General features: G+C 38.3%; 1 long non-coding RNA gene and 5 gene segments (V, D, J or C); 5 read left to right on the plus strand and 1 right to left on the minus strand.

Moving 5' to 3' along the window:
* Positions 1-7,944: 7,944 nt before the first annotated feature.
* Positions 7,945-8,540, plus strand: LOC127947195 (Ig kappa chain V-III region VH-like). The segment is given in 2 exon segments: positions 7,945-8,126; positions 8,215-8,540. Coding segments are annotated over 2 exon segments (375 nt in total).
* Positions 8,541-13,159: 4,619 nt separating this feature from the next.
* On the plus strand, positions 13,160-13,988 carry LOC127947179 (immunoglobulin kappa variable 3-15-like). The segment is given in 2 exon segments: positions 13,160-13,278; positions 13,367-13,988. Coding segments are annotated over 2 exon segments (384 nt in total).
* Positions 13,989-15,228: 1,240 nt separating this feature from the next.
* Positions 15,229-15,902, plus strand: LOC127947203 (immunoglobulin kappa variable 3-15-like). The segment is given in 2 exon segments: positions 15,229-15,331; positions 15,435-15,902. Coding segments are annotated over 2 exon segments (384 nt in total).
* Positions 15,903-17,748: 1,846 nt separating this feature from the next.
* On the minus strand, positions 17,749-54,486 carry LOC127947214 (uncharacterized). Its single transcript, XR_008151246.1, has 3 exons — positions 54,399-54,486; positions 51,476-53,699; positions 17,749-18,060 (listed from the first exon to the last, which is right to left on the minus strand). It is a non-coding gene; the product is annotated as an uncharacterized LOC127947214 (long non-coding RNA).
* LOC127947178 (immunoglobulin kappa variable 3-15-like) lies at positions 28,888-50,254 on the plus strand. The segment is given in 2 exon segments: positions 28,888-29,354; positions 49,792-50,254. Coding segments are annotated over 2 exon segments (384 nt in total).
* On the plus strand, positions 47,479-48,657 carry LOC127947188 (immunoglobulin kappa variable 3-15-like). The segment is given in 2 exon segments: positions 47,479-47,635; positions 47,724-48,657. Coding segments are annotated over 2 exon segments (375 nt in total).
* Positions 54,487-63,445: the final 8,959 nt, after the last annotated feature.

Below are 63,445 nucleotides of genomic sequence, written 5' to 3' on the forward strand. Positions count from 1 at the left end.
GCTTTGGTTTAGTAACATGTCTGTTACTGCGATGTGTTTGATAGTTTGATAAACACGTTTAAAATGTATGTTCCGGTTTAGTAACATGCCGTCATATAATTTTATATTTTATTTATTGTTTAAAATAGATCGCTTAAAAAACTAAATTTAATTAAAAATGTACGTCCATGCAGCATTTTATTGTGTGGTGGTACTTTAGGTGTACGGTTAAAATAAATAATTAAACAGCTTTTTGAAAAAGATCAGTTATACTTCCGTTTACTGCGTTGGAAGGGTTTAGGGCTGATACAATAATTATTAATATGCCTTGTGTATGAATTCCACTGGAGGAAGCCGTTTCACTAAGACCGGTAGACCCGTGCATTCCTAACCGGGAGCGCATACACCCCCGCGATGTCGTGTTCATAGATGACAAACGGATAACGCGATGGCAAAACGTCGATTTAACGGAGCTGAATTGGTTTTTGTTTTTTTCTGAAATCCTATACATAGCATTGTAGCAGGAAAAGCTAAGCACGTGTCACAGGATGTCGTCATATTTTCAAAATAAAAGTATTTTTTCATACAAAACAGTCTGGCGGTGATTGGGACATTAGACGCGTTGATATTAAGTCAAATAACACATACTTAATGAATATAGTGTTAAAATATCTCTATCAGCAGATAACTGCATAATCTGCATAACACGAAGAAAATTACGGGGATGATATAAAATATGGGTTAAAGACGCCATAGACTGTAAAAATAGCATAACAGGCTTTGATCAATGAATAGTTTTTATTTTTATTTTTATATCTCTACCAGCAGATAAAATAAGACAGCAAAAACTTGAAGAAAATTACGGGGTGATATGAAATATGGTTTAAAGTCGCCATAGACTGTAAAAAATAGCATAACAGGCTTTGATCGATTATATATTTTTTCCCCGATCCTGGTAAAATATATATTTTTAGTGATGACTAAAACTATTGTAAATGTTTTGTTTTATATTGTTTGCGAATGTATAATGTGTTTATATTCATTAAAAGAAGAAAATAAGACTTGGAGACGAATGTGTGTACACAGGCATTAGAGGGAGAGAGAGGGAGAGGGAGAGGGGTACAAGAGATGCTAGCCGCGCACCAACCGTAATTCATAGGTGAACCGTCAGAAAACTGTCAAAAACAAGGTACTCCCGCGTGAGATACGTTTGGTTTTAATTAAAAAATGGCTTTGAAGATATTATGATTTTGTAGTAAATTCCGACGAGTGTGCACTGTAGCGTGCAAGCACTGGGACCTTCAGCTCTCTAAAAGAAAATGGATCTTGTTTTATCTGAAACAGTCGGTTTCAGTATATTTTTTATACAGTTTCATTTATAACCTTTTTTAAAAGAACAGAATGTTTTTCAACCTTAGTTAAATCGCTTTAGATTATATAATGTTTTATATATGAAAGTGAAATAACTAAAATGTGTTTTAGATTATATAAATTATATAATGTTTTATATATAAATGTGAAATTATTAAAATGTGTTTTAGATTATATAAATTATATAATGTTTTATATATGAATGTGAAATAATTAAAATGTGTTTTATATTATATAAATTATATAATGTTTATATATATATATATATATATATATATATATATATATATATATATATATATATATAAATGTGAAATAATTAAAATGTGTTTTAGATTATAGAAAATATAGAATGTTTTTATATATATAAATGTAGAACACACCGACCCCATTTATACACCGCTCATGAATGTAATGGGGGGGGGGAAGAAGCCGTATAACCACACACACACATAACCGTATAACTGTGATAAACTTCAAACAAGCTAACTGACACAAACTTCAAACAAACTAACGGTCAATAGGGTAAAACTTTCTGTCAAAACCACATGATCGATGCGTGGGGAGTCTTTCATCTTCCGTTTAAACTAGCCGTCAAAACCATGATTTAGAACTAATTAGGTCAATAGGGTAAAACTTTCTGTCAAAAGCACATGATCGATGCGTGGGAAAGGTCATAGGTTAACCCTTGAACTCATTTGTCCCGCCCATCCATCATAAGGTCACCGGAAGTTCAACCTGTCAAAAGGTCAAAGGTCAAAGTCATAAATCATCATGACAGAACGTATAGTATAAGCACTACTATGAATTAATGTAATAATTATATTTTATTTACAGACAATGATGGGAAACATGGATAAAAATGAGTAAATGAATGAATAAAAGTAACCATCACAATAAAAAAAAAAACTTTATAAGTGAACAACAAGCTTTATAAAAATTAATCGTTCAAAGAAACTATCACATATTTACAGTCGGTGAACCCGACATCCTGCTGCCATCTTACATCTGTCTCAATTCTCTGGCTTTATTCTGATGAAGCAGCTGACCTCTGTGAACACCGTCGCCTGTCTTTGCCGTCCATCATGTCCCTCATTTCTGCAGTCAGACTGGAATCTGGTCATGAATGGAAAAAATACTTTGAGGCTGTCCCTCTGCCCCATCAGCCAATCAGAGAGCCTTACAGAACCCTGTGCAGCAAGCACTCCTCTATCTATCTAATGTAAGCAGTGTTGACAACAGAGAATTCTACATAATAGCACACATACATCACTCAATCAGATGTCTATTTCATGTCTGTTAGTTGTGCTCATCTGCAATACTTATCGAAGGTTGACGTTTGACGTAAGGACATTTAGTAAGCATCTTAATGATGTATATCATTAAGATTCACACTCTTGCAGTTTAAATCTAGATTAAAGACCCATCTCTATAACCTGGCTTACACATAACATACTAATATGCTTTTAATATCCAAATCCATTAAAGGATTTTAAGGCTGCATTAATTAGGTAAACCGGAACCGGAAACACTTCCCATAACACCCGATGTACTTGCTACATCATTAGAAGAATGGCATCTACGCTAATATTTGTCTGTTTCTATCTTATTCCGAGGTCACTGTAGCCACCAGATCCAGTCTGTATCCAGATCAGAGGGTCACTGCAGTCGCCCGGATCCAGTACGTATCCAGACCAGATGGTGGATCAGCACCTAGAAAGGACCTCTACTGCCCTGAAAGACAGCGGAGACCAGGACAACCAGAGCCCCAGATACAGATCCCCTGTAAAGACCTTGTCTCAGAGGACCACCAGGACAAGACCACAGGAAACAGATGATTCTTCTGCACAATCTGACTTTGCTGCAGCCTGGAATTGAACTACTGGTTTCGTCTGGTCAGAGGAGAACTGGCCCCCCAACTGAGCCTGGTTTCTCCCAAGGTTTTTTCTCCATTCTGTCACCGATGGAGTTTCGGTTCCTTGCCGCCGTCGCCTCTGGCTTGCTTAGTTGGGGTCACTTCATCTACAGCGATATCGTTGACTTGATTGCAAATAAATGCACAGACACTATTTAAATGAACAGAGATGACATCACTGAATTCAATGATGAACTGCCTTTAACTGTCATTTTGCATTATTGACTGTTTTCCTAATGAATGTTGTTCAGTTGTTTGACGCAATGTATTTTGTTTAAAGCGCTATATAAATAAAGGTGACTTGACTTGACTTGACTTGACATGTATATGGTTTATGTAAATTCACTTTGACGATGTACGTGTGCTTAATGGAGCTCTGCTGTTTGCTATATATAATAAAACGTGTTTTTATAGCATAATCACAGATATACTATATAATGAAGCTCAACAAATGTGATTTTAACACAAGGAACCGTGTTTTTGGTTTCTAATACTCACATTTGGAAACACCCTCGTCTCGGTTCTCCATCATGTTCGGTGATGATGTATCCTCTCCTGTGGCCTCCTGGGATAGAAAAGTGTCCATCGATGCACACTTCAGAATCTGGGCTGAAGCAGTAGGGGTTTCTCATCTACTCTTTTATGAATACTGAGGTTTTGAACTGCTCTGAATACTGATCTCTTCACATACTAATTTCTCCTTCTACTGTATATAGTATGTAGGCAAATTTGGATGCCATTTAAGTATACGTATGTCTGAATCTCTACGCAGGTAATTCTCACCTACTCTATTATGAATACTAAGGATTTTGACATACTTATTATTCACCTACTGCTTCTTGCCTACTATATAGTAGGAAAGTATGTGATTTTCTCATGCAGCAACTATCAGGTGTTTGTATAGGCCAGAGAAGAACTGGTTCCCAAACCAAGTCTGGTTTCTCTCAAGGTTTTTTTTTTTTTTTTTTCACTTGGAGTTTAGATTTCCTGCCACTGCCGCCTACTGACTTGCTTAGTTGGGGTTTGAAGGATACTTAACTTTAATTCATTTATCTATATGACCATACTGACTAACAGCAGTGGATGAGAACAAAACTAGAAATATGTGATGTATACTGCATAATTTGTATTATCTGAAAACATTCCTGATATATGTACATTACTTTGACACAATCACCTCTGAAAACACATTAATCTTCATTTTAATGTAGAATCATTTATTTTCTGTAAAGCTGGTTTGAAATGATATTTATCATGAAAAGTGCTATACATTTTTTTTTTTCTGTTAATATTATTGGATAGTTACACACTTTGGAACAATTATATTTTATGCCCATGTATTTTCTTATGAACTAGAAGACTACACATTCTGAACATTTGATAATTGTAAGCAGTTTACTGGTATTTTTTATTTTATTTTATTATTAGTTATTTTAGAAAAAAATTTAATACTGTTTTATTATTGATTATCTTATATATATATATATATATATATATATATATATATATATATATATATATATATATATATATATATATACTAGAGTTGGGCATAGATTAATTTTTTTAATCTAGATTAATCTCACTTTGATCTTGAAATTAATATAGATTAATCTAGATTAAAATTGCTCATTCGAATTCTGCCGAAGGCATTCAGAATATGTGTTACCCAAATAAAATTGACAAACAGTAAGTCTTTGAGAAGGGGTTTATCAAGCTAGGTGGTGCGTTAGAAAAGGGGCTCATCTCCTGTATCCAAAATGCATCACAAAGTGTTTGAAAAAGCTGTAAACTAATTCCACATTGCACAAGGTGCAAGCAACGTTACGCCTGTTTCACTCCAATGTTTAAGTTTTTTTCAAGTTTGTAGGTGTCAAGGTACAGAAACCAAATAATAGCACTGGATAGTCTTCAATGTAAAAATGAAATATACAACCAAACCTACATTTATTGAGACACCTTCAACATTTCTCACATTATTACAGTTTTGCTATATATATCAAAAATTATATCTGGTGTCTGAATAATTTTTGGTTTGACTGTTAAAACTACAAAGTAATTCAGTCAAGAGCAGTAAGTGATTTTCATTTTCATTTTCTTGGATTAACATTACAGCAGCCAGTAGCTAAATTAGGCGCGGTCACTTTAAGAGATGATGAAGGCATCCAATATAATACACATCCCATTTTTTCCCTCAACTGTTTACTTTCACTTAAGAAATAACTGACAGTTTTTTTTAGCATAATTTCCAAGGTGGATATTTTGACATATTTTGTATGTATTTGTTGGCACAAGAGCAAAAATAAGCAAATTCGATGTTCAAGTTTTTTAGAGATGCCTTTCTCTTTGCAGAAGAGAGCTCGGTTCAATGTCGCTGTCATTGATACACGGCTCTCTCTCTCTCTCTTTCTCTCTCTCTCTCAGCACCGAACACAGCGCGCAAGTAACCAGCTTCTCCGTTCAGCTTTTCCGCGTCTTGTTTTTGGATGCTTTAATGTTTAAATCGACAATCGGTAAGGCGTAAAAACATGTGAAAAAGATAAGCTTTCGTGACGATGCGCAGCAGTGGCCCGTCAACTGTCCTGAGCATCTTTTTAGGCTGGCCTCAGCCAGTCGGTTATATAAAATATCAAGGTGAAAGTCATCATAGATTGCTTAGTATAGACCCAGCTCCCAACCCAACTTTGAGAACAGATTAACGGCGATATTTTTTTTATTGCCCGATAAAAGTCTCACGTTAACGTAGTACATTTACGCCGATAACGGCCCACCACTAATATATATATTTATCAGTAGGTCAGTCCATGTTTATTGTTGTGCACATTCTCCTCTCATCAGGCTTCAGGTAAATTATTCAAATTGTAAAAATCACTTTGCATTATCAGCACATGCTTCAGTGCTCTGAGAGTGTTTATAGTGCTGTGAGTTTAACACTGTTTATCATCATAACAGACAAAATGAATACAATGACATTCATCATTCTTCTCAATCTTTGGAAATGTATTTTCAATGTAATGACATTATTTGTTTATATTTTATAGTTAGATTCTTTGGAGATGAATTTCAAAGCCTTTCTATTCATTATTCATTTCTGAAGTTTAAATGTATTTCAATTGTTCTTCAGGCTCTGCAGGACAGGTGACTGTAATTCAGACTCCAACAGAGAAACATGTTCAGAACGGACAAACAGTCACTCTGAACTATAAAACCAGCAGATCCATTGGAACCCCTTCAAACGTTTGCTGTAAGTCTTATTGCTCTTGGTACCTAAATAAACCTGGAGAAACCCTGAAAAAGAAGTTTATTCAAAGAAGTTTATTCTTATTTATTATTATTGATGAACTTCTTTTAAACTAAAAATAGGAAAGGATGCTTTTAGTATGCTTTTTATGGGAATTATCTACTTCTCAGAAATACACTTAAAATGACATTTAAGTATACTTGACTTATACTTTTAAAAAAAAGTTATCGATATATTTGAGCTATACTTGTGCTCCTAGAATCTATGTTTTCATTGTTATATGGTAGAGGGTGCTATTACACATCTTCTGTACAGAATTTCCAAAAAAACACAAGTAAATAATAAAAAGAAACAACAGATACTAACACATGTAATCTAACACAATCATCTGACATGAAACAGCATCAAAACTGTTACATTATGGAATAAAATGTCCGATGAAAAGGTAATAATCACAGTCAAGCTTTGGGGAGTTGATCGACTGCATCTACGTTTTGATTATCAGTCTTTTTTCAGCTTTTTGTTCAAAATGTTATTTATTTATTTTTTATGAAACTTACCCACATTAAAGTGTTTAAAAAAATGCATGAAGCTCGAATTAAATGTTTTTGTTTACCATCAGATACTCTGTTCTTTCTTTTGATGTTTTGTATGTTCAGATATTTATATGGCAAAATATATACACATTAAAACCTAAATAGGGACATATTAGTATACTTAAAGTATGATATAAAGTTCACTTAAAGAAAACTTATGAGTATACTTGCAGTATAAATCTACTAGACTAGTAGTTTACTGAGACTATACTTCAAAGTGTGCAGAGTATTTAATTAGTAAACTCAGTATCAGTATAAATATAAGTTCACTTTTAGTATAATTGCAGTACAAACTACAAACATAGAGATATACTAGTTGTTTACCTAAAGTTTGCTACTGTTATACTCAAAGTATACGTAAAAGTATACTTTTGTATTCTAGAAAGTGGGCCAATTTAGTCCCAAATAGTATTGAAACAGTACACTTATTTCTGCCCTCAAAGCTGATCTGAGGTGACCTTTCACCTCTTTTATGATGGTGCTTTTTTTATAATTATATTTCGTATACAGCTCAGTCATTATGATGCTAGGGGGGGAAATGCAGCTTCATTTTAAACTCATATGAAATAATTTTGATGATTATACATTCATGAAAAAAGATACAAAATAAATTTGGTATTCAACAGTTTTAGTTTATTTGCTCTAATGATAGATTGGATGATACATCATTATTTTGTACATACTAAACACATCTCTATAAATGCTACAATTTAGCAAATAATGCACACTGGCTGTTCACACAGCGTTCATCTTCCATTATGCAGTGTACATGAGATAGCAGAGATAAAAAGAGAGTAAAATATTACAGTATTAGTTGTAGCAGCTCGATCTGTTGTAAATCCTGCCCACTTCTTTGCATCATCAGCACATGCTTCAGTGCTCTGAGAGAGTTTATAGTGCTGTGAGTTTAACACTTCATGACTGAGAGCAGAACAGAACACAATCTTCATCATCACACAAGACACAACAACAACAATGAACAACATCATCATCCTCATCTGGACTCTCACACTGTTTGCTCAAGGTTTGTGGTAAAACTTTCATAGAGATAATTCATTATTTTAAAATGTGAAATATACATCATATTATTATCCTTTGTTCCTTTCTTTTAGAGAGTAGAGGACAGATCACTGTAACTCAGAGTCCATCAATAACAGCAGCTCAACCAGGACAAGAAGTCAGAATAAACTGTAAAACCAGCAGTTCAGTGTATGGTGGTAATTATTTAGCCTGGTATTTACAGAAACCTGGAGAAGCTCCTAAACTCCTCATATATCTTGCATCAACCCGTTACACTGGAACTCCATCTAGATTCAGTGGCAGTGGATCTAACAGTGATTTCACTCTGACCATCAGTGGAGTCCAGACTGAAGATACAGGAGATTATTACTGTCACAGTGAACACTATATCAGTAATAGCTGGGTGTTCACACAGTGATAAAGATAAAGATAGGAGAACAACTAAAAACTAAATCACAAAATGTATCAAACATTTCAGAGACAATTTATTTATGTGTATGATATAATTGTGAGGGAGTGACGGTCTGAATCTATGTGCAGAAATGTATTAAAACAAGAAGAGAGTAGTGAAAACAAGGGTCAAACACAAGGCAAACAGGCAGAGAAACAAACAACATGCATGGACTGTGTAAAATAATCATAAATCCAAGCATGTCCAGTGTGAAACAAACAATACTTCACATTGAGTGAACACGCAGTCAGGGGTTAAATGGGTCAGTCGAATTAGACAAACAAGTAATTAGACTGATAATTAGACTCTGGTGGAGGAGTTAAGTGTGACAATATACTTAATATAATCATAATGTATATCACTTACATTGTCGAGAAGAAAAATAAAATGTGTGTTGCTTGTTCATCAAAACTTGCCTCCACAATGTTAACAATAATAAAAATGGCCTTGTCTTTATAATATTTTGGTGTCTATATTTGACTGGAGTTTTTGTTCAGCAGGTAAATCATCAGTACTAAACAAGTACATTATTATAACTGACTCACTGACTCATAATCGATTTCCTCTCAGAACAGAGCAGCTCCATCAGCAGATGTTCAGCGTCCTCACAGGAGCTTCATGAGACAGTAAAACTACACAGAGTCATGTGAGGTTCATAATTTGACTACACAGTCTAGTTTCATTATTTCCTTCATCTGCAGGTGTTTTCACGGTTCACTGAGTGACATTTTTTATAATATATGAGCTTGCGTTCTGGGGCCTCATTTATAAAAATGTGTAGATTTCTGAAATGCCACAATAAACGATTTATAAAACTATCCATACAAACAAAAACATTTCCCTAAATGTATCAATCTTTATTTTTCTCAGTGCATTATAAATTCAAGCACAATGTGAACAAAACCATCAAACTACAGAACAGCCACAAACATCCCTTTATGTTTCTGAAGTAAAGCACTCATCATGTTTAAACTCAGGAATTAATTCATTCCAGTGACATACTTTTCACAAAGCATATATTGGTGAATATTGTGATTATCTATTTTTATCTTTACTCTTTACATTTTTATAAACAATGTTGGATTATTTTTATTATATATATGCATGCAAAACACCTAAGGACATTTCATATCATTTCACACACACACACACACACACACACACACACACACACACACACACACGCACACACACACACACATATAGATAGATTTATATATTTTGAAAATATTTTATATATTTTATATGAGCTTTGAAAAAGGCATATATTAAAAATAAAATAATAATAATATTAATCTGTGGTATTAAACTTCCCATAAGCATCTGCTGTTATTATAATATAACTTCTAATGCCAACTGCCAAATATGATACTTAAGCATATAAACACTGTAAAAAATTTATAATCTTCCCAACTCAAAATTTTCTAGTGACTGGTCACATCTAAAATTTTCAATTGGCCCAAGTGAAATTCTGTAAATGTAATTTTATCAATTGTAGCAATAGTCTGTTAACATTGGCTAAATTAGAAATAATTCGTTAAAACAATTGAAACGAAATTAGGTTACCAACCCATGTTATTGGCCCAATTATACATTTTAAATTGTAGTAGCATTCCTTTTTAGTTTTACCTAAACTAAAAATATATTTTGGTAAATTTATATTAGTAAAGCAACTTCACTATATTGTTTATTCCCCGTTGCCCCAAAAGAAAAAAAATATATACATTAAACACTCAAGCCATACTGCCACATTTTATTTAATACATTTGATCAAATCTACAACAGTATTGTGAAAATACCTTAAATGGTAAATACATTGAACATTTCTGCACAGTAGACCTTAGTAGATAAAAATCATGCATTTCAATTCAGGATTCCAAGATACACAAAACTCATTAGACCTTAGATCTTACATTAACAAAACCACTTTATTTTTTACACAATTATTTTAAAAACATGTATTATCAGTGTTTAGATAAATTTCACTGACATTTTGGTATTTAGGTACTACATTTATGAAACTGCACTAACAATATTAAATATTTTATTTATGCACATCCTAAGGAAGAAGATGGACTCGCATCATTGCACCTGTTCTCAGGACAAACTGATGTCCAGAATTTAATCCATTTAATTTTTTATTCATTTAATCCATGGGATTTGTGCTTCCTGTTCTTATGAGCTGTGAATGTACGGTAACTGTTGCTACAAAATTACAAATTAAAAATGGACAATGAACCCTCTCGTGGTTTTTAAGATGTCCTCTTAAATGGTGAAGAAATGTTGATTGAGAGCAGATTTCCCTAAAATCACAAGAAAATGTGGTAGTCGTTCCGTTGAGTCAGACCTATGATGTTTGGCTACATTGAGAGAAAAAAAAAAAAGTTATAACAGAAACATATAACTAATAGCTAGTGTCTCATACATTTATCATAATCACAATATAGTTTGAAAAAATTATTTAGTTCAATAAATAGTAAATGAGATATTAGTATTGGGCTAAATTAGTTTATAAAAGGCTATCATGAAACCAAGGCGTGAATTCAATGTTATTTAGCAAAATACAATGTTATGTAGGCTAAGGAAAACATTGTAGCGCACAGACTCTTCATAGTTGTGAAATTGCTGTTTGTTTTGCACCGGCAGTGATGGGGTTAACAAAGTAAGTTCGGAGCATAGATCGGAGGGCCGGGACAGTGTTCGTTCATCTCACAGACTGTCTTCGTTCTGATTAAAAGTTCGGAAATAGAGCTTCCCTGGTCTATCATTTTTCAGACATTACAATATACTATGTCCTCAAGTAAAACATTCGGAGAGTCGTTAATGCGTTTAACCTTACCCAATGTTAGTGTAATGGCCGCGGTAGTGTAACATTAATGTCCATGTTTTACGGTTTTATGCTGAAACATTGAGACCTGCACTCGGTTTGACGTAAACAAGACTTAATAAATTCATATTTCAGTACTCACCATAACTTAAATGAAGAAAAATCTGTTTGGAAATCATGTCTGAACCTCTGTCGTCGTACTTCAGCATCGACTCCTCAGTCTCCTCATCTCTCCCGCGCAGATATATTTGAATCCACTATACCATTACCAACGGTTTCTCTCAGGTGCGTTTTTTTCTCCGCAAGGCTTGTTCGGCAAACACAGATATTTCACTTTTACTTGATTAATTGGCTGAACACAATTTAATATGTTCAGTGAATATATATTTTTAATTTTACCTTTGGACCATAAGCTAAAATTATCCCAATGCATCTTTTTGTTTGGGGATAATTATTTGAAAGCAATTTGTTGAGTCAATATTTAATTGTCAGTTTCCAAAATTTTTCCAAATTTTTTTTTTTACAGTGTTGTTATATGGTAGAGGGTGCTATTACACATCTTCTGTACAGAATTTCCAAAAAAAAAAACACAAGTAAATAATAAAAAGAAACAATAGATAATAACACATGTAATCTAACACGATCATCTGACATGAAACAGCATCAAAACTGTAACATTATGGAATAAAATGTCCGATGAAAAGGTAATAATCACAGTCAAGCTTTGGTGTGCTGATCAACTGAATCTACGTTTTGATTATCAGTCTTTTTTCAGCTTTTTGTTCAAAATGTTATTTCTTTATTTTTTATGAAACTTACCCACATTAAAGTGTTTAAAAAATGCATGAAGCTAGAATTAAATGTTTTTGTTTACCATCAGATACTCGGTTCTTTCTTTTGATGTTTTGTATGTTCAGATATTTATATGGCAAAATATATACACATTAAAACCTAAATAGGGACATAGTAGTATACTTAAAGTATGATGTAAAGTTCACTTAAAGAAAACTTATGAGTATACTTGCAGTATAAATCTACTAGACTAGTAGTTTACTGAGACTATACTTCAAAGTGTGCAGAGTATTTAATTAGTAAACTATCAGTATAAATATAAGTTCACTTTTAGTATAATTGCAGTACAAACTACAAACATAGAGATATACTAGTTGTTTACTCAAAGTTTGCTACTGTTATACTCAAAGTATACTTAAAAGTATACTTTTGTATTCTAGAAAGTGGGCCAATTTAGTCCCAAATAGTATTGAAACAGTACACTTATTTCTGCCCTCAAAGCTGATCTGAGGTGACCTTTTACCTCTTTTATGATGGTGTTTTTTTTATAATTTTATTTCATATACAGCTCAGTCATTATGATGCTAGGGGGGGAAATGCAGCTTCATTTTAAACTCATATGAAATTATTTTGATGATTATACATTCATGAAAAAAAGCTACAAAATAAATTTGGTATTCAACAGTTTTTGTTTATTTGCTCTAATGATAGATTGGATGATACATCATTATTTTGTACATACTAAACACATATCTATAAATGCTACAATTTAGCAAATAATGCACACTGGCTGTTCGCACAGCGTTCATCTTCCATTATGCAGTGTACATGAGATAGCAGAGATACAAAGAGAGTAAAATATTACAGTATTAGTTGTAGCAGCTCGATCTGTTGTAAATCCTGCCCACTTCTTTGCATCATCAGCACATGCTTCAGTGCTCTGAGAGAGTTTATAGTGCTGTGAGTTTAACACTTCATGACTGAGAGCAGAACAGAACACAATCTTCATCATCACACAAGACACAACAACAACAACAATGAACAACATCATCATCCTCATCTGGACTCTCACACTGTTTGCTCAAGGTTTGTGGTAAAACTTTCATAGAGATAATTCATTATTTTAAAATGTGAAATATACATCATATTATTATCCTTTGTTCCTTTCTTTTAGATAGTAGAGGACAGATCACTGTTACTCAGGGTCCATCAATAACAGCAGCTCAACCAGGACAAGAAGTCAGAATAAACTGTAAAAGCAGCAGTAATGTCTACAGTGATAGTAATGGCTTATGGATGAGCTGGTATTTACAGAAACCTGGAGAAGCTCCTAAACTCCTCATATATCTTGCATCAACCCGTTACACTGGAACTCCATCTAGATTCAGTGGCAGTGGATCTAACAGTGATTTCACTCTGACCATCAGTGGAGTCCAGACTGAAGATACAGGAGATTATTACTGTCTGACTTACCACTGGATCAACAGTAAAGCTGTGTTCACACAGTGATAAAGAGTCGTACAAAAACCTCCGTCAGTCAGAGTCACAGTGACTGCACTGATACAGCTGAGAGATACTGCAGCTGCTGATGGATGTGATGAATCTCAGTCACTCTTGTCTGTAGATCATTAAATTTCAATGCAGAAAACTAACTATCTGTTAGCAGAAACCAAACATTTACATTCATAAGTTTAATGAAGGACACTTTTCCATCATTAAAGTTTATGAAATAGCCTCAAAGTCCAGATTGAGTCTTTCCTTCACTACACAACTCTCAGACTACATGAATCACTGCTGCTCACATCACACAAGACTTGTGCTCATCTGTCATCTCTGTGTTGCAGCGATGCAGCTTCTAAAGTCTAGTGCAGTATTTCACTAACATGTGATTTTGGGAGGCTGAGGTGGAGAGAGAGGAAGTTGTTTCATGATCAGAAGCTGGATGGAGTTTGTAGATCATGAACAGCAAGAACATCACAGTCACTGCTAGAGACACCACCGGGCTTTTTGACTTTTCAGACTTTTTGTGACATTTACTTCAAGCTGTATTTCTGAACATTGCACAGTTCTGCAAAACACTGATAGGAAATTATGCAAATAATAAACTATAACAAATATGTGTCTATAAAGAAGTTCACTTCATTCTATAGAATCTGTTTTTCCTAAACAGTCCTGTATGTAACTTACATCTGAATCATTTCAGTAAATCAGTTCATTCAAACAGTTCTACTTTTTTCAAAAGAGTTACAGTTAAAAATAGCTTTAAAACAAGACACAGAATAGAGGTCCACTCTGTTTCACCAAGGTTCATCCACTTGGAGATTTCTGGTCTCAGGTGACATTGACCCCTTTTTGGCCTCACTAGTGATCTGATGTGACCTTTGACCTCTTCTATCATGGAGTTTTCTATAATGATACTTCATATGCAGCTCCATCATGATTCAAAGAGAAAAAAGCTGCAGCTGATTATGATAATTATAGTGATAGTAACATAATTGTTTCAATGTAGAATCAACACTGAATCTACATTTATCTTGTCTGTTAATTCTAACACTGAGGAATCATAGCTATTTTTGTGAAAAAAAAAAAAAAAAAATATATATATATATATATATATATATATATATATATATGTTGTGAGGAAAGAGGACCAGAGAGAGCAATTCACGGAGCAGATACAGTCTTGTAAAGCACAGGAGCTTGATAATTCTTGTTGAAACAAAAAAACTCCCAAAGGGAAAAAACTGGAACCAAAAACCTTCACTTGTTCAAAAAACAGAAAAGCAAAAAAACACCGGCCGTCAAGGTGGAATCAGTACGGTGGACAGCTCCACAGCAGCACAGTAGAGAGAGACCGGCAGGTCCGGTGACGAGCAGCAGCAATTCTTCTAGACTCTCACTCACCGAAAGAAAAATATTACAGTATTAGTTGTAGCAGCTCGATCTGTTGTAAATCCTGCCCACTTCTTTGCATCATCAGCACATGCTTCAGTGCTCTGAGAGAGTTTATAGTGCTGTGAGTTTAACACTTCATGACTGAGAGCAGAACAGAACACAATCTTCATCATCACACAAGACACAACAACAACAATGAACAACATCATCATCCTCATCTGGACTCTCAAACTGTTTGCTCAAGGTTTGTGTAATACAATTTGTATTATTTAATGTTGTTATTTATTCTTTTATTCTTTGAAGTGTAAAATATTAATCAATATACAATTTAATAATTTTACTTTCAGAGAGTAGAGGACAGTACACTGTAACTCAGAGTCCATCAATAACAGCAGCTCAACCAGGACAAGAAGTCAGAATAAACTGTAAAACCAGCAGTAATGTCTACAGTGATAGTAATGGCTTATGGTTGAGCTGGTATTTACAGAAACCTGGAGAAGCTCCTAAACTCCTCATATATTATGCATCAACCCGTTACACTGGAACTCCATCTAGATTCAGTGGCAGTGGATCTAACAGTGATTTCTCTCTGACCATCAGTGGAGTCCAGACTGAAGATACAGGAGATTATTACTGTCTGAGTTTCCACTATCCAAACAGTAAACATGTGTTCACACAGTGATAAAGAGTCGTACAAAAACCTCCGTCAGTCAGAGTCACAGTGACTGCACTGATACAGCTGAGAGATACTGCAGCTGCTGATGAACACAATCACACACAACACTGATCAACACAAACACTAATAACACAATACAAACAGATGGTGGAGTTTATTGTGATAAACTTTGAGGTTGACTTGAGGAAGCCCCATTTGATTGTGTAACTTCTTTAAGTTTAAAGGTTTTCTTGTCACACAGACAGCAAAAAATCAAACAGTTCATCAAAAACTCAACATAACTCAACTCTGAACATATTAGACCACTTCAGAACCCATTTAACCTCAACAGACCAGCATGAAATCATATTAGACCCTGTTACGGCTGATTAAACCACTTTGGACAATGGCATTAGACACAGAAGCAAGGTAAAATGTGATTGTTGCTTCAGCAAAAGTGTTTTTTAAACTCATATTTGCTTTTAGTAATTTCATTGAAGTGTATTTAGTGATTGTGTAGTTTGTATATCAGCTCATTCAATATACTTTAAACTTGATCTGAGCTGCAGGCACTCAATTTCACTTTAAAACTGAGTGTAAACAAAAGAAAACATAAGAGAGGAATATCTAACATGAAACTGTAAGAAGCTCCAAAGAAGCACAAAGTTCATCAGTATGTTAGGATCAACCGTTGGCCCAACGAGGGAACCCAATGGCGAGGATGGAAGAATAATGTGTGCAGGTCTTTTACTTCTGCTCCTGCAAGCTCACTTAAAATTTATAAGGATTTAGTTTCACATATTTGCTTATTTTGAATATCCCATACTTTCAGTTATTCGTTCATCAGGAACACAATGTCGCATTTGAGTCTCACGTCGGCCGTACACAGATCTCATGATCACAAACTCACCAGTCCGAACTTAAGTGCAAGATTAACCTTTACCTTTAAGTCCAGCCGCCTACTGCTCGCTCAGAACAAAAAGTGTAGTTATCATACCTGGCAAATAGAGACACGTGGCAAGTGTGCGGGAAGTTGTGTTTGCAGATGTTTCGTCGATTCTCTTTAAAGGGACAATAAGTAACTTTTTAGGTATTTTATTATCTAAAATCAATATTTTTATTCATAAATGTGCCCTCAATGGTGTACAAATACCTATGCCGATGTTTAAATTAATCCTCCTAAATGAAGAATTTATTATCTTTATATACATGGCACGGGTAGGTCGACGGAGGCTTCCATGTAGTTCCGCCATCTTGCAAAACTATAATAGCAGAGAGGGACAAAAAGTACTAAGCCAACGCGTTTCCACAACGCGTTTTCGGTCAGAGCCAGAAACGCAGGTGCAGAGCAGTGAGAGGCGCTTGAAACTGCACAGGCAAGTTTAAAAGTCTGGATTGCATTCTTATTATGGACCATACAAATGCCGCGCCACAGGAGAAGAAAACATCATCGCCAAAACAGTCAAAAATAGAACGTAAAAGGAAATGTGACCGTAGATTACAGAAAACAAGAGTTAATGTCGGGGAAGCTTTTTCTAGGTGGAAAGAGCTAATGCTGGATAAAGATTTCAAAAGAGACGCTGAAGTGGCCAGTTTTCTTCTCGACAGGTAAGTCAGTGTTACAATCTATATTACAATATTTTTTTTATATCTAACAATGCACATTATTCAGAAAATATAACGAATAAATTAGACATAACTACTAATTACAATATTTCATGTTTTCCACAGTCAGTAATTCATACTGTAACATTCGTTTGTTTATGGTCATGTTGCTGTTTGTTTGAAATAACACACCTGTTCACCTGAAGGAAAACTCGACGAAGTGCTATTAGAAGACATCCCGTCAAAGCTTTTTGGTACATATCGCCTACCGTAGATGCAACGCGCATTTGAAAAAGCGAGGCGCTGGAGAGCAAAATTAGTTTGAATGCAAAATACAATTTCACCACTAGATGGGAGTAATTCCTACTTAAGTGTCCCTTTAAATACTCAAATCAGAACAAAACAAATTCATCATAAATTCAAGATAATAAAACTTCACAAAACTTTTGCTGGGACTTGAGGTAAACTGAAAGCCATATTTACCCTGGGGTAGAAAAACAACGTTTGTCGAAGACCTTATCAGAGGCTTGACTCACATGACCAGAACAGTATATTCCCCAGATTTGAGATCTTTATTTTTTCGGTCTATTCTACTGATATGGGTGTCAGGGACCAGGCAAGCCCGGGCTCAGACAATCCACAATGCTCACGCTCCCCTGAGTATTAATCACCTGCACCTGATCACCATCAGCATGGCACTATAAAGCACTCACCTCAGCACCAGTTCACCAGTGACCCAAGCAATCACAAGGAGGATCAATAGCGATGTAGGGCTCCAAAGGGTTGATTATTTAAGCAGGTGTGCAAAATGTGCAAATAAATAGGTATAAGAGCTTAAAACAAAGATTGTAATAAAAACAGTCTAAAACTAGAAGTGCAAGTACTAGAAACAATACCAACTACAGCATTGAGGCTGGAGTTTCCCTTGCTACACAGCACAACAATCGTGTCCCAGCTCTCTATCCATCCATGCCCCAACTTCTAGTGGTGGCCATGTTAAAAATACATTTTTCCCCAAATTGGAACATACCATTTTTTATAAAAAAAAACTCTTGCCTTAGAATCTTATTATATACACATGATCTAGAAACAAGCGTTTAAATAAATACAATTGATAATACAATTAAAAAGAATGAATAAACCAAAACATTTGTACCAACATTACCAGTGAAACCTGTGATTGTAGACAATTTCATAGTCTTTCCATCACAGAAAGTTTTCACATAATGAGCAAGAAGTCACTGAAAATGTCTTCACATGAGGGTTACAGGCAAAACCAGAATAATGAGTGCCATGAATACAATGAATACAAATGGATAATGAGGCTCCATTAATTATGAATGATTATGTTCTCTATCTGTCTAGCAATGTGTGCTTATGCTAAAATATAATTAAAATAAGATTTGTTTTCACAAAAAGTGTCAGCCGTGCATCACAGAGGCTGTATTCTAGACAGCAAACTCACTGAGTAGGTACTTAAAAAGTGTTTACTTAGCAAGCGCTAAAAGAGTACATACTCTGTAGTCTATTTTTTTAGTCTAAGCTCTCCATTTATTTTTTGACTGTATTATAACCAATGCATTTTGTGTCAATTTAAGTTCTTATATTTTTAACCCTACTAATGTTATGATTATGAATTATTATATGAATTATTCAAAATATTTCACCTTGTCATTGTGCTTCTGTGTATATAATCTCATGCTTTGATCCAAACCCATGATATGTATGTGCTTGTAATCTTGTTTGTGTTTTTTTTTTCCTGATCTTGTATGCAATAAAAAAAGAGAAAGAAAAAAAAAAGCGATGTGCACTAACATCTCAAAGCATCAGTAACTCAACTGTCTAGTAGTTGTAGTAGTACATTAGTACGGTTCCCTCTCGAGGCGGTAACTCAACATTACGTCAGCTAAGACGTATATGGGAACTCTTCCCTTCTCCACTTTCACTGAAATCTTATTGGCTAACGCCAGCTGGGGACAGCTGGCCAATTGACGCGAAGCATGCAAATACTGGCGGGTAAGCGTGCAGTATAAAATGCATGGGCGCGAAAATTACGTCAGAATCTCTTTCTTCACGCTAGAAGTCTTATCTAAGTCATCGTGGAAGTTGCAATAGAGGACTACTCACCCTGTTTTTCCTCTCCGCATCCGATGGCTGCTAATGCTAGATTCGGACCTTCCCCAGTTCTGTGTGACCTGCTTGGGATTCTCACACGGACAACACTTGCGCCCACTGTACCGAGCTGCCAGTGCGCGCCCTCAGAGCCAGAGTGGCTCGGAGGACGGCGGGAATGAGGCCCACTGCCGCCAGCGAGCCGCTGGTGGGCCCTCCCCCGCCCGAAGACGAGTTTGACGTCGGCGTGGTGGACTATAGCTTCCGCGAACTTCGTCCTCTTCGGAGCTGGCGAGGAAAACGACTCCATGTCGCTTCGACGTCGAAAAAGGTTTGGGCCTCTCAGTGGGACCGCCCCGACCAAGAGGGCCCTGAGACCTCCAGGAGAAGCTCGTCAGGGTCTTCGGAAAGGTCGTCACGGAGCTGAGTCTCGCTTGCAACGCACATGACGAGCCTGTGATAGGTAACTAGACTCGTGGCTCCTCCAGTCGAGCTGCTACCAGATGGCATTTAGGCATGCAAGAGCTCGTGGTGAAATCGTGGGCTGCACCCCAATCGGCGCGCACCCACTCTGCTACGAAGGCCATATCACGCACGTGGACGGGACGGAAACCCTCCCCCCCCGTCTAGGAGACTGTTACCACACACCTGTGCTCGTCTCCCTCTGCTTTTGGTCCGGACCACAGTCTAGAAAGAGCGAGTGCAGCTTCTGCTCTTTGCCAGGGCAATACTCAAGGTGTTTCAGGCAAACGGCGGCACAGTAGCGCTGACGTCATCAGGATCTGCACGCGGCAACTGATCTCGCGCTGATTGCTATTAAGCGCTCTGCTCAGCTGTTTCACGGAGCTCATGGTCATCTTTACAGGCACCTATGGCTTCCCTAGCTGTCCTGAAAGACGCGGACCGTAGGCCGCTCCTAAACGTTCCAGTTGCTCCCTCCGGCCTCTTTTGTGACGTCATGGAGCTATTCTCAGAGACGCAGAAAGCGCGCCAAAGTATGAGCCATGTGATACCCCGTCGCTCACCTCAGTCTTCTTCTGCGAGATTCTTATGCACCGTGCCAGGCTCTGAAACCAGCTAAAATAACCCGCAGTGGCACCCCGCTCTGAACCGGACGCTCGTTTCTGCCGAAACCAGCAGTGGTAAGAGCCTGGAAGGTAACGTCAGGGTCATTTGAGGACCCCGCGCCGCGAGAGAGCCAGCGCGCCATACGAGCCGTCTCCCTGACGGTGAAAGAGTGAGTGAGCGGGAGGCCCCGCCCCCAAGCGCCATGTTCATATGCATCATGTCCCCCATTTCCTTCGGGCGACGATTGCTATGTCTGTTTGAATGCTGTTTGTGTGAGTTCCACAATAAAAGCAGGTATACAATCAGCGAAAGAGCTTTACTGCCTCTTACACTCATCTCTGTGTCACTCGCCCTGTCTCAGATCAGTGCAGAGCCACAACCCATGATTATACTGGCCTCGCGAGAGTGCCAACACCACATAAACACGGTGTCACCCTCAATGTTCAGATGCATCATGTCCCCCATGTTTCTTCGGGCGACGATTGCTATGTCTGTTTGAATGCTGTTTGTGTGAGTTCCACAATAAAAGCATGTTACAATCAACTAAAGAGCTTTACTTCCTCTTACACTCATCTCTGTGTCACTCGCCCTGTCTCAGAACAGTGCAGAGCCACAACCCATGATTACTGGCCTCGCGAGAGTGCCAACACCACATAAACACGGTGTCACCCTCATTGTTCAAATGCATCATGTCCCCCATGTTTCTTCGGGCGACGATTGCTATGTCTGTTTGAATGCTGTTTGTGTGAGTTCCACAATAAAAACAGGTATACAATCAGCGAAAGAACTTTACTGCCTCTTACACTCATCACTGTGTCACTCGCCCTGTCTCAGAACAGTGCAGAGCCACAACCTATTATTATAATGGCCTCGCGAAGGAGCGAGAGTGCCAACACCACAAAGACACATGCATCATGTCCCCCACATCACTATGGGTGACGATTGCTATATGTGTTTAAATGATGTTTTTGTGAGTAAAAATTGTACTAAAGAAGCATATATACAAATTCTTGCACCCAACGTTGTGTCACTCGCCCTGTCTCAAACAGCGCAGAACCACAGTCCATGATTATAATGGCCTCATGATGGCGCAAGAGTGTCACACCATTTCGCGACGCGCCCGCCCTCCTGCCAGTGCTTCCAGCCTCGCGGGGGCGGGGCCCTAATTAAAATAAGCCATCAGTGGCTGTAGACGTAACGCGTCCGCCGTGTCATCTCATGGACGGTAAGAGGGCTATCCCGGGCGTTTCACCGTGGATACTGGGAATAATTCACGACGGATATTCTCTCCAATTCAAACGCAGACCTCCCCGCTTCAATGGCGTGGTCCCGTCACTGACTTTGCCCCAAAACCGTCCTGTTCTGCGACAGGAAGTTCTCAGTCTGCTCGAGAGAGAGCGATAGAGCGAAGTTTCCCCTCAGATCGAGCGGAATGCGCATGTTGAATTATCTGGACGATTGGCTGATTTTAGCCCACTCAAGAGATGTGCTATCAGTCACGTGGAAACAATGCTTCGCCGTTTGGATACGCTGGGACTGCGTGTGAATATGCAGAAGAGTGTGTTTTTACGAGTCGGACTGTAACATATCTGGGAATATGTTTGGTCTCGATGGCGATGCGAGCCCATCTCTCTCTAGAGCATTTCATCGACTCTGCGCTGTTTCTGACTGGGCAGGTCGTTTGCACTGAGGGAATTTCAGAGGCTTCTGGGACTGATGGCGGCGGCTTCTTCAGTGTGCCATCTGGGTCTGCTACATTGCGGCCGCTACAGTTTTGGCTGTAACTCGAGTTCCGCCGAGGGCGTGGTCTTCGGTCCACAAGCACTTACGGTCATTCACAGTTGCGTCAGCACTCTGAGACCGTGGAACAGCCCGGATATGTTCAGCCCAGGAGTTCTTTTCTCTGCGAACGCGATCTAGGCCGGGGAGCAGTGCGTCTGGGCCTGTGGTCGGAGTCACAGAGAAGGTGACACAAAACCGTTTGGAATAATGGAAGCGGTGTCCTAATATCCCTGCAAGCCTTTCGGTCGAAATTGGAGCGGAAACATGTACTGATTCAAACCGACAACACGTCTGTGGTCTCCTACATAAATCGCCAAGGCGGCGTGCGCTCCAGAGCTCTATTCAAACAGGCAGCGAGTTTCCTGTTGTGGGCGGACCGACACTTAATCTCCATAGGAGCGTCGCACATCCCCGGTACTTTGAACCGTGGAGTGAGCATGCTTTTGAGGAACGGGATTCCTTAAGGAGATGTTGGCTTCACCCAAGATCAGATCTAATGATTTGGGAGGGAGGAAGTGGATTGTTTGCCACGAGCGAGAACACGTTTGCTATCTCACTCCCCCCTGCTGGGAGATGCTCTGACATCGCGCTGGCCGGAAGCCAGGCTTACACATTCCCTCCTGTGAAGATTCCGCCTGTGTTGTGCAAAATCAGGGAGGAGAAAGCATCAGTTATACTCGTGGCCCCGAACTGGCCGAATCAGCCCTGGTTCGCGGACCTGAAAGAGTTACTGAGGGCTCCCCCATGGCGAATCCCCCTCAAGCAGGACCTGCTGTCTCAGGCGAATGGCACAATATAGCACCCCAGCCCCGAGCTGTGGAACCTTCATGTGTGGCCGCTGCGGGGACCCTAATGAGCGGGACACTCTGCACTGACGAGTGCTAAACACACTTACTGAGACGCGAGCATCATCAAACATTCGCTGCTACGCGCAGAAGTGGTGAGTTTTCACAAAATGGTGCGAGAACATTTATATTGACCCGGGGACCTGTTCCGTGTCGGATGTTTTGCGCTTTCTACAGCACTGTTGGATAGCGGGAGTTTGAAACCATCCACGCTGAAGGTGTATGTGACCGCTATTGCCGCTTTCGTTCCCCGGTTACAGGTAAACGATCGGTAAGCACGCTCTGGTATTCAGTTTTCTCAGGGGAGCAAGTAGATTGTGTACTTCATGGCCGCCCTCCGTGCCGCCGTGGGATTTCGCTCTAGTTTTGAGGGCTCTATCTCTTATTACCGTTCGAGCCATTAGCTTCGATTGCGGTTAAGGAGCTTCCCTGAAGACTGCCTTGCCTCTTGCTCTCGCCTCAGCGAAGTGCCTTGGAGAATTTCGTGAGTGTTTGGTGAACGATATTGCATTGGTTTCGGGCCTGGCGACTGTAATGTCACTCTCCGGCCGAGACCGGGTTTCGTTTCGAAGTCACTCAATACACCGTTTTGTTTCCCTGCCCGCCTTATCTGTTGAGCCGTCAGCCTCGCGCGACGCGGATACTCAGAGCGCCGGGACCCTGTTAGGGTTTTACGGATGTATATGAATTGCTCGGCCGCCTTTCGTCAGTCGGACCAGCTGTTCGTGTGCTTGGTGGATGTAATAAGGGACGTGCTGTTTCTAAACAGAGACTTTCTCACTGGATCGTGGACGCTATCAAATGCCAGGGGAAGGATTACCCCCTCAACATCAGAGCTCATTCTGCGAGGACATTATAAATGCTTCCTGATGGGCCTGGTCTAGAGGTATGTCTGTCCAGTATTTATGTTTTGCTGCTGGCTGGTCTTCCCAGAACACAATCGCCAGGTTTTACAAGCTGGATGTACCCTCTGTAGCGTCACATGTTTTTCGGTGAGTTAAGTTTTATTCATTAAAGCTGTTATAACCAGCTATACAGTAGTTACCATGGCTGCTAACTCTGTGTTATGGTTTAAATGGTTTATGCAGCAGTCACCGCAAACGCCGTCGACTCTGTTTAACTCTCATGCTTGAGTGCTTATTGCTTTGTGTCTGCCCTGGTTAGTGCAGATTTCGATATATTGCTTGAAGTTATGCATATTTTGTTAGGGTCGGAGCAGATGTCTCATTGGCCTAGTTCCGCCTATCAGATGCAAGCACTCTTAGCGACACGGCCATTGGCTAGAACTATACTGCTTGAGTGAGGGTGATTGACTCCGTTCAGGGCTTATCTTCACTGCTCTCACGGCGGGATTTTATACAGTTCCCATATACGTCTTAGCTGACGTAATGTTGAGTTACCGCCTCGAGAGGGAACGTCTCCGGTTACTATCGTAACCTCGGTTCCCTGAGAGGCGGGAACGAGACATTACGTTAGCCGCCGTGGTCGCTGTTTGATCAGCTGTGCTAGCGTTCAGTCGTGATTCTGACGTAATTTTCGCGCCCATGCATTTTATACTGCACGCTTACCCGCCAGTATTTGCATGCTTCGCGTCAATTGGCCAGCTGTCCCCAGCTGGCGTTAGCCAATAAGATTTCAGTGAAAGTGGAGAAGGGAAGAGTTCCCATATACGTCTTAGCTGACGTAATGTCTCGTTCCCGCCTCTCAGGGAACCGAGGTTACGATAGTAACCGGAGACGTTTTCCTACTTAGTACAGGATTTTCAATGTTTGCAATGTCTTCACAATGAAGACGTCAGGCAGCCTCTGGAAACCTTGCCTTTGGAGAAGATTTTATACAAAAAAAAAAAATGTAAGTATTACTACCAAAAAAAAAAAAGATTACCCCAGATTGAACTGGATTGCTAGCCCACCTCAACACTTGTGCACAATATGATTGAATAAAAGTAACCATCACAATAATTAAATACTTTACAAGTGAACAACAAGCTTTATTCAAATTCATCGTTCAAAGAAACTATCACATATTTATAAACGCTGAACCCGACATCCTCCTGCCATCTGACAGCTGTGTCAATTCTCTGGTTTTATTCTGATGAAGGAGCTGATCATGGAACTGATTTCACTCTGACCATCAGTGGAGTCCAGACTGAAGATACAGGAGATTATTACTGTCACAGTGAACACTACATCAACAGTAAATATAAAGAGTCGTACAAAAACCTCCGTCAGTCAGAGTCACAGTGACTGCACTGATACAGCTGAGAGACACTGCAGCTGCTGATAGGAGAACAACTAAAAACTAAATCACAAAATGTATCAAACATTTCAGAGACAATTTATTTATGTGTATGATATAATTGTGAGGGAGTGACGGTCTGAATCTATGTGCAGAAATTTATTAAAACAAGGGAAAAGCAGTCAAAACAAGGGTCAAACACAAGGCAAACAGGCAGAGAAGCAAACAACATGCATGGGCTGTGTAAAATAATCATAAATCCAAGCATGTACAGTGTGAAACAAACAATACTTCACATTGAGTGAACACGCAGTCAGGGGTTAAATGGGTCAGTCGAATTAGACAAACAAGTAATTAGACTGATAATTAGACTCTGGTGGAGGAGTTAAGTGTGACAATATACCTAATATAATCATAATGTATATCACTTACATTGTCGAGAAGAAAAATAAAATGTGTGTTGCTTGTTCATCAAAACTTGCCTCCACAATGTTAACAATATTTTTTTTTTTTTTAAAGTCTATATTTTGGTGTCTATATTTGACTGGAGTTTTTGTTCAGCAGGTAAATCATCAGTACTAAACAAGTACATTATTATAACTGACTCACTGACTCATAATCGATTTCCTCTCAGAATAGAGCAGCTCCATCAGCAGATGTTCAGCGTCCTCACAGGAGCTTCATGATACAGTAAAACTACACAGAGTCATGTGAGGTTCATAATTTGACTACACAGTCTAGTTTCATTATTTCCTTCATCTGCAGGTGTTTAACGGTCCACTGAGTGACATTTGACTATAAAATATGAGCTCGACTTCTGGGGCCTCATTTATAAAAACGTGTAGATTTCTGAAATGCCCCAATAAACGATTTATAAAACTATCCATACAAACAAAAACATTTCCATAAATGTATCAATCTTTATTTTTCTCAGTGCATTATAACTTCAAGCACAATGTGAACAAAACCATCAAACTACAGAACAGCCACAAACATCCCTTTATGTTTCTGAAGTAAAGCACTCATCATGTTTAAACTCAGGAATTAATTCATTCCAGTGACATACTTTTCACAAAGCATATATTGTGATTATCTATTTTTATCTTTACTCTTTACATTTTTATAAACAATGTTGGATAATTTTTATTATATATGCATGCAAAACACCTAAGGACATTTCATATCATTTCACACACACACACACACACACATATATAGATAGATTTACATATTTTGAAAATATTTTATATATTTTATATGAGCTTTAAAAAAGGCATATATTAAAAATAAAATAATAATAATAATAATCTGTGGTATTAAACTTCCCATAAGCCACTGTTGTTATTATAATTTAACTTTTAATGCCAACTGCCAAATATGATACTTAGGCCTATAAATTAATAAATTAATACAATAACCCCAAGAGCTTTATTTGACTTGATTCACTGCTACTGATCGAGCTTCTGAAAAACACCTGGACAAACACTACATGCATCTTCATCTGTTAGTTGAATGATGTTGTCAGACACAAATGGAGTTTGTTGAGAAGCTTTATTGAATGTTGCAGCAAACACAGCAGATTGAAAGATCAGCCAGTGCTTTGACACTAGAGCTCTCTTTCAGTATTGAGTTGTAAATGACTACAGCTGCAGCACTAGACTCATGTGAATCCTGCCTGACACAGGACACTCAGATACACTCATCTTCAGGAGAGAGCAGCGCTCACTGGAGAAACATCAGCACTGCGAGCGACTAACAGCGACTCTTGTGGAACGAGGCCTCATGAGGAGCTCCATCATGTGTTACTCTGCAGACGTACCGCTCTCCCTCTTCCCAGCGTGGTTTGCTGAGGGTCAGGACACTACTGCGGCTGTAGCGGCCGTCCTGCTCGCTCTCTGCGCTTGTCACAACCCCCTCGGTGACCTCTGAGCCGTCCAGTGTCCAGCTCACCAGCGCCCCCTGTGGAGAGTAAGAGCTGAGCAGACAGAGCAGTGCGGCTGAGTCTCCAGAGATCTGCAGAGAAGAGGGCGGCAGCAGAGACACTGAGGGCTTCACTGTGGGACCAGCTGCAGGAGACAAACACAACACATTCACAAACACAGAGAAAACACACTGCAGCTCCAGCACTCTTCTGCCCTGCAGCATTCACAGCATTTCAACATGACTTTCAGCAGCAGACGTGTGAGATGCAGTAAAAATCACAACAATCTCATCATTCATCTTATTCTTCATCACTGCAGCTGATATATACACAATATACAAACTACACAATCACTATATACATATTATACTATATAAATAAAAAATCATAAAATGAAACCAAATGTAAAATGACACTGACTGGTATAATTTTAGTATAATTTAATATATTGTCATAAAGTTCTTACATTATATCTTACTTGAACTTAAAATGTTCTTACAGACTTTTGTTTTTACTTTTTTTTTTTTTTTACACTTTTCAAACTATTACAATGCAAATGCAAATTATTTCATAGTATTTCAAAAACATTTCTAAACATTTATATATTTTTTATTTTGTATGTTTTTTAATGCACAATATGAGCAAAAGAGATTAAAAATCTTTGAACGACAAAACTATATTTGCATTCTGATGACATATCTTTATATGATCAGTGTAAAAATGCATCAAAATAAATCAGCATTTTGTCATACTAAATGATAAAATGAATAAAACTCAAAGTGAGACATTATAGTAATGTGTTTGGACAATAATTGTTTGCTGAGTATATATAAAGTTATTTTGAAGCTCTTAAGGTGACAATAAAATAATTATTAAACATTAAAATAATTTAAACAACATTTCAACAATTTTGTACAAGACAGTTAAAAGAGCCAGACTTACCAAGCACCAGTTTAGTTCCTCCACCGAATGTGTACCACAGTGATACAATCGAATGAAACACTCGAACAAAAACCTCTATTCCACTCGAGTGAACACACACTCCAGCAGAGAGAGAGAAACAACACTTCAACACACTGAGAGCACAAACACCTCAGCTGCTGACAACACTCAGACATTTACTTTGACAAAATACTTTCCATGAAGTAAGAACAAAGACACAATATTTTCTAAATATTTGTTATTGCTTGATAAACAATGAGAATCTTTTCATAATCAGTGGAAGATTTTATTACAGTAATGCAATTTACAATATACATGATTCAGTTTGAATTCATAATCCTACATTTCTCACTCATTATCATTTTATCTGCTTGCAAAATTTTATTTTAAAGAAATATATTTGATGACCTCTGAGATGACCTTTGACCTCTTTCATCATGGATGATGTCATGGAGTTTCTCATAATGATTCTTCTGTTGTTCATATGAAGCTCAATCATGATTCACAGAGAAACCTGCAGCTTCAGACAAAAGAATCAAGACACATTTGTTCATGTTACGTTTTTATAACAAAGTAAAGAAAAGAAAAGGAAAGAAAACAAAATAAAAGAAAAGGGTATCTGTATCTTGTAGTGAGTCTCCAGCTAAAACTAAAGTTTTCAACTGTCATCATTTTTAACAGAATGTTTCCTGTCCATTTTACAATTTCAGGCTCACAGGAGGATTGATGATAGACAGAGTGACACCATGAACTCTGATTAGAGATTTACAGTCAGTCCTGATACTTTATGATCAAACTCACAATTCACTCTCTTCTTCTAGTGGTGTTGATTCATCTAATAGAATTTATAGAGTAATATATTCTGTAACTCTAGTCTAGTATATCAGTCTTGTAGCAGCTCGATCTGTTGTGAATCCTGCCCACTTCTTTGCATCATCAGCACATGCTTCAGTGCTCTGAGAGAGTTTATAGTGCTGTGAGTTTAACACTTCATGACTGAGAGCAGAACAGAACACAATCTTCATCATCACACAAGACACAACAACAACAATGAACAACATCATCATCCTCATCTGGACTCTCACACTGTTTGCTCAAGGTTTGTATTCTTTAATTTTGTCATTTATTATTTAATTCTTTGAAGTGTAAAATATTAATCATTAACAATTTCATAATATATATATATATATATATATATATATATATATATATATATATATATATATATATATATATATATATATATATTCTTCCTTTCAGAGAGTAGAGGACAGTACACTGTAACTCAGAGTCCATCAATAACAGCAGCTCAACCAGGACAAGAAGTCAGAATAAACTGTAAAATCAGCAGTAATGTGTACAGTGATAGTTATGGGTCACATATGGCCTGGTATTTACAGAAACCTGGAGAAGCTCCTAAACTCCTCATATATCTTGCATCAACCCGTTACACTGGAACTCCATCTAGATTCAGTGGCAGTGGATCTAACAGTGATTTCACTCTGACCATCAGTGGAGTCCAGACTGAAGATACAGGAGATTATTACTGTCTGAGTTTCCACTATCCAAACAGTAAAGCTGTGTTCACACAGTGATAAAGAGTCGTACAAAAACCTCCGTCAGTCAGAGTCACAGTGACTGCACTGATACAGCTGAGAGATACTGCAGCTGCTGATGAACACAATCACACACAACACTGATCAACACAAACACTAATAACACAATACAAACAGATGGTGGAGTTTATTGTGATACACTTTGAGGTTGACTTGAGGAAGCCCCATTTGATTGTGTAACATCTTTAAGTTTAAAGGTTTTCTTGTCACACAGACAGCAAAAAGTCAGACAGGTCATCAAAAACTCAACATAACTCAACTCTGAACATATTAGACCACTTCAGAACCCATCAAACCTCAACAGACAAGAATGAAATCATATTAGACCCTGTTATGGCAAATTATGGCAAACACAAAAGTGTTTTTTTTTTATCTCATATTTGCTTTTGTTATTTTAACTGAAGTGTATTTAGTGATTGTGTAGTTTGTATATCAGCTCATTCAATATACTTTTCACTTAATCTGAGCTACAGTTTGCAAAATTTCACTTTAGAAACTGAGTGTAAACAAAAGAAAACATAATAGAGGAATATCTAACATGAAACTGTATGAAGCTCAAATTCACTTCATTGAATGAGCTCCAGCACAGCTCTTATGAAACAAAAATATATTTCCATATATTTATGATCAATATATTCCCATATGCAAAGAAAATGTCCTTATATATGAATGATCAATATATTAAATGTTTTAATGGTATATTGAAAATATTGAGAACAATATATTGTGTTACTATATTGCAATATATTGAATAATACATAAGGAACTGCTGCTTTTCATATATTAAAAAATTTGTGACAATATATTATAATATATGTAATTAAATATTTAGTATGTAAGGAACACCCCGACGAAGGAATCCAATGGCGAGGGTGAATAATAATGTGTGCAGATCTTTTACTTGTGTTCCTGCAAAGTTCACTTAAAATTTATCAGGATTTAGTTTCAGTCTAGCTCTAATTTTAGTCTAGCTCTGTTTAATCTGACTCCAGTTTTCAAGCTATCATTAAATTAAGACTATTTCTAATTAAGAACTGATCACAAATATCAATTATGTATTCATTCAGATATTTGATTATTTTGAATATCCCATACTTTCAGTTATTCGTTCATCAGGAACACAATGGCGCATTTGAGTCTCACGTCGGCCGTACACAGATCTCATGATCACAAACTCACCAGTCTGAACTTAATCAGAGAGTGCAAGATTAACCTTTACCTTTAAGTCCAGCCACCTACTGCTCGCTCAGAACAAAAAGTGTAGTTTGTTAAGTCACTTCAATACAACTTGCTGAATCAGTGATAGACAGAATAAAAAAGTTCTGTTTTGCTCAGTCATGAGCCTTTAGTCTGTTCTCTCCTGACACAGATTTGAGGAAACATCAGCCTCCACATGATCTACTAGTTATAATGATTTCAGCAGAGGCTAAAATAAATCAAGAATTAATGTCTATTTTGCCTGGCACAATAAAAAATCAATCATGAAGAATAAATTCAATCAATCAATAAACAAAATACATCAATTTAAAAATAATACATTAAAATTTGGTTACACAAATGATCAGCATGAAACACGAAACACAGAAATATAAAAATAGCACCAAATAATTTCAAAGAGTTATCATGCCTGGCAAATAGAGAGACACGTGGCAAGTGTGCGGGAAGTTGTGTTTGCAGATGTTTCATCGATTCTCTTTAAATACTCAAATCAGAACAAAACAAATTCCTCATAAATTCAAGATAATAAAAACTTCACAAAACTTTTGCTGGGACTTGAGGTAACCTGAAAGCCATATTTACCCTGGGGTAGAAAAACAACGTCTGTCGAAGACCTTATCAGAGGCTTGACTCACATGAGCAGAACAGTATATTCCCCAGATTTGAGATCTTTATTTTTGGTATGTTCTACTGATATGGGACTGAGATCATATGAATAAATATGATCTGTAATAATATTTTTATTTGTATCAATATGTAGTCAAACATGGCCAATGCACATATTGTAGAATATTGAAAAATATAAGCGCTAGTTTCCCATATATAGAAATGTATTATGTGATATATTGCATTATATTTTTCAGCATATTCTCATATTTTTGTTTCGAAAGGGAGGGTAGATAACTGGGCTCGAAAAAGTGTAAACTTTGTCTAAGTTTTAACATAATGAGGAAGAAGTCACTGAAAATGTCTTCACATGAGAGTTTAAAACAGAGTGTGATCTGTTGAATTTCAGAAAGTCAGAAGAAGTGTGTGCAGGTCATGATTTACCTTCCTTCAATGAATCTGTGGAGAAATACATCAATACCTGACAGGCCAAACCAGTAATGAGGCTCCATTAATTATGAATGTTAGCTAGATTATGTTCACTACCTGTCTATCAATCAATCAATCAATCACCTTTATTTATATAGTGCTTTAAACAAAATACATTGCACTGAACAACATTCATTAGGAAAACAGTGTCTCAATAATGCAAAATGACAGTTAAAGGCAGTTCATCATTGAATTCAGTTATGTCATCTCTGTTCAGTTAAATAGTGTCTGTGCATTTATTTGCAATCAAGTCAACGATATCGCTGTAGATGAAGTGACCCCAACTAAGCAAGCCAGAGGCGACAGCGGGCAAGGAACCAAAACTCCATCGGTGACAGAATGGAGAAAAACACCTTGGGAGAAACCAGGCTCAGTTGGGGGGCCAGTTCTCCTCTGACCAGACGAAACCAGTAGTTCAATTCCAGGCTGCAGCAAAGTCAGATTGTGCAGAAGAATCATCTGTTTCCTGTGGTCTTGTCCTGGTGGTCCTCTGAGACAAGGTCTTTACAGGGGATCTGTATCTGGGGCTCTGGTTGTCCTGGTCTCCGCTGTCTTTCAGGGCAGTAGAGGTCCTTTCTAGGTGCTGATCCACCATCTGGTCTGGATCCGGTGGCTACGGTGACCTCTGAATAAGAGAGAAACAGACTAATATTAGCGTAGATGCCATTCTTCTAATGATGTAGCAAGTACATAGGGTGTTATGGGAAGTGTTTCCGGTTCCGGTTTACCTAATTAATGCAGCCTTAAAATCCTTTAACGTATTTGGATATTAAAAGCATATTAGTATGTTATGTGTAAGCCAGGTTAAAGAGATGGGTCTTTAATCTAGATTTAAACTGCAAGAGTGTGAATCTTAATGATATACATCATTAAGATGCTTACTAAATGTCTTTACGTCAAACGTCAATTGCAGATGAGCACAACTAACAGACATGAAATAGACATCTGATTGAGTGATGTATGTGTGCTATTATGTAGAATTCTCTGTTGTCAACACTGCTTATATTAGATAGAGGAGTGCTTGATGCACAGGGTTCTGTAAGGCTCTCTGATTGGCTGATGGGGCAGAGGGACAGCCTCAATGTCCTTTTTCCATTCATGACCAGATTCCAGTCTGACTGCAGAAATGAGGGACATGATGGACGGCAAATACAGGCGAAGGTGTTCACAGAGGTCAGCTGCTTCATCAGAATAAAACCAGAGAATTGAGACAGATGTAAGATGACAGCAGGATGTCGGGTTCACCGACTATTAATATGTGATAGTTTCTTTGAACGATTAATTTTTATAAAGCTTGTTGTTCACTTATAAAGTTTTTTTTTTTTTTTGTGATGGTTACTTTTATTCATTAATTTACTCATTTTTATCCATGTTTCCCATCATTGTCTGTAAATAAAATATAATTATTACATTAATTCATTCATTAATACATTAAATATACTACTAAAATGTATAATTTTCACTAGGAAAATATGTAATGTAGTTAAGTATTGGTCAGTATTTATTATTATTATTGTTCGGGTGGGCTAGCAATCCAGTACATTCTGAGTTGTTTTTTTTTTTGTTTTTTGTTTTTTTATATAAAATCTTCTCCTAAGGTGAGATCTTCAAGAAGCTGCCTGACGTCTTCAGTGTGAAGACATTGCAAATATTGAAAATGCTGTACTAGGTAAGAAAACCGTACTAGTGTACTACTACAACTACTAGACAGTTGAGTTACTGATGCTATGAGATGTTAGTGCACATGTCACTCTTTTTTTCTTCTTATTGCAGAACTTATAATTACATAAAAAAAAAAAAAACATCAATATCATGGGTTTGTATAATGGCACGGGATTATATAGAAGCACAATGACAAGGTTAAATATTTTGAGTAATTCATCATAATGGATAAAAAAATTGCCTTTTCAATATAAGCCTGAGGGATGAAACTATAGTTATATATATATATATATATATAAATAAAAATAAAAACACAGGGAGGAAACCACAAAGGAGATTTAAGGCACATTTGATTGTGGATTGAAAATTCTGCACATAAAATAAAGAAATTAACACCATATTCAAGAGATGACAATTTTGGGATTTTGTAATAAAAGTGAATATCTTTAATGATAAACTTGTGGATGACATTAGTAGGGTTAAAAACATAAAACTTAAATTGACCCAAAATACATTGGTTATACCAGTATCAGAAAATACATAGAGAGCTTTTTCAAATTTCTTCAATATCAAGATATTTTCAGATGATGAAATGAACCAGTCGCTCACATCTTCTGCTTATAAGTTGTTGTGCTTGTTATTACGTCGTAGGTAACATTATAACGTCAACATGGCGGATGATGTCTGGACTGTATTCATACTTAATGCATTCAGGCTATAGAGTATGTACTCTTTTAGCGCTTGCTAAGTAAATACTTTTTAAGTACCTACTCAGTGAGTTTGCAGTTTCATTCGCAGCCTCTGTGATACATGACTGAAACTTTTTGCAAAAACAAATCATTATTTAATTATATTTTAGCATAAGTGTCAGGGATCTGCAAGAAATGGGACCCAAATGCAGAATGAGCAGACAAGGGTATTTTATTAACAAGACAAAGACTGGAACAGCTGGGGAATTTGCAGTGAAACAGTTCAAACAGATGGGCTGGGCAGACAACAATACGGGCAGGAGGGATGACCACTGAGACAGTCCAAGATGACCACAGGCCCAAGCACAGAGTAGGCAGCTCCAGAGGAAGGGTCAGGTAGACACAGGAAACTCGTAGCTTCAAGTGAAACTGCAACGTCACCAGACTAGACGCCAGGTAGAGACTCACAAGACCAGAGACTTGACACGTGAGAGAGGTGAGCTGCTTCCAGGCAGTGGGGTACAGTGGTCAGGAAATCCGAGTGGGGCCAAGACAGGACAATACACAAAAACAAGACTCAAAACGACACAGACAATTGAAGACAAAATTAGAACAAAGCAAAAGAAAACCAAAGCTATAATCCAAGAGTAAGAACAAAACTCAATCGAAAACTGGAATCACTTAAGCAAGAATAAATGAAAGTTTAAATCGAATGAGAAACAAAACTAGATTAGAATACACAAAAAGACTTCCTTTTCTTTTAAACTAGACAAAGCTAAGGACCAAAAAGGATATAAACAACTAGATAAGATATCAAAATAATTATCAAGCTCAAAGGGATAAATTCTAGGCTAAGAGATGGGTAAACACCAAAACGAACCAGCAGAGACACAAGGAAAGAAACCCCAATATATAGGAAAGTACACATGAGGATCAGGTGAAAACAATCAAGCAGACAAGGGCTAAACAAGGGGGCGTGACCAGGGGTAACAAGGAGGTGGGACAAGGGGAGCACGTGGCAGACACAAACGAAGACAGAACCATGTGCTTAGACACAAAACAAACAGAGAAACGTGGAACAGAGACAAGATGGACAGGGCTGTCAGGGCAGGATCCTGACAGTACCCTCCCCCTAATGGACGCCCCCAGGCGTCCACACTGGGCAAAACAGTACAGGGAGGTACCAACTGGGGGGGTGGGTTGGGAACAAAGCTTGGAACTCCAGGGTAGCCAGGAACCCTAAGGGGTGGGACTGGGAGGGAGGAAAATAATCCTGGAGAATAGTTTGAGGACCAGGGAGGTTCTGGCTTATGGGATCCAGAAGGACTAGCTAAAGGGGTGGATGGGATAGGGATCTTGTTGGTGGTCCTTCTAGGGAGGTGGACTTGTCTTACTGGAGGAACCTTGGAGGTAGCCTTTATGGCCTCTGGGGCCAACTCTTGATGCATGAAGTGCCTTGGGACAAACTCAGGTGCCATGACCACAGGAGCAGAGAGGGTGCATCCTTGGGAAAATAATTTTGGAGATGCAAGAATGGATTCCGATACGGACTTGGAAGCACTCTCCAGGGCTTCAGGGACCGCCATTGGGCTGGACTCTGGCGTGCCCTCCTGGGCTGTGAGGACAGACACTGGGCTGGACTCTGACGGGCCCTCCTGGGCTGTAAGGACAGACACTGGGCTGGACTCTGACGGGCCCTCCTGGGCTGTAAGGACAGACACTGGGCTGGACTCTGACGGGCCCTCCTGGGCTGTAAGGACAGACACTGGGCTGGACTCTGACGGGCCCTCCTGGGCTGCAGTGATGGACTCTAGAGGCTCCTGGACCAGCGCATACTCTGGAGCTGGCACAGACACTGGAATGGGCTCAGAGATTGGAGCTGACATGGGCGCAGGGGGTGACATCTCAACAGCAAGCTCTGGGAACATGGTATTACTTCTTCGAATCAACTCTGGACTGACTGGCGTGGGCACGACCGGCTCTGGCGTGGGCACGACCGGCTCTGGCGTGGGCACGACCGGCTCTGGCGTGGGCACGACCGGCTCTGCAACGGATGTGGCGTTCTGGGCAGCTCTCTTCCTCCTCATTCTACGCTTCAACGTAGGAGATGGGATAGGGTCTTGAATTTGACTCGGCGTGGGAGGGAGGGTGGCATGGTCCCTGCAGACTGACTCTGGGGGTGTGAGAATCTGCCAGTCCTTGCGATGGTGCAAATATTTAGAAAAGGTCCAATAATCTATGCCTCCTAGTTGCTCCATCTCCCATTGTGGTAGGGGATCATCCAAGCAGAGATTAAAAGCCTCCTTTAGAGTAGAGTCCGGATACTCCAAGCCCCTTGCCATGGTCCAGAAAAACTGGGCGAATGAAACAACCTCCTGGCCCTGCTGGCGGAGCGATGCCACTGCCTGTTGGAGTGCCAGTCTCCCCTTAGCGGTACTGGGAGGAACAATACGGATGCTCATTGCTGGGTCCCGAGTGTGGCTGGTTCGTTCTGTCAGGGATCTGCAAGAAATGGGACCCAAATGCAGAATGAGCAGACAAGGGTATTTTATTAACAAGACAAAGACTGGAACAGCTGGGGAATTTGCAGTGAAACAGTTCAAACAGATGGGCTGGGCAGACAACAATACGGGCAGGAGGGATGACCACTGAGACAGTCCAAGATGACCACAGGCCCAAGCACAGAGTAGGCAGCTCCAGAGGAAGGGTCAGGTAGACACAGGAAACTCGTAGCTTCAAGTGAAACTGCAACGTCACCAGACTAGACGCCAGGTAGAGACTCACAAGACCAGAGACTTGACACGTGAGAGAGGTGAGCTGCTTCCAGGCAGTGGGGTACAGTGGTCAGGAAATCCGAGTGGGGCCAAGACAGGACAATACACAAAAACAAGACTCAAAACGACACAGACAATTGAAGACAAAATTAGAACAAAGCAAAAGAAAACCAAAGCTATAATCCAAGAGTAAGAACAAAACTCAATCCAAAACTGGAATCACTTAAGCAAGAATAAATGAAAGTTTAAATCGAATGAGAAACAAAACTAGATTAGAATACACAAAAAGACTTCCTTTTCTTTTAAACTAGACAAAGCTAAGGACCAAAAAGGATATAAACAACTAGATAAGATATCAAAATAATTATCAAGCTCAAAGGGATAAATTCTAGGCTAAGAGATGGGTAAACACCAAAACGAACCAGCAGAGACACAAGGAAAGAAACCCCAATATATAGGAAAGTACACATGAGGATCAGGTGAAAACAATCAAGCAGACAAGGGCTAAACAAGGGGGCGTGACCAGGGGTAACAAGGAGGTGGGACAAGGGGAGCACGTGGCAGACACAAACAAAGACAGAACCATGTGCTTAGACACAAAACAAACAGAGAAACGTGGAACAGAGACAAGATGGACAGGGCTGTCAGGGCAGGATCCTGACAGTAAGCACACATTGATAGCACAATTTGCACAATCTGACTTTGCTGCAGCCTGGAATTGAACTACTGGTTTCGTCTGGTCAGAGGAGAACTGGCCCCCCAACTGAGCCTGGTTTCTCCCAAGGTTTTTTCTCGATTCTGTCACCGATGGAGTTTCGGTTATTATTCGGTTACAAATAAATGCACAGACACTATTTAACTAAACAGAGATGACATCACTGAATTCAATAATGAACTGCCTTTAACTATCATTTTGCATTATTGACACTGTTTTCCTAATTAATGTTGTTCAGTTGCTTTGACGCAATGTATTTTGTTTAAAGTGCTATATAAATAAAGGTGACTTGACTTGACTTGACATGTATATGGTTTATGTAAATTCACTTTGACGATGTGCGTGTGCTTAATGGAGCTCTGCTGTTTGCTATACATAATAAAACATTTTTTTATAGCATAATCACAGATATACTATATAATGAAGCTCAACAAATGTGATTTTAACACAAGGAACCGTGATTTTGGTTTTTAATACTCACATTTGGAAACACCCTCGTCTCGGTTCTCCATCATGTTCGGTGATGACGTATCCTCTCCTGTGGCCTCCTGGGATAGAAAAGTGTCCATCGATCAATCAATCAATCAATCACCTTTATTTATATAGTGCTTTAAACAAAATACATTGCGCCAAAGCACTGAACAACATTCATTTGGAAAACAGTGTCTCAATAATGCAAAATGATAGTTAAAGGCAGTTTATCATTGAATTCATTGATGTCATCTCTGTTCAGTTGAAATAGTGTCTGTTTTAATTTGCAATCAAGTCAACGATATCGCTGTAGATGAAGTGACCCCAACTAAGCAAGCCAGAGGCGACAGCGGCAAGGAACCGAAACTCCATCGGTGACAGAATGGAGAAAAAAACCTTGGGAGAAACCAGGCTCAGTTGGGGGGCCAGTTCTCCTCTGACCAGACGAAACCAGTAGTTCAATTCCAGGCTGCAGCAAAGTCAGATTGTGCAGAAGAATCATCTGTTTCCTGTGGTCTTGTCCTGGTGCTCCTCTGAGACAAGGTCTTTACAGGGGATCTGTATCTGGGGCTCTAGTTGTCCTGGTCTCCGCTGTCTTTCAGGGCAGTAGAGGTCCTTTCTAGGTGCTGATCCACCATCTGGTCTGGATAAGTACTGGATCCGGGTGACTGCAGTGACCCTCTGATCTGGACACAGACTGGATCTGGTGGCCACGGTGACCTCGGAACAAGAGAGAAACAGACAAATATTAGCGTAGATGCCATTCTTCTAATGATGTAGAAAGTACGGTGTTATGTGAAGTGTTCCGGTTCCAGTTTACCTAATTAATGCAGCCTAAAAATCCTTTAACGGATTTGGATATTAAAAGCATATTAGTATGTTATGTGTATGCCAGGTTAAAGAGATGGGTCTTTAATCTAGATTTAAACTGCAAGAGTGTGTCTGCCTCCCGAACAATGTTAGGTAGGTTATTCCAGAGTTTAGGCGCCAAATAGGAAAAGGATCTGCCGCCCGCAGTTGATTTTGATATTCTAGGTATTATCAAATTGCCTGAGTTTTGAGAACGTAGCGGACGTAGAGGAGTATAATGTAAAAGGAGCTCATTCAAATACTGAGGTGCTAAACCATTCAGGGCTTTATAAGTAATAAGCAATATTTTAAAATCTATACGATGTTTGATAGGGAGCCAGTGCAGAGTGGACAGGACCGGGCTAATATGGTCATACTTCCTGGTTCTAGTAAGAACTCTTGCTGCTGCATTTTGGACTAGCTGTAGTTTGTTTACCAAGCGTGCAGAACAACCACCCAATAAAGCATTACAGTAGTCTAACCTTGAAGTCATAAATGCATGGATTAACATTTCTGCATTTGACATTGAGAGCATAGGCCGTAATTTAGATATATTTTTGAGATGGAAAAATGCAGTTTTACAAATGCTAGAAACGTGGCTTTCTAAGGAAAGATTGCGATCAAGTAGCACACCTAGGTTCCTAACTGATGACGAAGAATTGACAGAGCAACCATCAAGTCTTAGACAGTGTTCTAGGTTATTACAAGTAGAGTTTTTAGGCCCTATGATTAACACCTCTGTTTTTTCTGAATTTAGCAGTAAGAAATTACTCGTCATCCAATTTTTTATATCGACTATGCATTCCATTAGTTTTTCAAATTGGTGTGTTTCACCGGGCTGCGAGGAAATATAGAGCTGCGTATCATCAGCATAACAGTGAAAGCTAACACCATGTTTCCTGATGATATCTCCCAAGGGTAACATATAAAGCGTGAAGAGTAGTGGCCCTAGAACTGAGCCTTGAGGTACTCCATACTGCACTTGTGATCGATATGATACATCTTCATTCACTGCTACGAACTGATGGCGGTCATATAAGTACGATTTAAACCATGCTAATGCACTTCCACTGATGCCAACAAAGTGTTCAAGTCTATGCAAAAGAATGTTGTGGTCAATTGTGTCAAACGCAGCACTAAGATCCAATAAAACTAATAGAGAGATACACCCACGATCAGATGATAAGAGCAGATCATTTGTAACTCTAAGGAGAGCAGTTTCAGTACTATGATACGGTCTAAATCCTGACTGGAAATCCTCACATATACCATTTTTCTCTAAGAAGGAATATAATTGTGAGGATACCACCTTTTCTAGTATCTTGGACAGAAAAGGGAGATTCGAGATTGGTCTATAATTAACTAGTTCTCTGGGGTCAAGTTGTGGCTTTTTTATGAGAGGCTTAATAACAGCCAGTTTGAAGGTTTTGGGGACATGTCCTAATAACAATGAGGAATTAATAATAGTCAGAAGAGGACCTATGACTTCTGGAAGCACCTCTTTTAAGAGCTTAGATGGTATAGGGTCTAACATACATGTTGTAAGTTTAGATGATTTAACAAGTTTATACAATTCTTCCTCTCCTATAGTAGAGAATGAGTGGAACTGTTCCTCAGGGGGTCTATAGTGCACTGTCTGATGCGAAACTGTAGCTGACGGCTGAATGGTTGCAATTTTATCTCTAATAGTATCGATTTTAGAAGTAAAGTAGTTCATAAAGTCATTACTGCTGTGGTGTTGGGAAATGTCAACACTTGTTGAGGCTTTATTTTTCGTTAATTTAGCCACTGTATTGAATAAATACCTGGGGTTATGTTTGTTTTCTTCTAAAAGAGAAGAAAAGTAATCAGATCTAGCAGTTTTTAATGCTTTTCGGTAGGATATGCTACTTTCCCGCCAAGCAATACGAAATACCTCTAGTTTTGTTTTCCTCCAGCTGCGCTCCATTTTTCGGGCTGCTCTCTTTAGGGTGCGAGTATGCTCATTATACCATGGTGTCAAACTGTTTTCCTTAACCTTTCTTAAGCGTAAAGGAGCAACTGTATTTAAAGTGCTAGAAAAGAGAGAGTCCATAGTTTCTGTTACATCATCAAGTTGTTCTGAGGTTTTGGATATGCTAAGGAATTCGGATACATCAGGAAGATAACTTAAAAAGCAGTCTTTTGTGGTAGAAGTGATGGTTCTTCGATACTTGTAACAAGAAGTAGAATTTACAATTTTGGCTATATGAAGTTTACACAGAACTAAATAATGATCTGAGATATCATCACTTGGCTGAATAATTTCAACACTATCAACATCAATTCCATGTGACAGTATTAAATCTAGAGTATGATTTCGACAATGAGTAGGTCCTGAAACGTGTTGTCTAACACCAATAGAGTTCAGAATGTCTATAAATGCTGATCCCAATACATCTTTTTCATTATCGACATGGATATTAAAATCACCAACTATTAAGACTTTATCTGCAGCCAGAACTAACTCGGATGTAAAATCACCAAACTCTTTAATAAAGTCTGTATGGTGCCCTGGTGGCCTGTATACAGTAGCCAGTACAAACATAACAGGGGATTTATCATTAACATTGGTTTCTCTGGATAATGTTATATGAAGCACCATTACTTCAAACGAGTTATACTTGAAGCCTGCCCTCTGAGAAATCCTGAAAACGTTATTATAAATTGAAGCAACACCTCCCCCTTTGCCTTTTAGACGCGGCTCGTGTTTATAACAATAATCTTGGGGGGTGGACTCATCGATGCACACTTCAGAATCTGGGCTGAAGCTGTAGGGGTTTCTCATCTACTCTTTTATGAATACTGAGGTTTTGAAATGCTCTGAATACTGCTCTCTTCACCAGTGTTGGGTATAGTTACTTTGGAAAGTAGTTAGTTAGGTTACAACGTTACAATCAATTAAAAGTAATCAGTTATGATACAGCGTTACCTATTCATAAAAGTAACGCGTTAGAGTACTCATGCGTTACCAAAAATTAAAAGCCGTCTGCAGCGGCTCACACATGACAGACACAGCCCCCGGCCCCTTTAAATGCACCTAGAAGTCGTGACTCCCGTCAATGAATAACGTCAGTCATCCGACTAAATTAACACTGCAGGATAACAATAACAGGAAAGACAGTCAGCAATAGGCTATTCCACATGGCGTTTTATTTATTTATTATCACAGAACATATTATTAATCAAAATTTGCACCTACCCAGCCCGGGTAGCCTAGGCTATTGTATATTATGAGCACCACAAGATAACTCCTGATTTTTTTTTTACTTTAAATAATGCAGTTATCAAAGTACAAGTATGCTTACTTGTAAACACAACCTTAAACAGGCTTGCAGATTTAAATCCATTTAGAAATGATGAACAACCAGCCAGCCAACGATCTAACAGAAATTAACAGCTGCCTGTCGAACAAAAATGATAACAAACCGAATTAAATCCTTCACTGCCACACAAGCAAATGACAAATCGCTTAATAGCCGAACTAATTATTATTAAAGTGTCACTCACAGTCACAAGCCTAAATTTGCTTTAACACAGTCCTCTTACATTTACTCTTCAAAGTAGTGATTAAAACGTAGCGTTAAATTTGAGGTAGAATTTTTGGCGGTCGACAGAAGCTTTTCAGCAACGCAGAGCGTGCATTTTACCGTCATGTTCTTTTCTTTTTCGTTGACAAATTGAAAATAATGTGCGTACTTCCATAAACCAAACGCTGTCCTCTCTGCCATCTTGCCGGGAGTTCGAAAAACACACACACACACACACACACAGGGTCAGGCGCAGGGCACAGACGTATAACAGCCATTGACTTTACGATTACAGAGCTTCAGCTCCGCTGATACATCCGCAGGTAGGACATTATACCTAGGCCTACTGTCTGACAAAAAGCAGGCTGCAGTCGGGATTTTCCTTTCCTTAAAATAACGGATTACTTTTTTTAAAAAATAACGAAGTTACTGATTACTTACGCACGAAACTAACGCGTTAATTTAAACATTTCAGGAAAAAAGTAATTAGAGTACTCTAACGCGTTACTTTGTAACGCGTTACCCACAACACTGCTCTTCACATACTAATTTCTCCTTCTACTGTATATAGTAAGTAGGCAAATTTGGATGCAATTTAAGTATACGTATGTCTGAATCTCTACGCAGGTAATTCTCACCTACTCTATTATGAATACTAAGGATTTTGACATACTTATTATTCACCTACTGCTTCTTGCCTACTATATAGTAGGGAAGTATGTGATTTTCTCATGCAGCAACTATCAGGTGTTTGTATAGGCCAGAGAAGAACTGGTTCCCAAACCAAGTCTGGTTTCTCTCAAGGTTTTTATTTTTTTATTTTTTCACTTGGAGTGTATTTTTCCTGACACTGCTGCCTTCTGACTTGCTTAGTTGGGGTTTGAAAGATACTTAACTTTAATTCATTTATCTATATGACCATACTGACTAACAGCAGTGGATGAGAACAAAACTAGAAATATGTGATGTATACTGCATAATTTGTATTATCTGAAAACATTCCTGATATATGTACGTTACTTTGACACAGTCACCTCTGAAAACACATTAATCTTCATTTTAATGTAGAATCATTTATTTTCTGTAAAGCTGGTTTGAAATGATATTTATCATGAAAAGTGCTATACATTTTTTTTTCTGTTAATATTATTGGATAGTTACACACTTTGGAACAATTATATTTTATGCCCATGTATTTTCTTATGAACTAGAAGACTACACATTCTGAACATTTGATAATTGTAAGCAGTTTACTGGTATTTTTTATTTTATTTTATTATTAGTTATTTTAGAAAAAAAATTTATACTGTTTTATTATTGATTATCTTTTATATATATATATATATATATATATATATATATATATATATATATATATTTATATATATATATATATATATATATATATATATATATATATATATATATATATATATATATATATATATACTAGAGTTGGGCATAGATTAATTTTTTTAATCTAGATTAATCTCACTTTGATCTTGAAATTAATCTAGATTAATCTAGATTAAAATTGCTCATTCGAATTCTGCCGAAGGCATTCTGAATATGTTACCCAAATAAAATTGACAAACAGTAAGTCTTTGAGAAGGGGTTTATCAAGCTAGGTGGTGCGTTAGAAAAGGGGCTCATCTCCTGTATCCAAAATGCATCACAAAGTGTTTGAAAAAGCTGTAAACTAATTCCACATTGCACAAGGTGCAAACAACGTTACGCCTGTTTCACTCCAATGTTTAAGTTTTTTTCAAGTTTGTAGGTGTCAAGGTACAGAAACCAAATAATAGCACTGGATAGTCTTCAATGTAAAAATGAAATATACAACCAAACCTACATTTATTGAGACACCTTCAACATTTCTCACATTATTACAGTTTTGCTATTTATATCAAAAATTATATCTGGTGTCCGAATAATTTTTGGTTTGACTGTTAAAACTAAAGAGTAACTCAGTCAAGAGCAGTGAGTGATTTTCATTTTCATTTTCTTGGATTAACATTACAGCAGCCAGTAGCTAAATTAGGCGCGGTCACTTTAAGAGATGATGAAGGCATCCAATATAATACACATCCCATTTTTTCCCTCAACTGTTTACTTTCACTTAAGAAATAACTGACAGGTTTTTTTTGGCATAATTTCCAAGGTGGATATTTTGACATATTTTGTATGTATTTGTCGGCACAAGAGCAAAAATAAGCAAATTCGATGTTCAAGTGTTTAGAGATGCCTTTCTCTTCGCAGAAGAGAGCTCGGTTCAATGTCGCTGTCATTGATATGCGGCTATCTCTCTCTCTCTCTCTCTCTCTCAGCACCGAACACAGCGTGCAAGTAACCAGCTTCTCCGTTCAGCTTTTCCGCGTCTTGTTTTTGGATGCTTTAATGTTTAAATCGACAAGCGGTAAGGCGTAAAAACATGTGAAAAAGATAAGCTTTCGTGACGATGCACAGCAGTGGCCCGTCAACTGTCCTGAGCATCTTTTTAGGCTGGCCTCAGCCAGTCGGTTATATAAAATATCAAGGTGAAAGTCATCATAGATTGCTTAGTATAGACCCAGCTCCCAACCCAACTTTGAGAACAGATTAACGGCGATATTTTTTTATTGCCCGATAAAAGTCTCGCGTTAACGTGGTACGTTTACGCCGATAACGGCCCACCACTAATATATACATTTATCAGTAGGTCAGTCCATGTTTAATGTTGAGCACATTCTACTCTCATCAGGCTTCAGGTAAATTATTCAAATTGTAAAAATCACTTTGCATTATCAGCACATGCTTCAGTGCTCTGAGAGTGTTTTTTTTAGTGCTGTGAGTTTAACACTGTTTATCATCATAACAGACAAAATGAATACAATGACATTCATCATTCTTCTCAATCTTTGGAAATGTATTTTCAATGTAATGACATTATTTGTTTATATTTTATAGTTAGATTCTTTGGAGATGAATTTCAAAGCCTTTCTATTCATTATTCATTTCTGAAGTTTAAATGTCTTTCAATTGTTCTTCAGGCTCTGCAGGACAAGTGACTGTAATTCAGACTCCAACAGAGAAACATGTTCAGAACGGACAAACAGTCACTCTGACCTGTAAAACCAGCAGATCCACTGGAACCCCTTCAAACGTTTGCTGTAAGTCTTATTTCTCTTGGTACCTAAATAAACCTGGAGAAACCCTGAAAAATAAGTTTATTCAAAGAAGTTTATTCAAGTGTGCTATTGATGAACTTCTTTTAAACTAAAAATAGGAAAGGATGCTTTTAGTATGCTTTTTATGGGAATTATCTACTTCTCAGAAATACACTTAAAATGACATTTAAGTATACTTGACTTATACTTTAAACAAAAGTTATCAATATATTTGAGCTATACTTGTGCTCCTAGAATCTATGTTTTCATTGTTATATGGTAGAGGGTGCTACTACACATCTTCTGTACAGAATTTCCAAAAAAACACAAGTGAATAATAAAAAGAAACAATAGATAATAACACATGTAATCTAACACGATCATCTGACATGAAACAGCATCAAAACTGTTACATTATGGAATGAAATGTCCGATGAAGAGGTAATAATTACAGTCAAGCTTTGGGGGGTTGATCGACTGCATCTACGATTTGATTATCAGTCTTTTTTCAGCTTTTTGTTCAAAATGTTATTTCTTTATTTTTTATGAAACTTACCCACATTAACGTGTTTAAAAAAATGCATGAAGCTAGAATTAAATGTTTTTGTTTACCATCAGATACTCTGTTCTTTCTTTTGATGTTTTGTATGTTCAGATATTTATATGGCAAAATATATACACATTAAAACCTAAATAGGGACATAGTAGTATACTTAAAGTATGATATAAAGTTCACTTAAAGAAAACTTATGAGTATACTTGCAGTATAAATCTACTAGACTAGTAGTTTACTGAGACTATACTTCAAAGTGTGCAGAGTATTTAATTAGTAAACTATCAGTATAAATATAAGTTCACTTTTAGTATAACTACAAACATAGAGGTATAGTTGTTTACTCAAAGTTTGCTACTGTTATACTCAAAGTATACTTAAAAGTATACTTTTATATTCTAGAAAGTGGGCCAATTTAGTCCCAAATAGTATTGAAACAGTACACTTATTTCTGCCCTCAAAGCTGATCTGAGGTGACCTTTTACCTCTTTTATGATGGTTCTTTTTTATAATTATATTTCATATACAGCTCAGTCATTATGATGCTAGGGGGGGAAATGCAGCTTCATTTTAAACTCATATGAAATTATTTTGATGATTATACATTCATGAAAAAAAGCTACAAAATAAATTTGGTATTCAACAGTTTTTGTTTATTTGCTCTAATGATAGATTGGATGATACATCATTATTTTGTACATACTAAACACATCTCTATAAATGCTACAATTTAGCAAATAATGCACACTGGCTGTTCACACAGCGTTCGTCTTCCATTATGCAGTGTACATGAGATAGCAGAGATACAAAGAGAGTAAAATATTACAGTATTAGTCTTAGCAGCTCGATCTGTTGTGAATCCTGCCCACTTCTTTGCATCATCAGCACATGCTTCAGTGCTCTGAGAGAGTTTATAGAGCTGTGAGTTTAACACTTCATGACTGAGAGCAGAACAGAACACAATCTTCATCATCACACAAGACACAACAACAACAATGAACAACATCATCATCCTCATCTGGACTCTCACACTGTTTGCTCAAGGTTTGTGGTAAAACTTTCATAGAGATAATTCATTATTTTAAAATGTGAAATATACATCATATTATTATCCTTTGTTCCTTTCTTTCAGAGAGTAGAGGACAGATCACTGTAACTCAGAGTCCATCAATAACAGCAGCTCAACCAGGACAAGAAGTCAGAATCAACTGTAAAACCAGCAGTAATGTGTATAATGGTAATCGTTTAGCCTGGTATTTACAGAAACCTGGAGAAGCTCCTAAACTCCTCATATATCTTGCATCAACCCGTTTCACTGGAACTCCATCTAGATTCAGTGGCAGTGGATCTAACAGTGATTTCACTCTGACCATCAGTGGAGTCCAGACTGAAGATACAGGAGATTATTACTGTCAGAGTTTACACTCTATTAGTGGTAGCTTGGTGTTCACACAGTGATAAAGAGTCGTACAAAAACCTCCGTCAGTCAGAGTCACAGTGACTGCACTGATACAGCTGAGAGATACTGCAGCTGCTGATGGATGTGATGAATCTCAGTCACTCTTGTCTGTAGATCATTAAATTTCAATGCAGAAAACTAACTATCTATTAGCAGAAACCAAACATTTACATTCATAAGTTTAATGAAGGACACTTTTCCATCATTAAAGTTTATGAAATAGCCTCAAAGTCCAGATTGAGTCTTTCCTTCACTACACAACTCTCAGACTACATGAATCACTGCTGCTCACATCACACAAGACTTGTGCTCATCTGTCATCTCTGTGTTGCAGTGATGCAGCTTCTAAAGTCTAGTCCAGTATTTCACTAACATGTGATTTTGGGAGGCTGAGGTGGAGAGAGAGGAAGTTTTTTCATGATCAGGAGCTGGATGGAGTTTGTAGATCATGAACAGCGAGAACATCACAGTCACTGCTAGAGACACCACCGGGCTTTTTGACTTTTCAGACTTTTTGTGACATTTACTTCAAGCTGTATTTCTGAACATTGCACAGTTCTGCAAAACACTGATAGGAAATTATGCAAATAATAAACTATAACAAATATGTGTCTATAAAGAAGTTCACTTCATTCTATAGAATCTGTTTGTCCTAAACAGTCCTGTATGTAACTTACATCTGAATCATTTCAGTAAATCAGTTCATTCAAACAGTTCTACTTTTTTCAAAAGAGTTACAGTTAAAAATAGCTTTAAAACAAGACACAGAATAGAGGTCCACTCTGTTTCACCAAGGTTCATCCACTTGGAGATTTCTGGTCTCAGGTGACATTGACCCCTTTTTGGCCTCACTAGTGATCTGATGTGACCTTTGACCTCTTCTATCATGGAGTTTTCTATAATGATACTTCATATGCAGCTCGGTCATCATGATTCAAAGAGAAAAAAGCTGCAGCTGATTATGATAATTATAGTGATAGTAACATAATTGTTTCAATGTAGAATCAACACTGAATCTACATTTATCTTGTCTGTTAATTCTAACACTGAGGAATCATAGCTATTTTTGTGAAAAAAAAAAAAAAAAAAAATATATATATATATATATATATATATATATATATATATATATGTTGTGAGGAAAGAGGACCAGAGAGAGCAATTCACGGAGCAGATACAGTCTTGTAAAGCACAGGAGCTTGATAATTCTTGTTGAAACAAAAAAACTCCCAAAGGGAAAAAACTGGAACCAAAAACCTTCACTTGTTCAAAAAACAGAAAAGCAAAAAAACACCGGCCGTCAAGGTGGAATCAGTACGGTGGACAGCTCCACAGCAGCACAGTAGAGAGAGACCGGCAGGTCCGGTGACGAGCAGCGGCAATTCTTCTAGACTCTCACTCGCCGAAAGAAAAATATTACAGTATTAGTTGTAGCAGCTTAATCTGTTGTAAATCCTGCCCACTTCTTTGCATCATCAGCACATGCTTCAGTGCTCTGAGAGAGTTTATAGTGCTGTGAGTTTAACACTTCATGACTGAGAGCAGAACAGAACACAATCTTCATCATCACACAAGACACAACAACAACAATGAACAACATCATCATCCTCATCTGGACTCTCAAACTGTTTGCTCAAGGTTTGTGTAATACAATTTGTATTATTTAATGTTGTTATTTATTCTTTTATTCTTTGAAGTGTAAAATATTAATCAATATACAATTTAATAATTTTACTTTCAGAGAGTAGAGGACAGTACACTGTAACTCAGAGTCCATCAATAACAGCAGCTCAACCAGGACAAGAAGTCAGAATAAACTGTAAAAGCAGCAGTAATGTCTACAGTGATAGTAATGGCTTATGGTTGAGCTGGTATTTACAGAAACCTGGAGAAGCTCCTAAACTCCTCATATATTATGCAACAACCCGTTACACTGGAACTCCATCTAGATTCAGTGGCAGTGGATCTAACAGTGATTTCTCTCTGACCATCAGTGGAGTCCAGACTGAAGATACAGGAGATTATTACTGTCTGAGTTTCCACTATCCAAACAGTAAATATGTGTTCACACAGTGATAAAGAGTCGTACAAAAACCTCCGTCAGTCAGAGTCACAGTGACTGCACTGATACAGCTGAGAGATACTGCAGCTGCTGATGAACACAATCACACACAACACTGATCAACACAAACACTAATAACACAATACAAACAGATGGAGAAGTTTATTGTGATACACTTTGAGGTTGACTTGAAGAAGCCCCATTTGATTGTGTAACATCTTTAAGTTTAAAGGTTTTCTTGTCACACAGACAGCAAAAAATCAAACAGGTCATCAAAAACTCAACATAACTCAACTCTGAACATAGTAGACCACTAAAGAACCCATTTAACCTCAACAGACCAGCATGAAATCATATTAGACCCTGTTACGGCTGATTAAACCACATTGGACAATGGCATTAGACACAGAAGCAAGGTAAAATGTGATTGTTGCTTCAGCAAAAGTGTTTTTTAAACTCATATTTGCTTTTGGTAATTTCATTGAAGTGTATTTAGTGATTGTGTAGTCTGTATATCAGCTCATTCAATATACTTTAAACTTGATCTGAGCTGCAGTCACTCAATTTCACTTTAAAACTGAGTGTAAACAAAAGAAAACATAAGAGAGGAATATCTAACATGAAACTGTAAGAAGCTCCAAAGAAGCACAAAGTTCATCAGTATGTTAGGATCAACCGTTGGCCCAACGAGGGAACCCAATGGCGAGGATGGAAGAATAATGTGTGCAGGTCTTTTACTTCTGCTCAAGCTCACTTAAAATTTATCAGGATTTAGTTTCACATATTTGCTTATTTTGAATATCCCATACTTTCAGTTATTCGTTCATCAGGAACACAATGTCGCATTTGAGTCTCACGTCGGCCGTACACAGATCTCATGATCACAAACTCACCAGTCCGAACTTAAGTGCAAGATTAACCTTTATCTTTAAGTCCAGCCGCCTACTGCTCGCTCAGAACAAAAAGTGTAGTTATCATACCTGGCAAATAGAGAGACACGTGGCGATGTTTCGTCGATTCTCTTTAAATACTCAAATCAGAACAAAACAAATTCATCATAAATTCAAGATAATAAAACTTCACAAAACTTTTGCTGGGACTTGAGGTAACCTGAAAGCCATATTTACCCTGGGGTAGAAAAACAACGTTTGTCGAAGACCTTATCAGAGGCTCGACTCACATGAGCAGAACCGAATATTCCCCAGATTTGAGATCTTTATTTTTTCGGTCTATTCTACTGATATGGGTGTCAGGGACCAGGCAAGCCCGGTCTCAGACAATCCACAACGCTCACGCTCCTCTGAGTATTAATCACCTGCACCTGATCACCATCAGCATCAGCATGGCACTATAAAGCACTCACCTCAGCACCAGTTCACAGTCAAGCCTTCAACAGGATTCAACCTCACGATCTTGTCTCCAGCTCATCTTGCTTTCAGAAGACCTCCAGAATAAACGTATACTTACCTTTGAGAAGCTAACCTGTGTGTCTTTGTTTTCCTGTCTCCAGGATTCCTGAGATAACCCAGTTACCTGAATTCCCCACGAGCTTCGATATGGAAAAGTGAAGAGACAAGTATTAGTATTCCAGAATTGTGTGGCTTTGACTTCCCGCCAATTGACGAACTCACCTGCATTCCTGCAAGTGATCTGCACAGAATCCGCACCTGAAATTATCTCCTACTTTTCACAAACTCTTGGAATAATAAACTGTTGAATTCAACTACCTCTGTCTCCAGTGTATATCCTGACAATGGGACTGAGATCACATAAATGAATATTACATGTAATTCTATTTTTGTCTGGATTTCTAAATGTTTTTATTTGCATCAATACATCGCCAGACATGGTTAATGCAAATATTGCAGCATATTGAAAAATATAAGCACTAGTTTGCCATATATAGAAATGTATTATGTGATAATCTGCATTATATTTTGCAGCATATTCCCATATTTTTGTTCCATAGGACGGGGGTAGGTAACTGGGCTAAAAAAAGTTTAAACTTTGTCTAAGAAGAGATAAAGAAAGTGTGATAATGACCCAAGCAATCACAAGGAGGATCAATAGCGATGTAGGGCTCCAAAGGGTTGTTTATTTAAGCAGGTGTGCAAAATGTGCAAATAAATAGGTATAAGAGCTTAAAACAAAGATTGTAATAAAAACAGTCTAAAACTAGAAGTGCAAGTACTAGAAACAGTACCAACTACAGCATTGAGGCTGGAGTTTCCCTTGCTACACAGCACAACAATCGTGTCCCAGCTCTCTATCCATCCATGCCCCAACTTCTAGTGGTGGCCATGTTAAAAATACATTTTTCCCCAAATTGGAACATACCATTTTTTATAAAAAAAACTCTTGCCTTAGAATCTTATTATATACACATGATCTAGAAACAAGCGTTTAAATAAATACAATTGATAATACAATTAAAAAGAATGAATAAACCAAAACATTTGTACCAACATTACCAGTGAAACCAGTGATGGTAGACAATTTCATAGTCTTTCCATCACAGAAAGTTTTCACATAATGAGCAAGAAGTCACTGAAAATGTCTTCACATGAGGGTTACAGGCAAAACCAGAATAATGAGTGCCATGAATACAATGAATACAAATGGATAATGAGGCTCCATTAATTATGAATGATTATGTTCTCTACCTGTCTAGCAATGTGTGCTTATGCTAAAATATAATTAAAATAAGATTTGTTTTCACAAAAAGTGTCAGCCGTGCATCACAGAGGCTGTATTCTAGACAGCAAACTCACTGAGTAGGTACTTAAAAAGTGTTTACTTAGCAAGCGCTAAAAGAGTGCATACTCTGTAGTCTATTTTTTTAGTCTAAGCTCTCCATTTATTTTTTGATTATGGTATAACCAATGCATTTTGGGTCAATTTAAGTTCTTATATTTTTAACCCTACTAATGTTATGATTATGAATTATTATATGAATTATTCAAAATATTTCACCTTGTCATTGTGCTTCTGTGTATATAATCTCATGCTTTGATCCAAACCCATGATATGTATGTGCTTGTAATCTTGTTTGGTTTTTTTTTTTTCCTGATCTTGTATGCAATAAAAAAAGAGAAAGAAAAAAAAAAGCGATGTGCACTAACATCTCAAAGCATCAGTAACTCAACTGTCTAGTAGTTGTAGTAGTACATTAGTACGGTTTTCCTACTTAGTACAGCATTTTCAATGTTTGCAATGTCTTCACACTGAAGACGTCAGGCAGCCTCTGGAAACCTTGCCTTTGGAGAAGATTTTATACAAAAAAAAAAAATGTAAGTATTACTACCAAAAAAAAAAAGAATTACCCCAGAATGAACTGGATTGCTAGCCCACCTCAACACTTGTGCACAATATGATTGAATAAAAGTAACCATCACAATAATTAAATACTTTACAAGTGAACAACAAGCTTTATTCAAATTCATCGTTCAAAGAAACTATCACATATTTATAAACGCTGAACCCGACATCCTGCTGCCATCTGACAGCTGTGTCAATTCTCTGGTTTTATTCTGATGAAGGAGCTGATCATGGAACTGATTTCACTCTGACCATCAGTGGAGTCCAGGCTGAAGATACAGAAGATTATTACTGTCTGAGTTTCCACTACATCAACAGTAAATATAAAGAGTCGTACAAAAACCTCCGTCAGTCAGAGTCACAGTGACTGCACTGATACAGCTGAGAGATACTGCAGCTGCTGATAGGAGAACAACTAAAAACTAAATCACAAAATGTATCAAACATTTCAGAGACAATTTATTTATGTGTATGATATAATTGTGAGGGAGTGAAGGTCTGAATCTATGTGCAGAAATGTATTAAAACAAGAAGAGAGTAGTGAAAACAAGGGTCAAACACAAGGCAAACAGGCAGAGAAACAAACAACATGCATGGACTGTGTAAAATAATCATAAATCCAAGCATGTACAGTGTGAAACAAACAATACTTCACATTGAGTGAACACGCAGTCAGGGGTTAAATGGGTCAGTCGAATTAGACAAACAAGTAATTAGACTGATAATTAGACTCTGGTGAAGGAGTTAAGTGTGACAATATACCTAATATAATCATAATGTATATCACTTACATTGTCGAGAAGAAAAATAAAATGTGTGTTGCTTGTTCATCAAAACTTGCCTCCACAATGTTAACAATAAAAAAATGGCCTTGTCTTTATAATATTTTGGTGTCTATATTTGACTGGAGTTTTTGTCAGCAGGTAAATCATCAGTCCTAAACAAGTACATTATTATAACTGACTCACTGACTCATAATCGATTTCCTCTCAGAACAGAGCAGCTCCATCAGCAGATGTTCAGCGTCCTCACAGGAGCTTCATGATACAGTAAAACTACACAGAGTCATGTGAGGTTCATAATTTGACTACACAGTCTAGTTTCATTATTTCCTTCATCTGCAGGTGTTTAACGGTCCACTGAGTGACATTTGACTATTAAATATGAGCTTGAGTTCTGGGGCCTCATTTATAAAAATGTGTAGATTTCTGTAATGCCCCAATAAACGATTTATAAAACTATCCATGCACAAAAAACATTTCCCTAAATGCATCAATCTTTATAATTCTCAGTGCATTATAAATTCAAGCACAATGTGAACAAAACCATCAAACTACAGAACAGCCACAAACATCCCTTTATGTTTCTGAAGTAAAGCACTCATCATGTTTAAACTCAGGAATTAATTCATTCCAGTGACATACTTTTCACAAAGCATATATTGGTGAATGTTGTGATTATCTATTTTTATCTTTACATTTTTATAAACAATGTTGGATTATTTTTATTATATATGCATGCAAAACACCTAAGGACATTTCATATCATTTCACACATACACACACACACACACACACACACACACACGCTCACACACACATATAGATAGATTTATATATTTTGAAAATATTTTATATATTTTATATGAGCTTTGAAAAAGGCATATATTAAAAATAAAATAATAATAATATTAATCTGTGGTATTAAACTTCCCATAAGCCACTGCTGCTTTTATAATATAACTTCTAATGCCAACTGCCAAATATGATACTTAAGCGTATAAATTAATACAATTATGAACACACATAGAAAAGAGAGAAAGTAGGGATTTTTTTTTTCTTTTGTAAGTAGTAATTTTATTATTACTTTTAAACATATCTTTTTACAAATTTTTCACCATCAAGTGTTAGTCACTGTCAATACCAAATGGCTGGAATGCAGAAATTCTAATATATATAAATATATTACAGTAGAAAAAGTGGTGACAATTCATAAAACTCTTTCCTATTTCCCACTACATTGTAAAAAATATCTACTTGGTTCTACTTAAAATCATAAGTTAAGCAGCTGCCTCAATTTCAATTAAAAACAAAATGGATTAATGAATTGTTTTAACTCATTATTTTGAGTCTTCTTAAGCTGTGAATTGCCTTCTGCAAGTCAACATGTGTAAGGATGACTGACTCGGTTGAGTATTTGAATCCATTTGCGGAGATGTTTATTGTGGAGAAAACCACACACAAGGATAAGGCAGATAATCGTGGTCAAATAACAAGCAAGGTCAATATCACAGCAAGCAGTCCGTACAGCAAACAAATCCCAAATCGTAATCCAACAAACAAGGTCAAGAACCGGCAATGAACATACACGAGGCAATCAATGTGGCAATGAGAAAACGCTTGGTAGAGACAGGGGTTAGCTGGCAATACTTCGCAATCTGTTGTACAACTGAGCTGGATTTAAACAGGAAGCTACAGGAAGTGGAGGAAGAAGAAGAGCACAGTCAGTAATGAGGAGATGGCGCCCTCTGGCGGCTGGATGAATGGGTGGTTGATGTTACAGATTCCTCCCCCCTAGGAACACCTCCAGGTGTTCTTCGTGGACGTCCCCTTGGTCGAGGTGCTGGACGATCCGGATGTGCATGATGGAAATCCCGGGTCAATGATGGGTCTAATATGTCCTTGGCGGCCACCCAAGATCTTTCTTCTGGGCCGTAGCCCTCCCAGTCCACTAGGTATTGTAGCCTGCCCCCCCCGACGTCTGGAATCTATGATATCCTTGACCAGGTAAGCCGGAGCTCCATCAACATCCAGTGGTGGGGGGGGCTCCCTCTCCTCGGAGGCAGGACCGGAAGCAGGATGAGCGGGTTTTAACAGAGATACATGAAATGAAGGAGAAATGCGATAATGAGCTGGGAGCTCTAACCTGTATGTTACTGGATTAATTTGCTTTATTATCCGAAATGGGCCTACATACTGTGGACTGAGCTTTTTGCAGGGTAGCCGTAACCGTAGATCTCGAGTCGATAACCATACCCTCTGACCCGGCTGATAGTTTGGGTGGGGACTTCTCCTACGATCTGCTTGGGTTTTCTGGGCTCTGATTGCCCTCTGTAGCCTCACATGAGCGCTGTCCCAGACTCTTTCGCTTCTTCTGACCCAGTCATCCACTGCCGGAACTTCTGAAGGTTCACCCGACCAAGGGAACATGGGGGGTTGATATCCTAAAACACACTTGAAGGGGGTGAGTCCTGTAGATGAGTGAGTAAGGGAGTTTCTTGCATATTCTGCCCAGGGTAGGAATTCATTCCAACGTTCCTGTTCTTGACTACAGTAGGATCTAAGATATCGCCCAATTTCTTGGTTTACTCTCTCCACCTGTCCATTTGCTTGAGGGTGATAACCTGATGTTAAACTGACATTAATGTCTAATTGTTTGCAGAAGGCTTGCCATACTCGGGACGTGAATTGTGGGCCTCTGTCAGAAACAATATCCTCTGATATGCCATAAATTCAAAAAACATGTTGAAATAAAGCTTGTGCTGTCTCCATAGCTGTGGGTAATGCTTTTAGTGGAACCAGACGACAGGACTTAGAAAATCTATCAACAATTACCAGTATGGTGGTGCAGCCATTAGAGCTGGGTAGATCTGTGACGAAATCCACTGCCAGATGAGACCAGGGCCGCCGAGGGATAGGCAAGGGTTCCAAGAGACCAGCTGGAAGTTTTCGTGGTGTTTTTGACTGTGCACACATGCTGCAAGATTTGACATACAAAGAGACATCCTTTGTTAAATAAGCCACCAAAATGAATTGCGTACCAGTTCCTCTGTCCGCTGAGTGCCAGGATGTCCGGAGCTCAGAGATGTATGGACCCATTGCATGATGCGCTGCCGAAGAGATCCTGGAACGTATTGGCGGTTAGGGGGGCAACCTGATGGTATGGGTTCTGTTAGTTGTTTTCTTTGAATTTCCTCCATTATATCCCAATGAATAGGTGCCAAAATGACTGATGGGGGTAGAATTGGTCCTTGGCAGCAAGAAGTTTCCTCTGACTCATATATTCGTGACAACGCGTCGGGTTTACCATTCTTGCTTCCTGGGCGATATGTTACTGTGAAATGAAATCTTGTGAAGAATAATGACCACCGAGCCTGCCTCGGGTTCAGACGTTTAGCACTCGATATACTCCAAATTTTTGTGATCTGTAATCACCTGAAATGGATGACGTGCTCCCTCCAACCAGTGTCTCCACTCAGACAGTGCTTCCTTGATGGAAAGTAGTTCCTTGTTTCCTACATCATAGTTTTTCTCTGCTGTGGTTAGTTTTCTGGAAAAGAAAGCACATGGAAAAACTTTACCAGGGTTTCCTTGTCTCTGGGATAGAACTGCTCCGATGCCGACGTCAGAAGCATCTACTTCTACTATGAATGGTAGGTCAGGGTTTGGGTGTTTCAGAATTGGAGCAGTGGTAAAGCTTGTCTTCAGGGTATCAAATGCGGTCTGGGCAAGCGTTGTCCATGATAGTTTCCTTGGTTTCCCCTTAAGCAAAGCAGTGAGTGGTGCTGCAATGGTACTGTAGTCTCTGATGAATCTCCTGTAAAAGTTAGCAAATCCTAAGAATCTCTGTATTTCCTTTACCGTAGTGGGACGTGGCCACTCTGTAACTGCCTCAACCTTCCTTGCGTCCATCTCCACTCCATGATGACTGATCTTGTAGCCTAAAAAAGTGGTATGTGAGACATGAAATTCACATTTCTCAGTCTTAACATATAAGTGGTTTGCCAGTAATCGAGACAGAACATCTTTCACATGTTGGATATGTTGCTCACGTGTCTTCGAATATATTAGAATGTCATCAATGTAGGCGATAATGTGGTCATTTAGAATGTCCCAAAAGATCTCATTGATAAATGATTGAAACACAGATGGTGAATTGGATAGGCCGTACGGCATTACCAAGTATTCATAGTGCCCCCTGGTGGTGATAAATGCTGTCTTCCATTCATCACCTTCTCTGATCCTGATTAAATTATAGGCACTTCATAGATCAAGCTTAGTAAAAATCTTGGCTTCACGTAATTGTTCTAAGGCTGAGGGAACTAATGGGAGTGGGTACCTGTTCTTGATAGTGATGGAGTTTAGACCACAATAATCGAAACAGGGGCGTAGGCCACCATCCTTTTTTTCCACAAAAAAAAAATCCAGATGCTGCTGGTGATGTGGATGGGCGGATAAAGCCTGACTCCAGAGCTTCTTCAATGTATTGTTCCATGGCCTGCGTTTCTGGTATAGTTAATGGATATACCTTGCTTTTAGGAGGTGCTGTGTTAGGTAATAGGTCTATGGCACAGTCCCAATGGCGGTGTGGAGGTAACGTAGCAGCTTTGGCTTTGCTGAAGACTTCCTGGAATTCAATGTACTCTGGGGGAATCTTAACTGCTTCGTTAGTTATTGGACTTTCATCACTTGTGGTTAGACATGGAAGTGGTATATGACCTTGTAGACAATGACTGTGGCAATACGGTGACCATTTGGTAAGTTCTCTGGAACCCCAAGAAATCTGTGGGTCGTGAATGGTTAGCCAGGGATTTCCTAGTATTATTGGATGCTGGGGTGTAGTTGTAACATAAAATGAGAGGGTTTCAGAGTGGAACACACCAATCTTGACTGTAATAGGGATGGTTTGATGAGTGATACCTTTGCCAATGGGTTGAGTGTTGATGGCGGTGATGTGAATCGGTGGTATGCAAGGGATCACAGGGATGTTGAGTTTAGCCACCAATTCATGGTGAATTAGGTTCAGTGCCGATCCTGAGTCAATTAATGCTGAAACACATTGTACGTAACTTGCATAAGTGATGGTCATAACGAGAGTCAAGCACTTGGTGAATAGATTACCTGAATGTATACTCACTTTAGATGGTGTGGGCTTGTTGGGGCAGTGACGGCATTGATGACCTGGTTGCCCACAGTAAAAACATAGTCTCTGTACACGCCGTCGTTCACGTTCCTCCATTGAGATTTTGGTAAGGCCGATTTGCATGGGTTCAACAGGTTCCAGGCCACTAGCAGTTGTGGCAGACATTGAAGTTGTTAGGGGACAGGTGGGATGGTTACGTATCAGATTATCAATACGGATCGTGGTGGTTATAAGTTGCTGTAAGTCCATATCCATGTCCTTACAAGCAATCTCTGATTGTAATTTGGGGTGAAGACCTCGCTTAAAGATTGGTTTAAGCGCGGCCTCATTCCAGCCACTTTGCGCTGCTATGGTGCGAAAATCTACTGCGTATTCTGCAGCAGTACGATTTCCTTGACACAAATCCAACAACTGCATAGATACATCTCTCCCTCCAGCTGGGTACTGAAAAACCTCAGTAATCTGCTTCGAAAAATAATCGAATGAGGTCCGTATCATATCATCTTGATCCCACACAGCAGATGCCCATTCGAGAGCTTTGCCAGTAAACAGTGACATCATAAATGAACATTTAGTGGTATCACGTAGAAAGGCCTCAGGCTGGTTCTCAAAATAAATGGAACATTGACGAAGATACCCCTTGCACCTTTCCGCTGTGCCATCAAATTTATCTGGTAAAGAAAATCTTACCGCCTCAGGTCGAGTCGCTGGGAGAGATTGTATGTAGCGGGTGAGATGTTCATTAGCGGCTCGCAGAGATGAAAGTTGAGCTTGGAACTCCGTAATCCTCTCATTTTGATAAGCAAAGGCGGCCTGAAGTTGTGAAATCTCCGCTGGATTCTGGTCAGGCGAAGTATTCTGTAAGGATGACTGACTCGGTTGAGTATTTGAATCCATTTGCGGAGATGTTTATTGTGGAGAAAACCACACACAAGGATAAGGCAGATAATCGTGGTCAAATAACAAGCAAGGTCAATATCACAGCAAGCAGTCCGTACAGCAAACAAATCCCAAATCGTAATCCAACAAACAAGGTCAAGAACCGGCAAAGAACATACACGAGGCAATCAATGTGGCAATGAGAAAACGCTTGGTAGAGACAGGGGTTAGCTGGCAATACTTCGCAATCTGTTGTACAACTGAGCTGGATTTAAACAGGAAGCTACAGGAAGTGGAGGAAGAAGAAGAGCACAGTCAGTAATGAGGAGATGGCGCCCTCTGGCGGCTGGATGAATGGGTGGTTGATGTTACAACATGACTATACAATTATTGTTGTTTCAACTGTGCTATGCAAGTTCAAAATAAAGTGAACTCATTAATGAGCATTCTGTTAACTTATCCCCATTAGTGGGTTCAACTTAGTAATTTCAATTAAGTAATGTCTTTGAATTAGGGTATCAAGTTAAGATGATCTTAAAGAATGTCTTGTTTTAACTCAAGTATAAAAACAGACAAATGGAGTACAAAACTTTTTTTTATTAAAACCAATGTTAATCCAATAGAAGCTATACAAACACTTCAATAATGCAATCTCAAACTTGCAATCAATACTATCTTTGGTACCAAACTTCAGTTGGGTGTGGGTCACATAATGAGGCTAAGATAAATAGAAAGGTTGTGCGTGAGATTACACCATGAGGGGGTATCCTAAGCAGACTCCACAAGTTTTTATCACTGTGTGCGTATAGAAGGTGTGTGTATTTCCTGAAGTTGTCTGCACCGCCTGTTGTCAACCAAAAAGTTGGTCATGCTGAATGTAGGCTAGATAGACCAATAGAAACATACAGCAGTATAGATATCTATATTCAGTACCCCCCCCCCCCCACCCAAAAAAAACCCTGTCATCTAAGCTGTTTAGCATGGTTATTGTTGTGTGACCTAATGAGGTTAAGTTGACTGATGATCACTGCAGGAAACATCTCACCTTCTATGCGCGTGCACAACCCCTCTGCTTGTCATATTAGGTCACCCAAAGCTGTACTGACCACTATTCATATTCACCCAATAGAAAATACATTCCTTTAAAAGCATTAGCTTTTTTCCTTACACAACACTGAAATATTGAACAGGTTTTAAAGGTAAACATTTAAAAAACCTTTTAACATTAATCTCAGAGATCCAGCTGACTTATACTAAAAGCTGTGCTGAACACAAAACACACACTAAAACTTCAAACTGCAGCTGGTTGTTTTCAAATATTTGAAACTTTAATACAGTATACGTTAGAGCTGTAGTCAAGTCCGGCTTTGTCGAGTCCAAGTCAAGTCCAAGTCCAGGACTAGTCGAGACCGAGTCAAGACCGAGTCCAAAGAGGTTCGAGTCCAAGTCAAGTCCAAGTCCAAAAGTTTCGAGTCCAAGTCCAAGACCGAGTCCAAATGAAAGAAAAAAGGGTCCTCTTCAAGACCACATACTTAACTACTGATAATGTTTGTGATGCGAAAGAAAGCATATCTCCTATTCTAAGAAAATCATTTTACATTATTATTTGTAATGATCAAAAGCATGTGCAAAGTAACAACTCTGTAGGACAGGGGTCTCCAAACTACATCCTGGATGGCCAATGTCCTGAAAAGTTTAGCTCCAACTGGCCTTAACACACCTGGAAGATTAGTGTGTTTAGTAAGAGCTTGATTAGGTTCAAGGCAGTCCTGATGGGCCCCCATGGCCCCCACCCATGAAAATATCCAGGTAAAATATCCCTCTCTTCATTTGGGGCCTTATGAGTACTGGTTTTACCCCCAGTCCGACCCTGGGAGCTAAACTTGGATAAACAAACAAAGTTTGGGACTGTAAGGTCAGATAATTTTTATGTACTTTATTTTTTGTTGACATTATATCTGTGGTCAAAAATGTATATGACAGATGCCTTGACACAGTGCACAGACACACACAAAGCTGGGGATATGACAAATGCGCGCAGCAAGGCTAGAATGGATACGTTTGGCTCTACTGGGCATGCGCACATAAATACAGCGAAATTTTTGTCATACTGTGCTAGTGCTTGCATAGACTAGTCGAGCTCTGTCGGAAACAATCGACTACTCCAGCATGCATTAACCATAATGCATACAAAGTGTTTGCAAGTACAACGTGAATTTTAGAATTACAATATTGCGTGGAGCTGTTACTATATGACCTTATCTATGTTGCATGTAAAAATAAAATATGTAATGTAATAATTAGGGTTGTGCCTGAAGCCGAATACCTTATTCGGAATGGCACGGATAATGGCTAAAAAAACGAATAACGGACAAGGAATAATTCTTACTGAATACTCGCTGAAGCTGACACAGTCTGGTGTTTGCTAGATAACAGGTGAGCCAGGGGATCAGCGCCAGAAGTGAATGAATGTAAACTTTATGAGTGAAAAGAGCGCAAATCAAACACCGCATTGTTGTCGCCTCTCTGCGCATCTCTCAGAAATCAGAGCGTTGGAAGAGTAATTTTACCTATAATAATACATCATAGCTACACGTTATATTATTTGTATATATTTAAAAGGCAAATATTGAAAGCTTAGGCTACCATGATACGAATGAATGGAATAAGCACAGCGCGCTCACCAATCAAACAGCTGCGCTGCGCGTCTCAGTCTCTCAAAAACCAAATCAGTTCTCTCTCAAGAGTAGGCTAATAATCAGCTTCGATACGGATACATTGTCTACTTGTCCTACATGTTTGCATATTTACCTTTTGCTGGTTTGCGCGGAACACACACATCTGTTTAGTGAAGTTCATTAACATTAAGACTCGCTCAAAGTGTTCTGCGTAATGAGAATGTGTGCATTGAATGGATTCAGTCAGGGGCGTAGAATTTAGTAGGGACGCTAGGGACGTGTCCCTACCAATATCCAATGACCACTGATTTGTCCCTTGCAATAATTTAGATTTTTTAAATATATATATTTATATAAAACAAATTTTATATATAAATTAAAATATATTTATATATAAAACCACTCTTACAAGAGCGTTCTGTGAAAAAAGCGCAATTCCTGGTACACAACAATTGGTGATCTCGTAGAAGTCCCGCCTCGCGAACCCACATCACTAATCCGATTGGCTGTGCTTTTTCTTTCTAACTTGTGTAGAA

This window comes from Carassius gibelio, chromosome A25, assembly GCF_023724105.1.
Source record: "Carassius gibelio isolate Cgi1373 ecotype wild population from Czech Republic chromosome A25, carGib1.2-hapl.c, whole genome shotgun sequence".
Classification (NCBI taxonomy): Eukaryota; Metazoa; Chordata; class Actinopteri; order Cypriniformes; family Cyprinidae; genus Carassius; species Carassius gibelio.